Source organism: Carcharhinus amblyrhynchos, unplaced genomic scaffold, assembly GCF_965287045.1.
Source record: "Carcharhinus amblyrhynchos unplaced genomic scaffold, sCarAmb.v2.hapA scaffold_45, whole genome shotgun sequence".
NCBI classification, from domain to species: domain Eukaryota; kingdom Metazoa; phylum Chordata; class Chondrichthyes; order Carcharhiniformes; family Carcharhinidae; genus Carcharhinus; species Carcharhinus amblyrhynchos.
In genome coordinates this window covers 3,419,940-3,490,680 of record NW_027649786.1, presented here as the reverse complement: position 1 = coordinate 3,490,680, position 70,741 = coordinate 3,419,940, and the positions used below count along the sequence as shown (strand labels likewise).

At 50.4% G+C, this 70,741-nt stretch overlaps 1 protein-coding gene, 1 long non-coding RNA gene and 1 pseudogene across 3 annotated transcripts in view; all 3 read left to right on the top strand.

Moving 5' to 3' along the window:
* Window positions 1-12,320: 12,320 nt before the first annotated feature.
* On the top strand, window positions 12,321-52,552 carry abhd16a (abhydrolase domain containing 16A, phospholipase). The gene is made up of 20 exons (XM_080182016.1): window positions 12,321-12,433; window positions 16,616-16,675; window positions 22,362-22,428; window positions 24,406-24,492; window positions 27,326-27,411; window positions 28,073-28,146; window positions 29,899-30,024; window positions 31,501-31,615; window positions 32,768-32,869; window positions 33,805-33,868; window positions 35,566-35,615; window positions 36,843-36,966; window positions 37,935-38,039; window positions 39,214-39,277; window positions 40,013-40,069; window positions 41,371-41,433; window positions 44,933-45,009; window positions 45,716-45,814; window positions 47,573-47,619; window positions 49,053-52,552. Exons 1-20 carry the CDS (start codon window positions 12,362-12,364, stop codon window positions 49,134-49,136), a joined length of 1,623 nt encoding a protein of 540 aa, XP_080038142.1. The 5' UTR covers window positions 12,321-12,361; the 3' UTR covers window positions 49,137-52,552.
* A 15,962-nt stretch (window positions 52,553-68,514) lies between these two features.
* LOC145337266 (uncharacterized) lies at window positions 68,515-69,012 on the top strand. Its single transcript, XR_013885334.1, has 2 exons — window positions 68,515-68,794; window positions 68,877-69,012. It is a non-coding gene; the product is annotated as an uncharacterized LOC145337266 (long non-coding RNA).
* Window positions 69,013-69,209: 197 nt separating this feature from the next.
* The window catches only part of LOC145337265 (early estrogen-induced gene 1 protein-like), a 35,950-nt pseudogene continuing 34,418 nt past the window's right edge, over window positions 69,210-70,741 (top strand). The window contains exon 1 of the transcript XR_013885333.1: window positions 69,210-69,481. The product of XR_013885333.1 is annotated as an early estrogen-induced gene 1 protein-like (transcript). The remainder of the gene's footprint in view (window positions 69,482-70,741) is intronic.

Sequence of the window (70,741 nt, the reverse complement as noted above, 5' to 3'; positions counted from 1 at the left end):
TACAGCAGTCTGTCTCTCTCTCTCTGACAGTACAGCAGTCTGTCTCTCTCTCTCTCTCTCTGACAGTACAGCAGTCTCTCTCTCTCTCTCTGACAGTACAGCAGTCTGTCTCTCTCTCTCTGACAGTACAGCAGTCTGTCTCTCTCTCTCTCTCTGACAGTACAGCAGTCTGTCTCTCTCTCTCTGACAGTACAGCAGTCTGTCTCTCTCTCTCTCTCTCTCTCTGACAGTACAGCAGTCTGTCTCTCTCTCTCTGACAGTACAGCAGTCTGTCTCTCTCTCTCTCTCTGACAGTACAGCAGTCTGTCTCTCTCTCTCTCTGGCAGTACAGCAGTCTGTCTCTCTCTCTCTCTGACAGTACAGCAGTCTGTCTCTCTCTCTCTCTCACAGTACAGCAGTCTGTCTCTCTCTCTCTCTCTGACAGTACAGCACTCTGTCTCTCTCTCTCTGACAGTACAGCAGTCTGTCTCTCTCTCTCTCTGACAGTACAGCAGTCTGTCTCTCTCTCTCTCTGACAGTACAGCATTCTGTCTCTCTCTCTGACAGTACAGCAGTCTGTCTCTCTCTCTCTCTGACAGTACAGCATTCTGTCTCTCTCTCTCTGACAGTACAGCAGTCTGTCTCTCTCTCTCTCTCTCTCTCTGACAGTACAGCAGTCTGTCTGTCTCTCTCTCTGACAGTACAGCAGTCTGTCTGTCTCTCTCTCTGACAGTACAGCAGTCTGTCTGTCTCTCTCTCTGACAGTACAGCAGTCTGTCTCTCTCTCTCTCTGACAGTACAGCAGTCTGTCTCTCTCTCTCTCTGACAGTACAGCAGTCTGTGTCTCTCTCTCTGACAGTACAGCAGTCTGTCTCTCTCTCTCTCTCTGGCAGTACAGCAGTCTGTCTCTCTCTCTCTCTCTGGCAGTACAGCAGTCTGTCTCTCTCTCTCTCTCTGACAGTATAGCAGTCTCTCTCTCTCTCTCTGACAGTACAGCAGTCTGTCTGTCTCTCTGACAGTACAGCAGTCTGTCTCTCTCTCTCTCTCTCTGACAGTACAGCAGTCTCTCTCTCTCTCTCTCTCTCTGACAGTACAGCAGTCTGTCTCTCTCTCTCTCTGACAGTACAGCAGTCTGTCTCTCTCTCTCTCTCTCTCTGGCAGTACAGCAGTCTGTCTCTCTCTCTCTCTCTGACAGTACAGCAGTCTGTCTCTCTCTCTGGCAGTACAGCAGTCTGTCTCTCTCTCTCTCTCTGGCAGTACAGCAGTCTGTCTGTCTCTCTCTCTCTCTGACAGTACAGCAGTCTGTCTCTCTCTCTCTCTCTCTGACAGTACAGCAGTCTGTCTCTCTCTCTCTGACAGTACAGCAGTCTTTCTCTCTCTCTCTCTGACAGTACAGCAGTCTGTCTCTCTCTCTCTGACAGTACAGCAGTCTTTCTCTCTCTCTCTCTCTGACAGTACAGCAGTCTTTCTCTCTCTCTCTCTCTGACAGTACAGCAGTCTTTCTCTCTCTCTCTCTCTGACAGTACAGCAGTCTGTCTCTCTCTCTCTCTGACAGTACAGCAGTCTCTCTCTCTCTCTCTCTCTCTGACAGTACAGCAGTCTGTCTCTCTCTCTCTGACAGTACAGCAGTCTTTCTCTCTCTCTCTCTGACAGTACAGCAGTCTTTCTCTCTCTCTCTGACAGTACAGCAATCTCTCTCTCTCTCTCTCTGACAGTACAGCAGTCTGTCTCTCTCTCTCTCTGACAGTACAGCAGTCTGTCTCTCTCTCTCTGACAGTACAGCAGTCTTTCTCTCTCTCTCTCTGACAGTACAGCAGTCTTTCTCTCTCTCTCTGACAGTACAGCAATCTCTCTCTCTCTCTCTCTGACAGTACAGCAGTCTGTCTCTCTCTCTCTGACAGTACAGCAGTCTGTCTCTCTCTCTGACAGTACAGCAGTCTGTCTCTCTCTCTCTGACAGTACAGCAGTCTGTCTCTCTCTCTCTCTCTCTGACAGTACAGCAGTCTGTCTCTCTCTCTCTGACAGTACAGCAGTCTGTCTCTCTCTCTCTGACAGTACAGCAGTCTTTCTCTCTCTCTCTGACAGTACAGCAGTCTTTCTCTCTCTCTCTCTGACAGTACAGCAGTCTTTCTCTCTCTCTCTCTGACAGTACAGCAGTCTGTCTCTCTCTCTCTCTGACAGTACAGCAGTCTGTCTCTGTGTAGTATTGGAAGCAGTTTAGCGTACAGCCTTGTTACTTACCCTTACTGGAGGAGATGTGTATGCCCAGCCCTGTGTTAATAGAGAAACTGAAGTCATTGTAGATTAGTTATGTACATTGCCCTTTGGAAATTCCATTCTCGACTGGGGGGTGAGGGGAGTTTCAGCGTGTATCTCTCTGGACTTCCTCTGGAACTTTTCTCCACGCGTCTTTCTGAGTGTATAAATCCCCCAGACAGTCCACTTCGCTTTCAACTTCAGCATTCGTCACACAGGCAGCAGAGAGACAGAGAGGTTACTGCTGTCACATTGTCCTCTATACCCCACCGTCCCGCTTCTGTCACTCACACCTAGACAACAGCATAAAATACAGACACACTTACACAGGGAAACACCCACACACACATATACCGCCCCCGTACACACACACACATCCCCACAAACCCATATACCCACATACCACCCCTCGCACACACACACACCCACCACACGTATATCACATACCCCCCCACACACAAACACACACACACATACCCACAAACCCATACATGCGCACACACACACCCACATACACACCCATATACCACCCCTCACACACATACCACATACCCCCCCCACACACAAACACACACCCACACTCTCACCAGTCACACACACACACATATACACACACACACATACAAACACAGATACACATATACACACACACAATTATATTCAGACACAGACATGTGTGTGTGTATGAATGTGTTTGCCTGTGTGTTTGCTTGTGTGTGTGTGTGTATATCTGTGTGTATATATATATATATATATATATATGTGTCTGTGTGGGTATGTGTTTGCCTGTGTGTGTGTGTGTGTGTGTGTGTGTGTGTGTGTGTGTGCATATATAATGTGTGTATCTATGGGTATATGTGTGCACGTGTCTGCGCATACGTGTATATCTATGAGGATCTGTGCTTGCATGTGTAGATCTGTGTACATATGTGTGCGTGTGGGTATATGTGTGTACGTATGTGTAAGAACATAAGAAATAGGAGCAGGAGTAGGCCATCCAGCCCTTCGAGCCTGCCCTGCCATTATGTGTGTCTGTGGGTTTATGTGTGTGTGTGTGTGTGTGTGTGTGTGTGTGTGGATATGTGTGTGTCTGTGGGTATATATGTGTGTGTGTGCGTTGATATGTGTGTGTCTGTGGGTATGTGTGTGTGTGTGTGTGTGTGTGTGTGTGTGTTGATATGTGTGTGTCTGTGGGTATGTGTGTGTGTGTGTGTGTGTGTGTTGATATGTGTGTGTCTGTGGGTATGTGTGTGTGTGTGTGTGTGTTGATATGTGTGTGTCTGTGGGTATGTGTGTGTGTGTGGGGATATGTGTGTGTCTGTGGGTATGTGTGTGTGTGTGTGTGTGTGTTGATATGTGTGTGTCTGTGGGTATGTGTGTGTGTGTGTGTGTGTGTTGATATGTGTGTGTCTGTGGGTATGTGTGTGTGTGTGTGTGTGTGTTGATATGTGTGTGTCTGTGGGTATGTGTGTGTGTGTGTGTTGATATGTGTGTGTCTGTGGGTATATATGTGTGTGTGTGCGTGTGTGCGTTGATATGTGTGTGTCTGTGGGTATGTGTGTGTGTGTGTGTGTGTGTGTGCGTGTGTGTGTGTGCGTTGATATGTGTGTGTCTGTGGGTATGTGTGTGTGTGTGTGTGTGCGTGTGTGTGTGTGTGTGTGTGTGCGTTGATATGTGTGTGTCTGTGGGTATGTGTGTGTGTGTGTGTGTGTGTGTGCGTTGATATGTGTGTGTCTGTGGGTATGTGTGTGTGTGTGTGTGTGTGTGTGTGTGTGTGCGTGCGTTGATGTGTGTGTGTCTGTGTGTGTGTGTGTGTGTGTGTGCGTGTGCGTGTGTCTGTGTGTTAGAGGGCTGGGTGCTGGGGAAGGTTCTGTATATTTTGTGTGATTCCTTTGCCGATCTCGCAAACACTGTCTAAAATCTAAACCCTGTTACAGCAACATGGAAACTACATGGGACTGGACGGGGCAGGGTGGCGGGAAGGCGAACTGGGACGTGTCCTGTCGGGGGGTACTTCCCAGTGCCCACTCACTCGCTGACAGATGAGTATTGCTGCTGGTGGTATCCGAGGGCACAGGAATGAGTGAGGCCGGCCGCAGGCCAGTCCCCAGCTTGGAGCTGCAGCAGCTGACAGTGGTAGTCAGCAGAGGGCAGGCAGCTCACTGAGCTGTACGGAATTCCCCCAGGCTGAAAACTCCAGCCAGAAGAGAAAAAAGTCCCCGCCAGTCTGAGCATGGCTTTCCTGTAACCAGCCATCACTTCACACAGACTGGAGACCAGACAGATAGGACTGGCAGGCCAGTGACAGAAGGAGGGAGTGGCGTGGGGGGCAGAATCTGTCATTCTCACAGCCCGGCTGACAAATAAATTGTAACGGGGGGATTTCTGGAAACTGAAATAAACTCAATCAGTCCATTATCGTCAGAGCTCTGTGTCAGTGCCTATAAATAATCACCCACCACAACACACTCACACTCACACACACACACACTCACACACAAGAACATAAGAAGTAGGAGCAGGAGTAGGCCATCTAGCCCTTCGAGCCTGCCCCGCCATTCAACAAGATCATGGCTGATCTGAAGTGGATCAGTTCCACATTCCCGCTTTCTCCCCATAACCCTTAATTCCCCTGTCTATCAGAAACCTATCTACCCGTGACTTAAATATATTTAGCGAGGCAGCCTCCATCACTTCAACGGGCAGAGAATTCCAGAGATTCACCACCCTTTGAGTGAAGAAGTTCCTCCTCAACTCCGATCTAAACTGCGCCCCCCTTATCTTGAGGCTGCGCCCTCTAGTCCTGCTGTCCTTTCTGAGCGGGAAGACTCTCTCTACCTCTACCCTATCTAGCCCCTTCATTATCTTGTACGTCTCTATAAGATCCCCCCCTCATCCTTCTAAACTCTAACGAGTACAGACTCAGTCTATTCAACCTCTCTTCATAGTCCAACCCCCTCATCTCCGGAATCAGCCTAGTGAAACATACACACATACTCTCACATACACACACACACGTAGACTCTCACACACACACATACATACTCACACTCTCTCACACATACACTCTCATCCATACTCTCACACACACACACACACTCTCTCTCACACACACACGCACTCACACTGGCTGTTTGTCACTGACACATCACCCCATTCATTTTCTACCTTTGTATTGGCAGCATTGAATCACTGACCCTCACCCCCAGATGCCATACAAAGTTAAGACGCCCTGATTCAAGGTCATACCCCCTCCCCCCTGCCCCCTGAGCCCCCGCGCCTGCCGGCAGACTCTCAATTTCAGAGAGGGTCTACGGTGGATCCAGCTGGATAACTGTGCTGTTAATCAATGCACCATCCCTGTGTGACCCAGTCCATCCCTCTCAGTGTCCTGGTTCACTCTGCACTCCTGAGGGACAGCTCATGTCTTCCCACCTTCTCTCTCACTCTCCGCATCCCGATCACAACCTCTGGTTCTCTCTATAAATCTGGGTGTATCTCTCCTTTTCTCTATCTCTCTCTCTCTCTATATATCTGTGTCTCTCTCTGGTTCTCTCTTTCTCTCTGTCTCTCTTTCTCGCTCTCTATATATATCTGTGTGTCTATCTATCTTTCTCGCTCTCTCTCTCTATATATATCTGTGTGTCTCTCTGGTTCTCTCTTTCTCACTCTCTCTCTCTACATATATCTGTGTGTCTCTCTGGTTCTCTCTTTCTCACTCTCTATATATATCTGTGTGTCTCTCTGGTTCTCTCTCTCTTTCTCATGCTCTTTATCTTCTCTCTCTCTATATATCTGTGTATATTACTGGTTCTGTCTCTCTTTCTCTCTCTTTTTCTCTTTATACCTCTGTGTGTCTCTGTGGTTCTCTCTCTTTCTCTCCATCTCACTCTCTTTCTTTCTTTCTCTCTATCTCTGTGTGTATTTAGTTTTTTTTCTCTATCTATCTCAGGTTCTCTCTCTCTCACCATGATGGTGATCAGGACCCAGTACCATAAGACCACAAGAAACAAGAGCAGAAATAGGCCATTCAGCCCATCGAATCTACTCCGCCATCTGGCTCATCGAGCCTGCTCTGCCATTCGGCCCATCGAGTCTGCACCGCCATTCAATGAGATTGTGACCGATCCGATGTGACAATCCTCAACTCCCACTTTCCCACCTTATCCCCAAACTCCTCGATTCCCTTACTGATCAACAATCTGTCTGTCTCAGCCTTGAACACACTCAGTGACCCAGCCTCTCCAGCTCTCTGCCGGAAAGAATTCCACAGATTCTCTCCCCTCTCAGAGAAGAAACTCCTCCTCGGCTCTGTCTTCAATGGGCGACCCCCTTACTCTGAGATGCTGCCCTCTGCTCCCAGACTCTCCCACACGGGGAAACAATCTCTCAGCATCGAACCTGTCAAACCCCCTGAGAATCCGATATGTCTCAATAAGGTCATCTCTCATTCTTCTAAACTCCAGTGAGTACAGGCCCAACCTACCCAACCTCTCCTCATAAGAAACTCCCTCCCTATCCAGGATCAACCGAGTGAACCTTCTCTGAACTGCCTCCGATACCAGGATATCTTTCCTTAGGTATGGGGACCAAAGTATTCCCGGTATTCCAGTGTGGTCCAACTTGTGTCTTGTATAGTTTGAGTGAGACTTCCCTATTTTTACACCCCATTCCTTCTGAAATAAAGGACAACATTCCATTTCCCTTCCCAATTACTGGCTGAACTCACGTTGGTTTTTTGCGATTTATGCACGAGGGCCCCCAAATCCCTCTGCTTTCTGCAGCCTTTCCCCATTTCAATCATATTCAGCTCCTTTATTCTTCCTGCCAAAATGCCAAACTTCACATCTTCTTACAGTATGTTCCACCTGCCAAGATTTTGTCCACTTACCGAACCTCTCTGTACCCATCGACAGACTCTGTGTTATTTTGCCTGGTGATTGTCGAGCGATGTTCATTCATCCATTGCCGTAGCGTCTGCATGGTCTCCCCAATGTACCATGCCTCAGGACATCCTTTCCTGCAGTGTATCAGGTAGACAACGTTGGCCGAGTTGCAAGAGTATGTGCCATGTACCTGGTGGATGGTGTTCTCAAGTGAGATGATCCAGCATGTCTTACAGAGGTTGCTGTGGCAGGGTTGTGTGGTGTTGTGGTCACTGTTCTCCTGAAGGCTGAGTAGTTTGCTGCGGACAATGGTCTGTTTGAGGTCTTGCAGTTGTTTGAAGGCAAGAAGCGGGGGTGTGGGGACTAACATCTCGCCCTGGCGAGATGTTAGTCTTCATCGATGACATGTTGAGGGTTCTGGAGAAGATTTCATAGCTTCTCCGCCCTGGGGAAGTACTGGATGACGAAGGGTACTCTGTCCGCCATGTCTGGGGAGGTTGGTGTGGTTTTTTGATGTGGTGCGTCGGAACTGTTGATTGATGAGTCGAGCGCCATATCCTGTTCTTATGAAGGTATTTTTCACTGTCTGGAGGTGTCTGTCCCAATCCTTCACATCTGAGTAGATCCTGCGTATATGGAGGGCTTGTCCGTAGGGGATGGCTTCTTTAACATGTTTAGGGTGGAAGCTGGAGAAGTGGGGCATCGTGAGGTTATCTGTGGGCTCATGGTACGGTGAGGTGCTGAGGTGACCATCCTTAATTGAGATGCATGCGTCCAAGAATGCAACCGATTCCGGAGAGTAGCCCATGGTGAGTTTGGTGGTGGGATGGAACTTGTTGATGTCATCATACAGTTGTTTCAATGATTGTTCACCATGAGTCCAAAGGAAGAAAATATCATCGATGTATCTGGTATATAGCATCAGTTGAAGGTTCTGTGCGGTGAAGAGGTCTTGTTCGAGCCTGTGTATGAAGATGTTGGCATATTGAGGTGCGAATTTCGTCCCGATGGCTGTTCCGTGTGTCTGGATGAAGAACTGGTTCTTAAAGGTGAAGACATTGTGGTCCAGGATGAAACGGATGAGTTGTAAAATTGCATCTGGAAACTGGCAGTTGTTGGCGTTGAGTACTAAGGCAGTTGCAGCAATGCCATCGTCGTGGGGCATGCTGGTGTAGATCGCCAAGACATCCATTGTGACGAGGAGTGTCCCTGGTTCAACTGCTCCATGTGTGTTGGGTTTCTGTCCCAGTCCCTACTCCAGTCCGACGCTGGCATCTTCACATCATGTCTTCTATCAGTTAGCCAATCCTCTATCCATGCTGATATATATCCTCAACACCACGGGCTCTTATCTTATTACGTGCAGTACCTTATCAAACTGGAAATCCAAGTATATTACATCTACTGGTTCCCCTTTATCGATCCAGCTCATTACCAGCTCAAAGAATTTTGATAAATTTCTCAGGCATGATTTTCCCTTCACAAAGCCTTGCTGACTCTGTTTGATTACATTATGTAATTCTTAATTCTCTGCTATTGCATCCCTTATAATGGACTCTAACATTTTCCCACTGACAGATGTTAAGCTAACTATAGTTACCTGTGTTTTATCTCCCTCCCTTTTTGAATAAGACTGTTACATTGGCAGTTTTCCAATCATCTGGGACTTTCCCAGAATTTAAGGAATTGTGGAAGATTACTCCCAATACATCCACTGTAGCTACGGCCTTTAATATCCTGGGATACAACCCATCAGGTCCTGGGGACTTATCAGACTTTAGCTCCGTTAGTTTGCCTGGTACTTTTTCTCTAATGATAACTATTGTATTTATTTCCTCCCCCACTTCTGCCTCTTGACTATTTAGTAACTCTGGAATGCTATTAGTGTCTCCCGCTGTGAGAACTGATGCAAAATGTTTATTTAATTACTGCGCCATTTCCTGGTTCCCCATTATTATTTCCCCAGCCTCATTCTCTAAGGAACCTATATTCACTTTGGCCTCTCTTTATATATATTTAAAGATGTTCTTATTTTCTGCTTTTATTTTAATTGCTAGTTTACCCTCAGTTTATCACAGCCTGGTATGGGCTCCTGCTCTGTCTTCTCTACAAGAAACTACAAAGAGTCACGAATGTAGCCCAATCCATCACGCAAACCAGCCTCCTATCCATTCACTCTATCTACACTTCCCGCTGCCTTGGCAAAGCAGCCAGCGTAATCAAGGACCCCACATACCCCGGGCATTCCCTCTTCCATTTTCTTCCATCGGGAAAAAGATACAAAAGTCTGAGGTCACGTACCAACTGACTCAAGGACAACTTCTTCCCTGCTGCAATCAGACTTTTGAATGGACCTACCTCGCATTAAGTTGATCTTTCTGTACACCCTAGCTCATTGTAACACTACATTCTGCATTTCCTTCTCTTTGAACAGTATGCTTTGTCTGTATAGCAATACTGAAACAATACTTTTCACAATATGATAATACATGTGACAATAATAAATCAAATCAAATCAAATTTTTTTTTTTGTCATCTTTTGTTGGCTTTTAAAACTTTCCCAGTTTTCTGGCTTACTGTTCATCTTTGCCACACTATCTGCATTTCATTTCTGTTTAATATTGTCTTTAACTTCCTGAATTAACCACATTTAAGTTATCCCCTTCCTAGATTCCTTCTAGCTGACTGGGATATACCTTTGTTGCGAGTCATGAACTATGTTGGTGAAACCAGGACTAGGGGGCACAGCCTCAAAATAAGGGGGAGTCAGTTTAGATTGGAGTTGAGGAGGAACTTCTTCACTCAAAGGGTGGTGAATCTCTGGAATTCTCTGCCCATTGAAGTGGTGGAGACTACCTCACTAAATATATTTAAGACACGGGTAGATAGGTTTCTGATAGGCAAGGGGATTAAGGGTTATGGGGAGAAAGCGGGAAAGTGGAACTGATCCACTCCAGATCAGCCATGATATTATTGAATGGCGGGGCAGGCTCGAGGGGCTAGATAAGAACATAAGAACATAAGAAATAGGAGCAGGAGTAGGCCATCTAGCCCTTCGAGCCTGCCCCGCCATTCAATAAGATCATGGCTGATCTGCCGTGGCTCAGTTCCACATTCCCACCCTCTCCCCATAACCCTTAATCCCCTTGCCTATCAAAAACCCATCAACCCGCGTCTTAAAAATATTTAGCGAGGTAGCCTCCACCACTTCAACGGGCAGAGAATTCCAGAGATTCACCACCCTTTGAGTGAAGAAGTTCCTCCTCAACTCCGTTCTAAACCACCCCCCCTTTATCTTGAGGCTGTGCCCCCTAGTCCTACTGTCCTTTCTGAGCGGGAAGAGTCTCTCCACCTCTATCCTATCCATCCCATTCATCATCTTATATGTCTCAATGAGATCTCCCCTCATTCTTCTAAACTCTAACGAGTACAAGCCTAGTTTATTCAGCCTCTCCTCATAGCTCAACCCCCTCAACTCCGGTATCAGCCTAGTAAACCTCCTTTGCACTCCCTCCAAGGCCAAAATATCCTTGCGTAAGTGCAGCAACCAAAACTGCACATAGTACTCCAGCTGTGGCCTCACCAATGCCCTATACAGCCGCAGCAAGACCGCCCTACTTTTATATTCAATCCCCCTCACTATGAAGGCCAGCATCCCATTCGCCTTCCTGACCACCTGCTGCACCTGCAAGCTGGGTTTTTGCGACTCATGCACAAGGACCCCGAGGTCCCTCTGCACCGTCGCCTGCTGCAGTTTTTCGCCACGTAAGTAATAGTCCTTCCTACCATTATTCCTACCAAAGTGGACCACCTCGCACTTGCCAACATTAAATTCCGTTTGCCAGTTCCTGGCCCATTCGCCCAGCCTATCTAGATCCTTCTGCAGACTCTCCACACCCTCCGCACAATTTGCCGTTCCACCAATCTTGGTGTCATCAGTAAATTTCAACACCATACACGTGGTTCCCACCTCCAGATCATCTATATAAATGGTAAATAGCTGAGGCCCCAGCACCGACCCCTGAGGCACTCCACTAGTCACCAACCGCCAATCCAAACAGCACCCATTGACCCCCACTCTCTGCCTCCTATTTGACAACCAGTCCTCTATCCACGCTAACACCCTACCTCCAACTCCATGCCCCCTTACCTTCTGTAATAACCTCTTGTGAGGTACCTTGTCAAACGCCTTCTGAAAATCAAGAAAGACCACATCCACCAGCTCTCCTCTATCCACCGCCCTAGACACATCCTCATAGAACTCCAATAAATTCGTCAGACACGACTTCCCCTTAACGAAACCGTGCTGCGCCTGCTCTATCAAGCAATTCCCCTCAAGATGCCTCGCTATTTCCTCCTTGATGACGGATTCTAACATTTTACCTACAACAGACGTTAAACTAACCGGCCTACAATTCCCCGCCTTTTGCCTGGCACCCTTCTTAAACAACGGCGTAACATTAGCCGTTTTCTAATCTTCCGGCACTTCCCCGGAATCCAGCGACGTTTGGAAAATAACCACCAAGGCATCCACTATCACCTCCGCCATTTCTTTCAGGACCCTCGGATGCATTCCATCCGGTCACCGCCTCTCTAGTAACAATAATGTCATTGAGACCCTCCACTCCTACCACCTTTCCATCGCTAACACCCGGCAAATTATTCACGTCCTCCTCCTTGAAGACAGAAACAAAAAAGTTATTCAAGACCTCAGCCATATCCCCATCCCCTACCACTAAGTCCCCCTTCTCATCCTCTAAAGGACCAACATTCACCCTAGCCAGCCTCTTCCTTTTTATATATTTATAAAAACTCTTGCTATCCTTTTTTATATTAAGTGCTAGCCCAACTTCATAGTTTCTCCTACCCTTCTTTATCAACTTTGTCAATCTTTGTTGACATTTAAACCTCTCCCAATCCTCTTCTCGCCCACTACTCTTAGCTACTCTAAACGCCTCCGCTTTTAATTTAACATGGCCTACTCCTGCTCCTATTTCTTATGTTATTAATATGTGACACCCCTCTTTCCTGTCAAACTCCTTTCCCAGTCCAATCCAGCCTCCTCTGCTCCCTCCCACTCTTTCCCAAATCCCCTCCTCCCAGTGCAGCCCAGCTGAGTGTGGGGATTGAAGGTGCGCTCGCCTTCCTGTGGGCGGCGCTTGTCCCAGTGGAGCCGCCGTACCGGGGCAGGGCGGGGGAGGGGCAGCGCCGCAGCGACAACAGCTGCCGCCGCCGCCGCCATGATGGCCGCCTTCCTGCGCTACATCTGCGGACCCAAACTGCGGCGGATTCACCGTGGTGCCGATGGCTCGGTAAGCCGTGGCCAGCGGGTTTGGAGGGGCTACGTGTTCCGGTGTTGTGTGTGTGCATGAGGCGGGGGAAGGGAGAGATCAGATTCACCGATCCAGCCGCCATTGAACTCAAGAGGCTGTGTTCCTCGCTAGTCCCGCCCCCTTCTACGGCCGTTGGTTCGGTGTAGGGCCGCAGCGCACTGCTGATTGGCGGTTGCGTCTGTCCATCACGCCTCAAACCCGCCGCCCCCTTCCTTACCACCAATTAGCTCGGGATGAGGTCCTCTCCGCTGCTGATTGGTTGGGAGGCTTGTCTATCACGTGGCAGACCACTGTTGATTGGTTGAGGGGCATGTTTATCATGTGGCAAGCCCGCTGCTGATTGGTTGTGGAGCTTGTCTATCATGTGGCAAGCCCGCTGCTGATTGGCCGCGGGGTCTGTCTATCATGTGGCAGGCCTGCTGTTGATTGGTCGAGATCGCGTGGTAGTACCGCTGCTGATTGGTGAGAGGGCCTGTCTATCATGTGGCAGGCCCGCTGCTGATTGGCCGACGCGTCTGTCCGTTAAATTCCAAATCACCACTTCCTAACTCCACAGTTCGGGCGTCGGGGCGGGCGCGCTGCTGATTGGTCGCTGCGTCTGTCCTTCAAGTCGAAAACCACGCCCTCCTCAATACAGCCAGGGTAGGTTGCGCCATTGTCCCTCCACCATCATTAAAGTTCGTGTGACTGACAGAGGGTCTGTAACTGGGGAGAGGATGGGGATGGCAGTGGGTGGAGGGGGACATGAGGGGGGTGGCACTGGGAGGGAAAGAAGGGGTGACACAGTGGGTTAGCCCTGCTGCCTCACAGTGCCAGGGACCCGGGTTCAATCCCGGCCTCGGGTCACTGTCTGTGCAGAGTCTGCACATTCTCCCCGTGTCTGCGTGGGTTTCCTCCGGGTGCTCCGGTTTCCTCCCACAGTCTGAGAGACGTGCGGGTTAGGGTGCACGGACCCTCGTGTCAGGGGAATTAGCAGAGTAAATACATGGGGTTACGGGAATAGGGCCTGGGTGGGATTGTGGTTGGTGCAGACTCGATGGGCCGAATGGCTTCCTTCTGCACTGTAGGATTCTGATTATTTTGTAGACCTCTATAAGATCACCCCTCAGCCTCCTACGATCCAGAGAAAAAAGTCCCAGTCTATCCAGCCTCTCCTTATAACTCAATCCATCAAGTCCTGGTAGCATCATAGGAAATCTTTTCTGCACTCTTTCTACTTTAATAATATTCTTTCTAAAATAGGGAGACTTGAACTGTACACAGCTCGTAGTATACCTTTTGGACATGAACTGTCTCAGGTGTAAACAAGAGTTGTTTTCCAACACCTTTAGATGATGCTGTGTGCCTTGGGGACAGGCACTTGGGAAAGCAAAAAGCTCCTGGTGTTTCCCGGTGGAGTATTTTCCCACATTAACTGTGAAACCACTGGTTTGGAAATGAGAACGAGACCCATCCCTTACTGATCTGTGGCCAACCCAGGCCTGAACTCCTATCTGCCTGCCCTGCATCAGTCAATAGCTAAACCCTCGGTGGTGAAGGGGCACTCCTGAGCTGCCCGGCGCTCACTTTATAACTTGGGTGCTGTCGTATCAGAGGCAACAGAGTAAAGGGACAACCCTAAGAACCGAGATGAGGAGGAATTTCTTCATCCGGAGGGTGGTGAATCTGTGGAATTCATTGCCACAGAGGACGCTGGGTCATTGGGTGTCTCTAAGACAGAGAGAGATCAGTTCCTGATTGGTGAGTAGAACAAATGTTATGGGAAAAAGTTGGAGAATGGAGTGGAAAAACTTATCAGCCACGATTGAACAGATTTGATGGGCTGAATGGTCTAATTCTGCTCATATTTTATGATGTTGGGAGGTATTTAACATGGCTGCCTAACCTACATGTCTTTCGGACTGTGAGAAGAAAGTGGAGCACCCGGAGGAAACCCACGGGGAGAACATGTAGACTCCACACAGACAGTGACCCAAGCCGGGAATCAAACCCGGGTCCCTGGCGCTGTGAGGCAGCAGTGCTAACCCACTGTGTCACCGGGAATGGAACCCGGGTCCCTGGCGCTGTGAGGCAGCAGTGCTAACCCACTGTGTCACCGGGAATGGAACCCGGGTCCCTGGCGCTGTGAGGCAGCAGTGCTAACCCACTGTGTCACCGGGAATGGAACCCGGGTCCCTGGTGCCGTGAGGCAGCAGTGCTAACCCACTGTGTCACCGGGAATGGAACCCAGGTCCCTGGCGCTGTGAGGCAGCAGCGCTAACCCACTGTGTCACCGGGATTGGAACCCGGGTCCCTGGCGCTGTGAGGCAGTAGCGCTAACCCACTGTGTCACCGGGAATGGAACCCAGGTCCCTGGCGCTGTGAGGCAGCAGTGCTAACCCATTGTGTCACCGGGAATGGAACCCGGGTCCCTGGCGCTGTGAGGCAGCAGTGCTAACCCACTGTGTCACCGGGAATGGAACCCGGGTCCCTGGTGCTGTGAGACAGCAGTGCCAACCCACTGTGTCACCGGGAATGGAACCCGGGTCCCTGGCGCTGTGAGGCAGCAGTGCCAACCCACTGTGTCACCGGGAATGGAACCCGGGTCCCTGGCGCTGTGAGACAGCAGTGCTAACCCACTGTGCTGCCCTGTGGCAGGTCTTTTCCCTGAACACTGTTTCCCCATCAGCTTCCTGCCCCCCTCGAGGGGTGAAATGGCTGTCCTCACTGGTCACGCTCCTGGGCTGGTTGTAACAAAGAGTTTAAAAAATGGTGAGATCGCCAATTAATGCTTTTAACTGCACGCAGCTCGGAAAGAAGTAAGATCAGCAGCTTCCCCAGGTGAAGAGTTAGTTTGATTTCTGAAGGTCGGTAAAGATGCAGAAATTAGCAAAACGTTTCACATTTGCAAATATGTCCAACTAACCCCCTTAGACACAAACAATCCACACGCAGCATGAGATATCCAATATCCTGCAGCGTTTAAAACATACCCAAGTATGCAGTAGAGTCAGGAAAAGAAAGCATTCGTGGATTATCTGCCTGCTTGCTTGCAGCTGAAGGGTCATTTTCCGTGCTGGCTGCCGGTGTTTCTCATTGGGACAGTTTCTCGGCAGTTTGGAGTTGCCTGATTCTCTCTTCCCTCAGAGATGTGGCTCGTTCAGAGAGCTGGGACCTTCACGATGGGCCGAATGGCCTCCTCCTGCACTGTAACATTCCTGTGACTCCTGCTCCTCCTCAGGCACGTTAGTTAGCACCGCTGCCTCACAGCGCCAGGGACCCGGGTTCCATTCCCGGTGACGCAGTGGGTTAGCACTGCTGCCTCACAGTGCCAGGGACCCGGGTTCCATTCCCGGTGACACAGTGGGTTAGCACTGCTGCCTCACGGCGCCGGGGACCCGGGTTCCATTCCCGGTGACACAGTGGGTTAGCACTGCTGCCTCACAACGCCAGGGACCCGGGTTCCATTCCCAGTGACACAGTGGGTTAGCACTGCTGCCTCACAGCGCCAGGGACCCGGGTTCCATTCCCAGTGACTCAGTGGGTTAGCACTGCTGCCTCAGCGCCAGGGTCCCGGGTTCCATTCCTGGGTTGGGTTGCTGTCTGTGTGGAGTTTGCACGTTCTCTCTGTGCCTGCGTGGGTTTCGTCCGTGTGCTCTGGTTTCTCCCACAGTCCGAAAGATGTGCTGGTTCGGGTGCATTAACCCGGCTAAATTCTCCTTCAGTGTACCCGAACAGGCACCGGAGTGTGGCAACTAGGGGATTTTCACAGTAACTTCATTGCAGTATTAATGTAAGCCTTACTTTGACACGAATAAATACATTTAAATTTAGTCTGATGTTCTTACAAATACAAGACCAGTCTATATGAGCTGCAGCTGCAATATTGGGCGCGAACGGAAGGAGACCATTCAGCCCCTTGCTGTGCTGTTCAGGATGGATCTGCACCCTCATTCTCTTTGCCAACTTGCAAAATGGGAGCAGGAGTAGGCCATTCAGCCCGTCTCACCTTGAACCTGTGCGGTTCACCCACCAGCTTCTCAAGGGGCAATTAGGGATGGGCGATAAAAGCTGGGTTTGGCCAGTGATGCCCACGTCCCAGGAATAAGTTTTTAATTTGGATTTGGGCTGTTATCGTGACTATCCATTGATAAGATGTTTTCTTTTCGTGTTCCCTATTAGCCGGGATTTTATTACCAACCAAGGACTCTTGAGAGACATTCAGACAGCATCCTAGGATGGGTAAGTGTTGAATCTCTTCTTTTTCTGTGATCGGCCATGATCAAAATGAATGGCGGAGCAGGCTTGAAGGGCCAAATGGCCACCTCCTGCTTCTACTTTCCCCGTTTTTATCTGTCACTTCCTCAAATCCTGCGGTTACAATTCCTGATAAAGACATTTTCAATCTTCCCCCGTGTGTGACTGAGTTCTTTATTAGGATCATGCTGAAAGCCATTTATTGGCAGATGCAGTATATTGTGGATAAATGTGAGATTATCCACCTTGGTAGCAATAATAGGAAGGCAGATTATTACTTGAATGGGTGTAAATTGAGAGAGGTGGATACTCAGTGAGACCTTGGAGACCTCGTGCATCAGTCACTGAAAGTAAGCGCGCAGGTACGGCAGGCAATAAAGAAGGCAAATGGTATGTTGGCCTCCACAGCAAGAGGATTTGAGTGTAGGGATTTGTAGCAGGTTGGTGAGGCCACACCAGGAGAATTGTGTGCAGTTTTGGTCTCCTTATCTGAGGAAGGATGTCCTTGCTATAGAGGGAGTACAGTGAAGGTTTACCAGGCTGATTCCTGGGATGGCAGGTCTGTCATATGAGGAGAGACTAAGTCGGTTAGGATTATATTCACTGGAGTTTAGAAGAGTGAGAGGGAATTTCATAGAAACTTATAAAATTCTAACAGGGTTAGACAGGGTAGATTCAGAAAGAATGTTCCGATGGTGGGGAGAGTCCAGAACTAGGGGTCAGAGTTTGAGGATAAGGGGTAAACCTTTTAGAACTGAGCTGAGGAGAAATTTCTTCACCCAGAGGGTGGGGAATGTGTGGAATTCACCCCCACAGAAAGTAGCTGAGGCCAAAACGTTGTGTGATTTTGAGAAGAAATTAGATATAGATCTTGGGGTTAAAGGGATCGAGGGGGGAAGGAAAAATCAGGATATTGAATTTGATGACCAGCCATGGTCATAATGGAGCAGGCTTGAAGGGCTGAATGGCCTCCTGCTGCTTCTGGTTTCTATGTGACAGGTGCTGACTGGAGATAAAACTGAACAAATACTCATGCAGGAATTAACCTTGTTGTTTGTACTTGTGTCTGGGGTCCTGTGACTGTCTTAAAATGCAGGGATATTCCCAGGTTGAATGTTAGTCTGTTTTTAACTTGCAGTGATAGCACTGGAAACAATGCAAATATCCCAGTGACATTTCCCTGATGGGACCGGATCGGAGCAGTTGGCTGGTATACGGGCTGCCGAATGTTGGACAGGCTCAGGGTACCGAGGGTGACAAGCAAGAGGGCGGACAGGAGAACGGGGATAGTCAGGTCTCAGGGACAAGGAGGACAGTCACGTCGACGTGACTTGTTTCCTCGGCACAGCTGAACGGAGAGGACAGAAAGGTGCCAGGTTTTAACCAGCACCCCTCCCCAGTTCTGCTGCAGAGTAACCCCCACCACCAGCAGGAAGACACTGTCCCTCACTCTGGCCTGAGAAGGTGGGAAGGAAGGGGAAGTCACTCAAAATGCCCCCAATACGAATCAAGTTTTTAAAAAAAACCCCACCCACACTGGAAAAAGATACAAAAGTCTGAGGTCACATCCCAACTGACGCAAGAACAGCTTCTTCCCTGCTGCTGTCAGATCTTTGATGGACCTACCTCGCATTAAGTTGATCTTTCTCTACATCCTCGCTATGACTGTAACACTACATTCTGCACCCTCTCCTATCCTTCTCTATGAATGGTGTGTTTTGTCTGTATAGTGTGCAAAAAGCAATACTTTTCACTGTATCCCAAAACATGTGACGATAATAAATCAAATCAAAATCTCTCTTTATCCGAAGTTCAGTACATTCAGGCAGCGGAAATGATCCAAAGGGCACAAGTCTAAAGTCTAATTCACCAGCCAGTGACATCTTATCACCTTCTGTCATAAAACTCAAAATTAGTCAGCTAAAAATACAATTGTGTACAATCTGGGTGGGACACTGGGTCGGACACTGTCCTTACTCCCCCTCTGAGACTGGGTGGGACACTGGGTCAGACACTGTCCTTTCCACCCCTCTGAGACTGGGTGGGACACTGGGTCAGACACTGTCCTTTCCACCCCTCTGGGACTGGGTGGGACACTGGGTCAGACACTGTCCTTACTCCCCCTCTGAGACTGGGTGGGACAGTGGGTCAGACACTGTCCTTTCCCCCCCCTCTGGGACTGGGTGGGACAGTGGGTCAGACACTGTCCTTTCCCCCCTCTGGGACTGGGTGGGACAGTGGGTCAGACACTGTCCTTTTCCCCCCCCTCTGGGACTGGGTGGGACAGTGGGTCAGACACTGTCCTTTCCCCCCGCTCTGGGACTGGGTGGGACAGTGGGTCAGACACTGTCCTTTTCCCCCCCCTCTGGGACTGGGTGGGACAGTGGGTCAGACACTGTCCTGTTTGTTTGTCCTTTGTCCATCTTGCAAATAAGGGCACCAGGGTAAAACATTGGAGTAAGCAAACTGGTCTAAAGAATCAGAGGTTTTTAAAATTACAACATAAGAAAATCTAAACAGCTGTTTGGGTGAGTACAGTTGGGTAGGTATTTACTACTACTATTGATTATAATTGTTAAGATATCATTCTGTGATTCATTATTTGTAGGAAATATATTCTATAATAGCAAAGAACAGAGAAGAAAGAATTTCTGGAATGTATAGTTGATACTATTTGATATTAAAATGATTAATTTAACATAAAGGAGTAAGCCATGACCGGAGAGCTCCAAGCTGTGGTCTGCTCCTTTTGCTTCATGTGGGAGACCAGGAACGTTACCAGTGCCCAGGACAGGCATGTGTGCAGGAAATGTCTCCAGCTGCAGCTCCTGGAAGCCTGAGTTTTGGAGCTGGAGTGGCATCTAGGGGCATTGTGGGGCATCTGTGAGACAGAGAGTATTATGGATAGCACGTATACAGAGGTGCTCACACTGCAGGCTCAGACTCTAAAGGCAGGAAGGGTGATAATCAGTCAGAGCAAGAGGAATAGCTAGACATCTCCTGTGACTATTGTCTTTCAAAACAGATGTACCATTTTGGATACTGTTAAGGGGAAGGGCCTCTCAGGGGATAACAGCAGCAGCCAAATTCATAGAATCATGGTTGGCTCTGCTGCACAGGGGTGGAGTAAAATGTGTAGAAATGCGATAATCATAAGAGATTCAAATGTGAGGGGAATAGATAGATCGTTCTGTGGCCACACAGATTCCAGGATGGGATAGGACTAGGGGGCACAGCCTCAAGATAAGTGGGGGGGGTGGTTTAGAACGGAGTTGAGGAGGAACTTCTTCACTCAAAGGGTGGTGAATCTCTGGAATTCTCTGCCCGTTGAAGTGGTGGAGGCTGCCTCGCTAAATATTTTTAAGGCGCGGGTTGATGGGTTTTTGATAAGCGAGCGGATTAAGGGTTATGGGGAGAGGGCGGGAAAGTGAAACTGAGACACGACAGATCAGCCATGATCTTATTGAATGGCGGGGCAGGCTCGAAGGGCTAGATGGCCGACTCCTGCTCCTGTTTCTTATGTTCTTATGTTCTTTCCCCCCCTCTGGGACTGGGTGGGACAGTAGGTCAGACACTGTCCTTTCCCCTCCTCTGGGACTGGGTGGGACAGTGGGTCAGACACTGTCCTTTCCCCCCCTCTGGGACTGGGTGGGACAGTGGGTCAGACACTGTCCTTTCCCCCCCCCTCTGGGACTGTGTGGGACAGTGGGTCAGACACTGTCCTTTCCCCCCCCCTCTGGGACTGGGTGGGACAGTGGGTCAGACACTGCCCTAAATGGATCTGTGCTCTCGATTGCTCCTGGAGTTAGTCAGTCACTATCTCTGTACAGAAAAACCCTTAGTGGCTACTGTCTGAAGCTGATTTTGCCTGGATCTGAATATTTACACTAACTTCCTGTTGTGATATTTAATTTGGGGATCTTGGTGGGCCTCCTTTACACCTATGGGGGTGGGGCAGGGTGGGGGTGGGGCAGGGTGGGGGTGGGGCAGGGTGGGGGTGGGGGGGTCGGGGTGGGGGGGGGAGCGGGGTGGGGGGGGGGGTCCCACCTGAGCCATCCGTCTGCATTGTGAGACAGATTACCCAGTCCTTCTGCACTCCCTGGGGTTATGGAGAAGGGACCTGGGTGGGATTGTTGTCGGTGCAGGCTCGATGGGCCAAATAGCCTCCTTTTGTAGATTCTATGCTTCTGTATCCTGTAACTGTGAAGCTCATGATGAACTGCTGATGAAGCATACATCAGAACATTAATCAGCATACAGAGTCTTCTTAAAAGCCTTTCCTGCTATGTTTTACCTTGTGTTTGTGGAGATTTCTGAGCAGATGTGGGTTTTGAAGGGCTTTTCAGTCTGTGTTCCACAAACAAGACCTGTTTTCCCCATGCCCCTGTTATCATAGTTTTTTGCTGTTTAGCTCTATTACTGCTATTGTTAAACTTATTATTATTTATTAAAAGTTCCTTCTTTTAAACAACACGTTTGACTACATTATTTGACTTATTATTGTCACATGTATTAACGTAGAGTGAAAAGTATTGTTTCTCACATGCTGTACAGACAAAGCATACCGTTGATAGAGAAGGAAAGGAGAGGGTGCAGAATGTAGTGTTACAGTCACAGCGAGGGTGCAGAGAAAGATCAACTTAATGCGAGGTAGGTCCATTCAAAAGTCTGATGGCAGCAGGGAAGAAGCTAACATAAGAAATAGGAGCAGGAGTCGGCCATCTAGCCCTTCGAGCCTGCCCCGCCATTCAATAAGATCATGGCTGATCTGAAGTGGCTCAGTTCCACTTTCCCGCTTTCTCCCCATAACCCTTAATCCCTTGCCTACCAAAAACCCGCGTCTTAAATATATTTAGCGAGGCAGCCTCCACCACCTCAACGGGCAGAGAATTCCAGAGATTCACCACCCTTTGAGTGAAGAAGTTCCTCCTCAACTCCGTTCGAAACCGCGCCCCCCCTTTATCTTGAGGCTGTGCCCTCTAGTACTACTGTCCTTTCTGAGCGGGAAGAGCCTCTCCACCTCTATCCTATCCATCCCATTCATCATCTTATACGTCTCAATGAGATCTCCCCTCATGCTTCTAAACTCTAATGAGTACAAGCCTAGTTTATTCAGCCTCTCCTCGTAGCTCAACCCCCTCAACTCCGGTATCAGCCTAGTAAACCTCCTCTGCACTCTCTCCAAGGCCAAAATATCCTTGTGCAAGTGCGGCGACCAAAACTACACACAGTACTCCAGCTGCGGCCTCACCAGTGCCCTGTACAGTTGCAGCAAGACCTCCCTGCTTTTATATTCAATCCCCCTCGCTATGAAGGCCAGAAGCTGTTCTTGAGTCGGTCGGTATGTGACCTCAGACTTTCGTATCTTTTTCCAGACGGAAGAAGGTGGAAGAGAGAATGTCCGGGGTGTGTGGGGTCCTTGATTATCCCGGCTGCTTTTCCCGAGGCAGCGGGAAGTGTAGACAGAGTCAATGGATGGGAGGCTGGTTTGCGTAGTGGACTGGGCTACATTCATGATTTTTTGTAGTTCCTTGCAGTCTTGGGCAGAGCAGGAGCCCAGACCAAGCAGTGATACAACCAAAAAGAATGCTTTCTATGGGGCATCTGTAAAAGTTGGCATTTGCCATCTGAAGTTACCCGTATAGGCTCATTTGTGTCTGATTTCCTGCAGGCGTACGTGCTATGGTCCCTGTCTTACTACACATCCCCGTTACTGCTGCTTTATTGCTACAGGAAAGGTAAGAGATGTAACTGCGTGTTCTGGCATGTTTTAATATAGGCTTGTCCTCCCAGCCTGAGCTGGTACCGAGGGAATGGCCCAGCTGGCAGGCCTTTGGGGAAAACACTTGTCCAGCGGTTCTTAAATAAATCGATGCCGATTTTCCTGCCATTGTTCAGCCCGCCTTGCCCATGCTCTGCAATCCCTTTCCAATTCTGGCCCCTCCTGATGATTTGATTTATTATTGCCACATGTATTAGTATAACGGGGTGTAGAGAAAGATCAGCTTAATGCGAGGTAGGTCCATTCAAAAGTCTGACAGCAGCAGGGAAGAAGCTGTTCTTGAGTCGGTTGGTACGGGACCTCAGACTTTTGTATCTTTTTCCCGATGGAAGAAGGTGGAAGAGAGAATGTCCGGGGTGTGTGGGGTCCTTAATTATACCGGCTGCTTTTCCCCGAGGCGGCGGCAAGTGTAGACAGAGTCAATGGATGGGAGGCTGGTTTGTGTGATGGACTCATGTACGAATGATGGGGAAGCCCACCTATTGCAGACCAGTCCGGAAAATCAGGCCAATCAAGGTATTTACAAGACAGACCAATCCGATCACTCAGCACTAGGGGGCGGTGGTGGCCCAGTGGTTCTTTGCCTGGACTAAACATCCACAGGCCCAGAGTTCAAATCCCACCATGGGAAATGGTAAAACTTCAATCTGGAAGTAAGGGATGACAATGGGACCATTTATTTCGGGTGACACAGTGGGTTAGCACTGCTGCCTCACAGCGCCAGGGACCCGGGTTCCACTCCCGGTGACACAGTGGGTTAGCACTGCTGCCTCACAGCACCAGGGACCCGGGTTCCATTCCCGGTGACACAGTGGGTTAGCGCTGCTGCCTCACAGCGCCAGGGACCCGGGTTCCATTCCCGGTGACACAGTGGGTTAGCACTGCTGCCTCACAGCGCCAGGGACCCGGGTTCCATTCCCGGTGACACAGTGGGTTAGCGCTGCTGTCTCACGGCGCCAGGGACCCGGGTTCCATTCCCAGTGACACAGTGGGTTAGCACTGCTGCCTCACAGCGCCAGGGACCCGGGTTCCATTCCCGGTGACACAGTGGGTTAGCACTGCTGCCTCACAGCGCCAGGGACCCGGGTTCCATTCCCGGCTTGGGTCACTGTCCGTGTGGAGTTTGCACGTTCTCCCCGTGTCTGTGTGGGTTTCCTCCGGGTGCTCCAGTTTCCTCCCACCGTCCAAAGATGTGTTGGTTGGGGGATTGGCCATGTTAAATTGTCCCTTAGTGTCCAAAGATGTGTTGGTTGGGGAATTGGCCATGTTAAATTGTCCCTTAGTGTCCGAAGATAGGCGGGTTAGGGGGATTGGCTGTGGTAAGGTTTTTGCACTGAGACAAAGTCAATCTGTGGGATATGGAAAGATAAGGGAGTTAAGGTGAAGGGGAAAGGTCACAGTGTAAACTTGTTGAACTCAATGTTGAATGCTGAGAACTGCACCGCACCTACTCAGAAGATGCAATGCTAATCCACCAGTTTGTGTTGTCCTTTACTGGAACATTGCAACAGATCAAGGATGGACATGTGGGTACGGGAGCAAGGGGCTGAGTTAGAATAGCCATTGACAGGAAGGTCAGCGGGTGGGAGTGGGGTGGGGGGGGTCACAAATGAGGACTGAGCGAAGGTGTTCAGCAAAGCAGTCCCACCCGGTCTGTGTTTAGTCTCCCCGGTGTGGAGGAGACTGCATTGGGAGCAGCGGGTACAGTCGACCAGACAGGAGGAGGGTCAGGTGAGACACTGCTTAACCTGAAAGGAGTGTTTGGGCCGTGAGGAGGGAGGAGATAAAGGGTTACACCTTCTGCCATCGTGTAGGAAGTGGGAAGGAGATGGGGGGGGTGGTTTGGGAGTGATGGTGGGGTGTCGCAGAGGGAGCGGGTACTAACCAGGTGGCTGTGTCAGCCAGTGTGATGCCTTTTCTCTTGCTTGTTCAGGTTACATTGTTCTGTCCAAGATGATTCCCGCTGCTTCCTACGCGAGTGTGCTGCTGCTGATCCTGACTGGTGTGGCCTGTCTCAGAGGTATGAGAGCTCAGGCCTAACCTCGCACCATCCTCCTCCCATGGTGGGATTCCTGTCTCAGTCTCTGCTTTTCTCCTGTAGTCTCTGGCTCACTAAATCCCAAAAGCAGCGAGGCCCCCATTGCCCCACTCACCTGCCACATTTGAACCAAGAACCACAAGACCGCAGTGCATGAGGGTAGGCCATTCGGCCCATTGTCTCTGTGCTATCCCTCCCAGCTCCTGTTTCATCATCAGAGAGAAATACAATGGAAGAAGGATGGGGAGAAACTCGTGCGCAAAGGACTCCCATTCTGGGCAATGCCTCGATGCTAAGGTTCTTGATTCTGATCCCTTTTCCCTGCCCCGAGCTGAGTGATCTCCTCCAGCCCTCACTACCTTCTGCTACCTCTTCAATATTTCATTTCTGCCCTTCCTCGAATTTTGATCGCCCCCGCCATCGGTTGCCCATTTGTGCAGCTCTCCTGGCCCTCAGCTCTGGGTATTCCCCCCCAAAAGTCTCTCATGCCTAAAGGTGCTCCACACTTTAAACAAGAACCTACCTGTTTGACCAAGCATTAGGCCACCCCCTGCCAAGATCTCCTCCCGGGACTTGTTTGATTAATGTTTCCTTGTCATGTTAAATGGGCCTCAGAAATAAGAACATAACATAAGAACATAAGAAATAGGAGCAGGAGTAGGCCATCTAGCCCTTCGAGCCTGCCCCGCCATTCAATAAGATCATGGCTGATCTGTCGTGGCTCAGTTCCACATTCCCGCCCTCTCCCCATAACCCTTAATCCCCTCTCTTATCAAAAACCCATCAACCCGCGTCTTAAAAATATTTAGCGAGGTAGCCTCCACCACTTCAACGGGCAGAGAATTCCAGAGATTCACCACCCTTTGAGTGAAGAAGTTCCTCCTCAACTCCGTTCTAAACCGCCCCTCCTTTATCTTGATTCTGTGCCCCCTAGTCCTACTATCCTTTCTGAGCAGGAAGAGTCTCTCCACCTCGATCCTATCCATCCCATTCATCATCTTATACGTCTCAGTGAGATCTCCCCTCATTCTTCTAAACTCTAACGAGTACAAGCCTAGTTTATTCAGCCTCTCCTCATAGCTCAACCCCCTCAACTCCGGCATCAGCCTAGTAAACCTCCTCTGCACTCCCTCCAAGGCCAAAATATCCTTGCGGAAGTACGACGCCCAAAACTGCACACAGTACTCCAGCTGCGGCCTCACCAATGCCCTATACAGCTGCAGCAAGACCTCCCTACTTTTATATTCAATCCCCCTCGCTATGAAGGCCAGCATCCCATTCGCCTTCCTGACCACCCGCTGCACCTGCAAGCTGGGTTTTTGCGACTCATGCACAAGGACCCCGAGGTCCCTCTGCACCGTCGCCTGCTGCAGTTTTTCGCCCCGTAAGTAATAATCCTTCCTACCATTATTCCTACCAAAGTGGACCACCTCACGTTTGCCAACATTAAATTCCATTTGCCAGTTCCTGGCCCATTCGCCCAGCCTATCTAGATCCTTCTGTAGACTCTCCACACCCTCCGCACAATTTGCAAGTTATTGTTTTAACTGTTACAGAGTCAGAGAGTTGCACAGCGCAGAGAAGGCCCTTTGGCCCTGCACCAATAATATCTACCACTAAGGCACACTAATCCCATTTTCCTGTGCTTGTCCCATATCCTCCAACGTTTTGATATTTCAAGTGTCCATCTAAATATTTTTTAAAGGTTTCCAGCCTCCATTTCCCAGGCCGTGCAATCCAGATTCCCACCACCCTCCAACTGAGAAAGCTTTTTCTCAAATCCTGTCTGAATTGCCTGTCCCTCACCCAAAAACTGTGCTTCCTTGTGATTGCCCCCTCAACCAACTGCCCCTACTCTGTCCATCCCCCTTTATAATCCTACACACCTCTATCATGCACCCCCCCCCCCCCCCCCCCCCACACACTTAACCTTCTCTCTGTTCTAAAGAGAACAATCCAAGCCTATCCAAAATCACAGAATCCTTACAGTGAGGCACATGTCCATCACGTCTGCGCCCAGCACAATCCCACCCAGGCCTCCTGTAACTCCACATATTTACCCTGCTAATCCCCCTGGCACCAAGGTTAATTTAGTATGGCCAATCTACCTAACCCGCACATCTTCAGACTGTAGGAGGAAGCCGGAGCACCCAGAGGAAACCCACGCAGACATGGGGAGAAAGTACAAACGCCACGCAGACACTGACCCGAGGCTGGAATTGAACCCAGGCCCTTGTCGCTGTGAGGCAGCAGTGCTAACCACTGTGCCACCGTGCTGCTAACCTTACACATCTCAGTCATATCTCCCCTCAGCCTTCTCTACTCTAAAGAAAACAGGATGTGGAGATGCCTGCGTTGGACTGGTGTAAACACAGTAAGGAGTCTCACAACACCAGGTTTACTATCAAGTAAACTTTAACCTGGTGTTGTGAGACTTCTTACTAAAGAAAACAATCCAAGCCTATCCAGTCTCTTGTAGCTCGAATGCTGTGTTCCAGGCAACATCCTGGTGAATCTCCTCTATTACCCCTTCTCATGTGTTCACATCCTATAGTGAGGTGACCAGAACTGCACACAGTTCTCCCGCTGTGGCCTCACCCTCGCTCTGTACAACTCCAGCATCGCCTCCCTGCTCTTGCGCTCTGTGCCACGACTGATTAAAAACAAGTGTCCCACTTGCCTTCTTAACTATCCCGTTCACCTGCTCTACCACCTTCATGGAGCTGTGAATGAGTACCCGCAGATCCCTCTGGGCTTCCCAGTGTCCTGCCATTCATTAAATACTCCTTTGTCTTGATTTTCTTCCTGTGACCAGGTGTGGGACGATGGAGCAATCCTGAGTACGTGCAGTTTATCAACATCTTAGAGGAAACCAAGAGAAACAACACAGCGGAAAACAAGGTAGGACAGCGAGGGCATTTTTTAAATTCATCCCTGGGACATGGGCGTCGCTGTCTGGCCAGCATTTATTGCCCATCCCTCGTTGCCCATGGAGGGTAGTTGAGAGTCAGCCACATTGCTGTGACTCTGGAGTCACATTGTAGGCCAGACTGGGTAACGAAGGCAGATTTCCTTCCCTGAAGGACGTTAGTGATTCAGATGGGTTTTTCCAACAATCGATGATGGTTTCATGGTCATCAGTAGATTCTTAATTCCAGATTTTTATTGAATTCAAATTTCACCATCTGCTGCGATGGGGTTCGAACCCGGGGGTCCAGAGGGGCAGTGTTTCCACACAGAGGGTGGTGAGTGTCTGGAACAAGATGCCAGAGGCAGTCGTAGAGGCAGGTTCAATTTTGTCTTTTAAAAAGCATTTAGACAGTTATGTGGATAAGATGGGTATAGAGGGATATGGGCCAAATGTGGACAACTGGGACTGGCTTACGGGTTTTATGTTGGGCCGAAGGGCCTGTTTCCGTGCTGTAAACCTCTATGACCCTAGTGTTGCTTAATTCAATTACGTCCTGGACACTCCTGCCTTTTTGAAAATGATTTGCGTTTTGTGTCCAGACACCGTTCCCAGTGACAGGAGGGTTCCCTGTTCTGTTTTGTGTCTCTGCAGAAGAAATTGGCAGCGTACAGCTTCGACTTTACCCATTGGCCGAAAGACTTTGTATGGGACGAGGTCAGCAGCCAGTAAGTGTGAGCCCGAACTCGCGCTTCTGCATTGCGCGGTTCCCAATGCCAAAGCCAGCAATGACAGTTTGTGCACAGTCAGACCCCATGAGTAGCATTGGGATCTTTTTGTTTTCGTGGGATGTGAACACGGCTGGCATGCCCAGCGCTCATTGCCCACCCCTAGTGAACCGGCTTCTCGAACTGCAGTCCCATCTGGTGTTGGTCCGGGGCTGAGGGAGGACGGTCCAGACTCTGATCCAGCGCGACATTGAGAGACAGCAGTGCTGGAGTTCCAAGATAGGATGGTGAGTGTTATGATTCAGGTCAAAAACTCCAAAGTTTTGCCTCTTGAATTTGGCTAGGATCAGCCTGACCGGCTTCATTTCAGCTGTGATTCTAAAGAGCCACTAGGGAGCTTTTACCAAACAAAGTTTATTTAAGAGTATAGTTAACATGTATAGTAAGAAAATTAGCAAAAACCTTTATCAGTTCTGAATAAGAATCAAAGCAGCCACAATAATGTATAACCCTTAACAAAGATATTGAATCTGTCCCAATCAAACCAACCCTTTAAACAGGTTCAATATGGCAAAGTTAACTACTGCTCACGTGATAAGGGAATTTGAGTCCTCTGGTTGAAGTCTGCAATTCCCTGGACTCACTCCAAACAGTTTGAAGACAAGACAGCTTCCCAAAGCACCGGAGAGACTCTGGCCCAACGATAGCAGGTTTTCACCCTTCTGGAAAACAAGACCTTGTTTTCAGCTAACCCAAAGAATTTTCAAAACAACAGGGAGAAAGGGAAAACACTTCTCTCGCTTGCTGTCCCTTTTAAAACTGAAACTGAAAATGAACTCCTGTCACCTGAGCTGCCCAGTTTTTTTTCCCTTCCTCCCAACATTGACATTATCTAAGGCTGTGAGCATGAGGCACACTGACTGTGAGAGCTGCAGAGATCAGGATTAAAAAAATACACTTCTTTAAGTTACGCTAACGTCACATGAGTGATTTAGAGAGGAGCTTACGGGTGATTCTGTTTCCACCTGCCCTTAACCTAGGTGCTGGGGAAGGTGGGTTTGGAAGGTGCTGCCTGAGGAACCTTGGTGAGTCACTGCAGTGTATCTTGTAGATGGTACACACGGCTGTCACTGTGTGTCGGTGGTGGAGGGAGTGAGTGTTTGTGGATGGGGTAGCAATCAAACGGGGCTGCTTTGTCCTGGATGGTGTCGAGCTTCTCGAGTGTTGTTGGAGCTGCACCCATCCAGGGGAGTATTCCATCACACTCCTGATTTCTGTCTTGGACAGGGAATCAGGAGGTGAGTTACTCTCCACAGGATTCTCAGCCTCTGGTAGCCACTGTGTCTGGGTCCCAGTTCAGTTTCTGGTGTTACTGTAAACCTACTTGTGACACTAATTCATTTTTAAAACTCCTCACCAGACAAGCACCTCATTTTTTTGTATCTATATCTTCCCTGGCATTCTGTCCTACAATCTGGTGCTGGTGGAGTGGGGAGGGGGGAATGTGTCAGGCTACAGATTGTGGTTGAGTACAATTCTGAGTGTGTGCCCCAACCGAAAAACATCAAAGACTTTTGAAGGTAAGCGAATTGGAGATGAGGTACAGATCAGCCATAAACTCCCTGAGTAGTGGGACAGTCCCAAAAGGGCTGAATGGCCACCTCCTCCCCTCCTCCTCCTCCTCCTCATGCCCGCTCACCAACCTGCCGGCCATTGTGTTTGGGTGCCAGCTCATCCCTCCCTTTCTTCCAGGAAAGACCATCGGTTGACGAAGGTGACCAAGGTCGGGGTTCCTCTGCTGAAACCGGAACACAAGTACAAAGGCACAACGGACAGCTTTGTCGGACTAATCCTGAGATTCCCTTGCCGCGTTGTCAGGTACGGCCGTCACTGCGCAGCAAACCTTGCTGAAAAAGAGAGGCACGTTGTCAAAGTTTTCCATCTTGCACTCAGCAGGACAGATTCGCAGCACATTGACAGTAAACGGAAGAATACTCCATGAGAAGAGAGGGCCGATTGGTTGGCAGGTGGACTCTGGTAGCTTCAAGAGTCTTATCCCTTTGTTCAGCAGTGCTCGGGACCTGTACTGCCCTCTGAACATAAATTGTCTTCCTTTTAACTCAGCTCCTTGTAAATGTCTGAAAGCTTTTTAAAAGACAAAATTGTACCCGCCTCTACTACTACCTCTGGCAGCTTGTTCCAGACACTCACCACCCTCTGTGTGAAAAAATTGCCCCTCTGGACACTTTTGTATCTCTCTCCTCTCACCTTAAACCTACGCCCTCTAGTTTTAGACTACCCTACCTTTGGGAAGAGATATTGACTATCTACCTGATCTGTGCACCAGGAAATTGAAAGAAAATTAAAAGCCTTGCCCTTGGTGTGGCATTTATCCACTGGGCCATTGTTTGTGTGTGCCCCTGTGTTGCATTTTGTTTTGTACTTTTACCACTCTCCATTTTCTGTTCTAATTGGATAGGTCGATGCTCTGTCTGTCAGCTCAGAGCAGGTTTTTTACCATCACTCCATGAATGTTATTGCCCTGGCCAGAAACTCCAAAGTGTTTTACGAAGGTAGCCTCGTCCCAAATTTCCACATTTGAATTTGCCATGAGTGAGCAGAAGGTGTTTTCACTCCAGGTTTGATACAAGTGACCCACTAGGGAGCTTTTCTCAAACACCACTTGGGAGCTTTTAACAAACAAAGTTTATTTAAGAAAAAAATTGTAATAAAAAGAAATTAGCATAACTTGCAAGATTTAATCATAACACAGTATAAACCTTAACAGCTAGCTATCTCTGATGTTCCAAGTCAAACACCATCCCATAGACATACATCCCTTTCTAGATTTGGCTTGAAAAGCAAGTATGTTCACGTGATGCTGGGTGTATGGTTTTTTTAACTCCTGCTGTGAATCGGTCCCTTTAACGTTGGATTAAAACTTTGAGGCTTTCTAATCCTGGAACGTTCAATACACCTCTGGAGAGAGAAGCACTGCCTTCTTCCACCTGCTTCTGGCAGCAGCTGAGAAAATGAAACAAAATCCTTGGACCTCTCCGTGGAAAAATATGTCCCTGGGCATATCACCTGACCTGTCAATCATCCAGGAACCAAGCTCCACTCAGCAATCCCCAAAAGATCATTTAACCCCAGAACACTACATTAGTTCAGATTAAAATCAGCAAGATGTCCATTATATTGCTTCAGTAACAATTAGAGGACACTGGTTACAGACAGCAAGGCACCGATAAAATGATAGCGGCTGCTTGAAAAAATCTGATTAAAATACATTTCTTTAAGGCACAGTATCGTCACACTAACATCCCATTAACGGGCTACCTGTTGGTTTTGCAGTTACCTGATGGCCAACACTTTTGGTCGACGGATGCTGTACCCTGGCTCGGTGTCTCTGCTACAGAAAGCCATCATGCCCATGTTACTGCAAGGGCAAGCACGTCTGATGGAAGAGGTAAGATCCATCGGTCTGGATACTGCCCTGGGAAGAGCCGAGTCGGATGGTGCTTGTGTTTCTGGGCTGGTTTTCCAGACAACCGGAGTAGCTAGCACTTCCCTCCTTCCAGCAGGCCATGGATTCAAGTTCCCATTCCAGAGAGTCGAGCTGATAATCTAGGACAAGGCTCCCTATTCAGTCATTAAAAAAAACCAGAAAAAGCTGGAAAACTCAAAGAAACTAGAAGCAGAGAGATCAGGATGGAGTTATATCGAACTGTGGTGAGGCCGCAGCTGGAGCACTGTGTGCAGTTCTGGTCTCCACGTTATCGGAAGGATGTGAGTGCTGTGGAGGGGGTGCAGAGGAGATTGGCCAGGATGCTGCCTGGGATGGAGGGTTTAAATGATGACGAGAGGTTGGGTAGGCTGGGGTTGTTTTCTCTGGAGCAGAGAAGGCTGAGGGGGGACCTGATCGAGGTGGGCAGGATTATGAAGGGCTTGGACAGGGTGGGATAGGGAACAGCCATTCCCCTTAGCTGAACGGTCAGTTACAAGGGGACACAAGTTAAAAGCGAGGGGTGGGGGATTTGAGGAGAAGCGTTTTTACCCAGAGGGTGGTGAGGGTCTGGAGTGCGCTGCCTGGGAGGGTGGTGGGGGTGGGATGCCTCACATCCTTTAACAAATACCTGGTGATGCCTCACATCCTTTAAAAAATACCTGGGTGAGCACTTGGCACATCGTAACATTCAGGGCTGTGGGCCAAGTGCTGGCTGGTGGGATTAGGTGGGCAGGTCAGGGCCTTTCACATGTTGGTGCAGACTCGATGGGCCGAAGGGCCTCTTCTACACTGTAATATTCCGTGATATATTTTAAATACTCGGGCATTATCTGATTTTTGTTTGTGGGATCTTGCAGTGCACAAATTGGCTCTAAATTTCCTGGCCTTGCTGCAGTCGGTTTCTCCTCCAGAGGCTGTGTAACCGCTCTGGGACGTCCTGGGGCTGAGCTGTATAGAAACAGATCCTGTTTCTCTCTGCAGTCCGGTGAGCGCAGTGAAGTGTACGACCCTGTACACAGTGACGGTGGCTCCCTCTCGATCAGTGTCCTGATAAAGGTGGTGAATGACCCACATCGCCCCCGCCCTCACCTTGCTCCTTCTTGTTGTTCTCAGTACCTGGGCAAGCGGGCCAAGCTGATCGCGTGCGACGGGAACCAGATTGACACAGTGTTCATCGACCGGAGACCAGCGGACACCGAGCGCGGGAAGAAACTGGTGAGGCACCAGTTGGTGGAGGGGGAGGATCGTCTTCACCTCGTTCCGGGGGGGGTGGGGGACTCGCGGGGGGGGGGGGTGATTTTAACTGGTAACGCGGGATCGGGGAGGGGTGGGTCTGTGTTCAGGGGGATCCGCTGGAATCCTGTCTGTCAAACGTGAGGCACGGTGCAGCTCAATCTGGCAGCTCTTGGTTCCGGTCTGCTGACTGGTAACCAGCAGTGGGCATTTACCTGGAGTGTGAGCTCCAACCCGTGACCAATTCTCCCTCTGCATTGTGCCACCTCGTAGCCACCCAGAAGCCCCCAAGTGGGGTCTGCACGGACGCCTGTCCCCGTAACTGATGACAGCGTGTGTCTAACTGAGCAGCCCACATATTAAAGGGTCTGCGTGCTGAGACTAATTTGTCCGTGCTCCTCCAGATGGAGAAACCAGAGTGAAGGGTGTGCACCACTGTCTGACTGAGAGGGGGGCAGAACGTGCTGAACCCCGGGGCTGATACCCAGCGGTGAAATCGAGCGTTAAGATGTGTGGCACCTGAAACCACTCTGAACCTTCCACAAGTCAGGAGCGTGACGGAATACTCCCCACTTGCCCTGGACGGGTGCAGCTCCCAACAACACTCGAGAAGCTCGACACCATCCAGGACAAAGCAGCCCCGCTGGATCGCCACCCACTCCACAAACACTCACTCACTCACTCCCTCCACCACCCACGCACAGTGACAGCCGGGTGTACCATCTACAAGATGCCCCGCAGCGACTCACCAAGGCTCCTTAAGTGGGAATCATTTGGAGGGGGAAGATGAGTAGCGGCTGTGGAAACACCTCCTCTCCCTCCCCTCCCTTCCCGCCTCAAGCTACAATAACAGGCACCACTGGGTGTTAGAGTGCGTTTCATTCAGAGCTAACCTGACATGTTCTCTGTTGTGGCAGGTGATCTGTTGCGAGGGAAATGCAGGATTCTATGAGGTTGGATGTGTCAGCACCCCACTGGAAGGTATTACGTGCTTTCGAAAGGAACGTACCCCTCACCACCCCCCCCCCCCGCCAACCCCCACAAGAAAACAGCAGCGCGGGCGGTTTGCAAAATCCTGCTGAATGCGCAGAATAGCGCGATGTCGGGGCTGAGTTGAGAGGAGCTCCAGGCCTCTCACTGCTGTACCTGCTGTGGGGGGGTCTTGTAACTCCACCCCTCCCGCCCCACCCCCAAGGGCGGTGGGGGGGGGGGGGGAGCGGAGACTTAACTAAATGTCCCATCCCTCCGATGGAATCTCGGGTCCGGCCTACACGTGACCCCAGATTCAGACAGCAATGTGTCCGATTCTTAACCACTCTCCGGAAATGGGAGGGACGGAGGGAGAGGGACAGAGGGAGAGGGACGGAGGGAGAGGGACAGAGAGAGTTGGTTCTCGGGGCAGTTGGGAATGGGTAACAAACGCTGGCCTGGCCCAGCGACACCCACATCCCGGGAATTGGTAAATATTTATTAAAATTGAATTGCATGAATGCTTGAAGGCGATAGATTTTTAGGGAACCATGGAAAGGAGGCAGAACTAATTAAACTGGGTTTAGAAACTAGAAGCAGGAGGAGGATGAGGCCAGTTGGCCCTTTGAGCCTGCTCCAGCATTCATTTTGATCCTGGCTGATCATCAAATTCAGTATCCTGATCTCCCCCCCCCTTCCCCCTCGATCCCTTTAGCCCCAAGATCTATATCTAATTTCTTCCTGAAATCACACAATGTTTTGGCCTCAGCTACTTTCTGTGGGAGTGAATTCCACACATTCCCCACCCTCTGGGTGAAGAAATTTCTCCTCAGCTCAGTTCTAAAACCCCTTATCCTCAAACTCTGATCCCCTAGTTCTGGATGCCCCCACCATGGGGAACATTCTTTCTGAATCTACCCTGTCTAACCCTGTTAGAATTTTATAAGTTTCTGTGGGACCTGCCAGCATGGATATGATGGACTGAATGGCCTGCTGCAGTGTTGCTATGAAATGATCCTGAGTCAGTGGATGGGAGGCTGGTTTGTGTGATGGATTGGGCTACATTCATGATCTTTTGTAGTTCCTTGCGGTCTTGGGCAGAGCAGGAGCCCAGACCGAGCTGTGATACAACCTGAAAGAATGCTTTCTATGGGGCATCTGTAAAAGTTGTATAATTGAAAAGGAAAATAAAATTGTGTCAAAGGAGAGGGTGTAGTGAGGGAGTGGGAGGAAAAACCTAGTGATGTCAATGAGACAGAACAGACGCAGTGGGTCGAATGGCCTCCTACTGTGCTTGAAGGATTCCATGCGGATTAGACAGGGTAGATACAGGGGGGATGTTCCCGAGAGTGAGGGGGAGTCCGGAACCAGGGGGTCACAGTCTGACGATTCAGGGTAGACCATTCAGGGTGGAGGTGAGGAGACATTTCTTCACCCAGTGAGCCGGTGGAATTCATTCCCACGGGAAGGAGTTGATGCCGAAACATTGGATGTATTGAAGAGGCGGCTGGATATCGCACTTGGGGGCGAACGGGATCAAAGGTTATGGGGAGAAAGCAGGATTAGGCTATTGAGTTGGACCATCAGCCATGATCGTAATGAATGACGGAACAGGCTCGAAGGGCTGAATGGCCTCATCCTGCTCCTGTCCTCCGTCTTTCTGTTTTTCCTCAGTTAACACCACCTCCCTGTTCCTGTTTTCCTCGCAGCCGGATATTCCGTACTCGGGTGGAACCATCCTGGTTTTGCAGGAAGCACGGTGAGTGGACGGGGGGGGGTGGGGATTGGGGTTGATTAGCAGGGAATCAGTGCTGGGGTTTTTCAAACACCTCCAGCTCCTGTGGCCCCGGTCACACTGCACCAGACTGAGGCTGCTTGGTATACAGGGCTGGTACGGGGCACCCGGGACTGGGCTGGTACGGGGCGCCCATTCCTGTAACATATTAATCCCCAACCAGAGGGGGAAAGGACAGTGTCTGACCCACTGTCCCACCCAGTCCCAGAGGGGGGGGAAAGGACAGTGTCTGACCCACTGTCCCACCCAGTCCCAGAGTGGGGGAAAGGACAGTGTCTGACCCACTGTCCCACCCAGTCCCAGAGGGGGGGGAAGGACACTGTCTGACCCACTGTCCCACCCAGTCCCAGAGGGGCTGGGAGTGGGGGTGACATCCAAGCAGTGATGTGTAACGACGGAGCTGTTTCTTAGAATAACCAACAGTTTGCGTCTGAATTGATCTTTTTAAGTCTTGAGTTTCTTTTTGTTGTCACTGCTGAAAAAGGGGAGACATTCTGTCAAAGCTTTTTATCTTGCACTCATCTGGACAGAGTGATATTGATGCAAGAGAAAATTGTGATTGGTGGAGGTGTTGCCATGGAGAATGCACCAGTTGATGCCGACTGACAGTTAACTGTCAAATATTTGAACTTGCCATTGATTTTCCTTTACACTGGGCTCTTGCGGACTTAAGCTAGAATGCACCAGTTCATGGCAATTGACAGTTAACTGCCAAGCTTCATTTGAACTTGCTAGCCAATTTGCCCTTTCGTTGGTGATCTTGCGGACTGTACTGGAATATACCAGTTGACAGCTACTGACAGTTAACCGCCAAATGTTTTTTCGCTTGCCCTGCGATTTACCCTTGTGTTGGTGTTCTTGCGGACTGTGCTAGAATGTACCAGTTGATAGTGACTGACAGAAAACTGCTAGGCTTTGTTTGAACTTGCCAGCCAATTTGCCCTTGCGTTAGCCTTCTTGCAGGCTGCTGGAATGCACCAGTTGACAGTAACTGATAGTTAATTGCCAAGCTTCGTTTGAACTCGCTAGCCGATTTGCCGTTGCATTGGTATTCTTGCAGCCTGTGCTGTAGAGTGAACGACAAAAAGCTTAGACACAATGTTTCTTGCGACATTTGCAGTTTTCGGTTTTATTCAAATGGCCATCTTGCTATTGACCCCTATGTGAGTGTATGTGTGCTTGCGTCCGCAGGGTGTTCCATTCCCTCAAAATGAGGCCAACGCCATGGATGTGGTGATGCAGTACGCCATCTATCACCTTAACTTCCCAGTCGAGGACATCATCATCTACGCTTGGTCCATTGGTGGCTTCACAGGTACAGCCTGCTTCTGTCATCCCTGACCCCTGACCCCATCTCCCTCCGTCTTGTCTCTGACAGAGCCCCATGGACCCCGTGGGGATGTGCTGGGGGGGGCCCCTGGTTTAGTTTATTTTCTGTTTATGTATTAGCGTCACAGGAGCCGTACATTAACACTGTAGTGAAGTTACTGTGAAAATCCCCTAGTTGCCACTCTCTGGCACCTGTTTGGGTTACACTGAGGGAGAATTTAGCACCCTAACCAGCACGTCCTTCAGACTGTGGGAGGAAACTGGAGCGCCCGGAGGAAACCCACACAGACACGAGGAGAATGTGCAGACCCTGCAGAGACAGTGACTCAATCCAGGAATCGAACCTGGGTCCCTGGGGCTGTGAGGCAGCAGTGCTAACCCACCGTGCTGCCATCTTAAAAGCAAAGCCCCAGAGGCCTCAGCGATGCTTATCCCTCAGGCCAGCATGAGCTGAAAGGAAAAGATTCAGAGAGATTGGCGTTTGTGGGAGTTGCCTGTGCGCAAATTGGCTCCTACGTTTCTCCCCTCACCCCCAGGCTGGCGCTGACCACAGTTCATTGACCGTGAGGACCGTGTTTGTGAGGGAGGCTGTAGAAATGTTTGCGCCTCCTGTCTCATCCTCCATCTCGATTGCTTCACAATGGAGCTTGCTGGGTAGTTTATGGTTCTCTCTGTCAAGGTCGGGTCCGCATCCTCTCAGGATTTCCCTGTGTTCAGATGTCTCAATGGGTTAGAGCCCAGGGATAGGGAAATCTGCCCTCCCCTACCCCCCGCGCCCGGCTCACTACTGCATGAAGTCTGGAGCAGAGCGGGAAAGGAAAGGAAACGCGAAACGACACGTTGGTCCAGCCCTCCTGAAGTTTGTGGACTGTGCTACTGTGCACCAGTTGATGGCGACTGACAGTTAACTGCCAAGCAATCTTTGAACTTGCCTGCCGATTTTGTCTTTTCCAGCTACTTGGGCCACGATGACCTACCCGGAGATCAGTGCCCTCATCCTCGATGCTTCCTTCGATGACCTTGTCCCCCTGGCACTGAAGGTCATGCCAGAGAGCCTCAGTAAGTGACCTTTAACACCCTCCCCACCACCCCTGCCCTTCACGTTTCCCCCGCCCCGGCACCAGACCAGTTAGGAATTGTTAGGAGAGGGAGGGGGAGAGGAAAGAATTGGGAGGTGGAAAGGAAGCTGGAGATGGGCAGAAAGGCGGGGATGGGGGAGGTTGGTAACGAGCGACAGGGTGATTACCGGGAGCGAGATGGACCTTTTGGCCTCGGTAGTGTCGCAGGGACATAACCTCACCCCCTCATCTTTCCATCTATATTATTGAGGTACAGGCAGAGGCAGTAGGACAGGCTGATAAGGCGGTGAGGGAGACACATGGAACCCTTCTATATTGGAAAAAAGCAAGTTACTGCGGATGCTGGAATCTGAAACACTGGAAAATCTCAGCAGGTCTTGCAGCATCTGTAAGGACAGAAAGGAGCTGATGTTTCGAGTCCAGATGACCCTTTGTCAAAGCTGCTTTGTCAGAGCTGATGAAGGGTCATATAGACTCGAAACTTTGGCTCTCTTCTGTCTCCGTCAGACTGCTGAGATTTTCCAGCATTGTTCTGTTCATAGAGTAAACAGAGGAGAAGGAAAGGAGAGAGTGCAGAATGTAGTGTTACAGTCATAGCGAGGGTGCAGAGAAAGATCAGCTAAATATTTGATCTGTTATTGTCACATATTGGGATACAGTGAATAATATTGTTTCTCGCACGCTGTACAGACAGAACATTTATAGAGAAGGAAAGGAGAGAATGCAGAATGTAGTGTTACAGTCACAGCGAGGGTGTAGAGAAAGATCAGCTTAATGCGAGGTAGGTCCATTCAAAAGTCTGACAGCAGCAGGGAAGAAGCTGTTCTTGAGTCGGTCGGTACGGGACCTCAGACTTTTGTATCTTTTTCCCCGACGGAAGAAGGTGGAAGAGAGAATGTCCGGGGTGCGTGGGGTCCTTAATTATACCGGCTGCTTTTCCCCGAGGCAGCGGGAAGTGTAGACAGAGTCAATGGATGGGAGGCTGGTTTGTGTGATGGATTAGGGGCTACATTCACCACCCTTTTGTAGTTCCTTGCGGTCTTGGGCAGAGCAGGAGCCCAGACCGAGCTGTGATACACCCAGGAAGAATGCTTTCTATGGGGTGTCTGTAGAAATCTAACACTTTGTCTTTCTGTCCCTTGTGTCTTGGGCAGAGGGACTTGTCACACGCACCGTCCGGGACTACTTGAATCTTAACAACGCGGACCAGCTGTGCAAGTGAGTCAGTGTGGGTGGCTCCCCCGTCTCTCTAACCCCACCGCCAGCCTGGTGTACTCTCCACGGCATTCGGCCTGTTGTCCGAAGTAACTGTCTTGTGTCCAGGCTGCCTCTGTGAGGCCTCAGCTGGAATAGTGCATCCAGTTTGGGCCCCTGTACCTTGGAGAGGTCACAGTAACACTGGAGGCAGTCCAAAGGGAGATTCGCCAGACTAATTCCTGGGATCAGCGGGTTGTCCGATCAAGAGAGACTGAATAACCTGGCCTCTGTATTCCTCGGAGTTCTGAGGAGTGAGGGGTGACCTTACTCAGACATATAAGATCCTTGGGGGGGGGGTTGACAGGGTAGATGGTGAGATGTTTTCTCGAGTGGGAGAGTCTTAAAAGAGGGGACCCAGCGACAAGATAAAGGTCACTTAAAACGTAGGTGTGTGGACATTTACTGCCTGGCAGTGTGTGTGTGGAGAGAGCGACGGAGTTATTATTTCCAAGAATTTTAGATTTTTGTTGTAGCCAAACCGGTTTTATTCATGGGCAGGATTTCCCGCCGCCTCCACCCGCAGGGGTTTCCCAGCAGCGGAGGTGGGATGAACAACAGGAGACCCCCTCCCGGGCCCCGGGGATGTCCCACAGCTGGACCGTGCTGGGTCACAGCCCCGGAACGCGCCGTGGTTTTGTGTCTGTGTCTAAGTTGCGAAGGGTCGCTGTCTGAAGCTTCTCACTTTCCGTTGGGCAGGTATCAGGGACCCGTGGTGCTGATCAGGCGGACCAAGGATGAGATCATCACCACCACGTAAGTGGAACGCCCCCTCGGATTGGGGCCTCTGTGAGGGACCCCCTTCCCGTCACCATCTCCTTCACCCGCCCCACACCCCCTGTCGACCTGTACCTCACCCGTCAGCATCACTCGAAGGGGTAAGATTGGCAGGGGAAAAGTGCAGGGGACTGGAGCTAACTGGACAAAGAGCTAGCATTGACGGGGTGGACCGAATGGCCTCTCGCGCCCAGCTGAGGAATTCTGTCACATTCAGCTCCCAGCGCTTGGCTGACACCCGGTGGTGTGAGCAAGGAACTGCGCTGCCTGGAGTTGCTCTGATGGAGATGGGGGGGGAGGGAGGGAGGGAGAGATCCTCAACCCGAGGGTGAAGTTCGGAATCAGAAAATGAAGAGAATCTCGGTGTGCCGGCCTCGCGAGGCAGAATAGGTGCTGGTTCCCGAGACAGCACCAACTGACTGTGTGTGTGTGTGGCTGCTTTAGTGCGGTGTGGGTTCCAGGCACCTCCACAGACACAGTGAGCAGGACCTGTAACTCACTCTGCTGTCACTGTGAAACCTGCACAGACCATTCCGTACCCAGGCCGGGTTCCCAGCGGCAAACCAAGGGACAATTTAGCAAGGCCAGTCTTCCTAACCCGCACATCTTTAGACTGTGGGAGGAAACCGGAGCAGCCGGAGGAAACCCACGCCGACACGGGGAGAATGTGCAAACTCCGCACAGACAGTGACCTGAGCCGGGAATCGAACCTCGGTCCCTAACGCTGTGAGATAGCAGTGCCGCTGTGAGATAGCAGTGCCACTGTGTCACCGGGAATGGAACCCGGGTCCCTGGCGCTGTGAGACAGCAGTGCTAACCCACTGTGTCACCGGGAATGGAACCCGGGTCCCTGGCACTGTGAGGCAGCAGCGCTAACCCACTGTGTCACCGGGAATGGAACCCGGGTCCCTGGCGCTGTGAGGCAGCAGTGCTAACCCACTGTGTCACCGGGAATGGAACCAGGGTCCCTGGCGCTGTGAGGCAGCAGCGCTAACCCACTGTGTCACCGGGAATGGAACCCGGGTCCCTGGCGCTGTGAGGCAGCAGTGCTAACCCACTGTGTCACCGGGAATGGAACCAGGGTCCCTGGCACTGTGAGAGAGCAGTGCTAACCCACTGTGTCACCGGGAATGGAACCCGGGTCCCTGGCGCCGTGAGACAGCAGTGCTAACCGCCAGAAGTTTCTAACCCTGGGAAGAAATGGTAAATGGAGAAGACAGTGACCAGCCTCTACCCTGGCACCTTAACCAGCTGTTACTTTTCTGTGCCCTTCTCCTCAGCGTTCCAGAAGACATCATGTCAAATCGTGGCAATGATCTTCTCTTGAGATTCCTGCAGTTCAGGTAAGGGACCCGCTGCCGTTTCCTGTCTGAGCCATTGACCCACCTTTCTTTTTTTGCCCTTTTCCTACCCCCTCCCTCAGTGCCTGACTGACCCCCCAACTGCCCCCCACTCACTGTTGGCTGCTTACACAGCGGTTAGCAAACGTTGGCAGGCTGTTTGACCAGGGAAACCGTCGCACCCTGGGCCCTTCCTCAGCAACAGCTGATTCCCGCAGTGTGCCTGTTACAGGCGAACTTCACCGGAGAGACCAATGGGATGGCTCATTTTTACAGGTGCTCCATAGAAAGCATTCCTCCTGGTTGTATCACAGCTTGGTCTGGGCTCCTGACTGCAAGGAACTACAAAAGCTCATTAGTGTAGCCCAACCTGCACCGACCACACTGCCCGTCTTAACTAAAACCCCCTACCCTTCCGGGGACCATACCCCTCTATTCCCATCCTATTCATGGATTTGTCAAGACTCCCCTTAAAAGCACTGTCGTGTCCACTTCCACTCCCTCCCCCGGCAGCGAGTTCCAGGCGCCCATCACACTCTGTGTAAAAAACCTGCCTTGTACATCTCCTTTAAACCTTGCCCCTCGCACCTTAAACCTGTGCCCCCTATAATTAACTCTTCCACCCTGGGGGAAAAAGCTTCTGACTATCCACTCTGTCCGTACCTCTCATAATTCTGTAGATTTCTATCAGGTCTCCCCTCAACCTCCATTGTTCCAGTGAGAACAAACCAAGTTTCTCCAACCTCTCCTCATAGCTAATGCCCTCCATACCAGGCAACCTCCTGGTAAATCTTTCCTGTACCCTCTCCAAAGCCTCCACATCCTTCTGGTAGTGTGGTGACCAGAATTGAACACTGTATTCCAAGTGCAGCCTAACTAAGGTTCTATAACACGTCAACATGACTTGTCAATTTTTAAACTCAGTACCCCGGCCGATGAAGGCGAGCATGCCGTATGCCTTCTTCACTACCTTCTCCACCTCCACTTTCAGTGACCTGTGTACCTGTACACCCAGATCCCTCTATCAATACTCTGAAGGGTTCTGCCATTTACTGTATATTTCCTATCTGTATTAGACCTTCCAAAATGCATTACCTCACATTCGTCCGGATTAATCTCCATTCGCCATCTCTCCAACTGATCTATATCCTGCTGTATCCTCTGATGGTCCTTATCGCTATCCGCAAATCCACCAACCTTTGTGTCGTCCACAAACTTACTGATCAAACCAGTTATATTTTCCTCCAAATCATTTATATATATATTACAAACAGTAAAGGTCCCAGCACTGATCCCTGAGGAACGCCACTTGTCACAGCCCTCCATTCAGAAACGCACCCTTCCACTGCTACCCTCTGTCTTCTTTGACCGAGCCAGTTTTGTGTCCACCTCGCCAGCTCCCCTCTGATCCCCTGTGACGTCTGTAAATACGGACAACGTACATCAGACAAACAGGCCAGTCGGCCCATCTAATCCAGGCCGGCAGACCGGTTCCATACCGGCCTCCTCCTGCCCTTCCTCCTTTCACTCCCAGCTTGCTTGCTCCCTCGTGTGCTCACTGACCTTCCCCTCAAACCCGTCCCTCGCCTCCATTGCACCGTGTGGGAAGGGGATCCCCATTCGCACCAATCTCAGGGTAAAGGGAGGGGAACTTTACTCTGGAAATCCCGGCTGGATTTAAATAACATCAATTCACCATTTTATTTAGCAGTTGGATTGATAGATCATAGAATCCCTACAGTACAGAAGGACGCCATTCAGCCCATCGAGTCTGCACTGACCACAATCACACCCAAATCCTATCCCCGTAACCGCATGCGCTTATCCTGCTAATCCCCCTGACACTAAGGGACAGTTTAGCTTGGCCAATCCACCCTAACCTGCACATCTTTGGACTGTGGGAGGAAACTGGAGCACCCGGAGGAAACCCACACAGACACAGGGAGAATACGCAAACTGTGTCACCGGGAATGGAACCCGGGTCCCTGGCGCTGTGAGGCAGCAGTGCTAACCCACTGTGTCACCGGGAATGGAACCCGGGTCCCTGGCGCTGTGAGGCAGCAGTGCTAACCCACTGTGTCACCGGGAATGGAACCCGGGTCCCTGGCGCTGTGAGGCAGCAGCGCTAACCCACTGTGACACCGGGAATGGAACCTGGGTCCCTGGCACTGTGAGGCAGCAGTGCTAACCCACTGTGCCACCGGGAATGGAACCCGGGTCCCTGGCACTGTGAGGCAGCAGTGCTAACCCACTGTGTCACCGGGAATGGAACCCGGGTCCCTGGCACTGTGAGACAGCAGCGCTAACCCACTGTGTCACCGGGAATGGAACCCGGATCTCTGGCGCTGTGAGGCAGCAGCGCTAACCACCATGCCGCCCATGTCACTCACTGAAGGAGCACAAACGAATATTAAAGCTCCCAGCTCCTGAGGATGGCAGCATCGGCTGTTTGGAGTGGGTGATGTGCGTCCTCGCTGCTAACCCTGCCTTCAGCTGAGCACAGCGCGGGTCCCTGATCTCTCCGCTGCAGGTCTGTACTCGCAGTTACACGCTGCTACCTCCAGATGTGAGGCCTGAGCTGGAGGTCTCCATCCCCACCCCTGTGTGTTCTCAGGGTCCAGTGTTAAATCACCTCCACTCTGGGTCAATATGCGCTGAGGGAGCTGGTCAGTCAGCCCGTTCGCTGCTTGTAGACACTGCCACCTGTGGGCCAGGAGGTCCCCAGAGGGTCGGGCTGGTGAGGTGTAACAAGAGTGTAATGAGGGCCTGATCCGTGAGTCTTCATCAATTCCTGCTTTCCAAATTCCCAACATCCCCGATTTCAGTGTGGCTGATAATCTGTGTAATGAGGGTGTAATGGGGATCAGTGAGTGATAATCTGTGTAATGAGGGTGTAGTGGACATCAATGAGTGATAATCTGTGTAATATGGGTGTAATGGGGATCAGTGAGTGATAATCTGTAATGAGGGTGCAATGGGAATCAGTGAGTGATAATGCCTGTAATGAGGGTGTAATGGGGATCAGTGAGTGATAATCTGTAATGAGGGTGTAATGGGGATCAGTGAGTGATAATCTGTAATGAGGGTGTAATGGGAATCAGTGAGTGATAATCTCTGTAATGAGGGTGTAATGGGGATCAGTGAGTGATAATCTGTAATGAGGGTGTAATGGGAATCAGTGAGTGATAATCTCTGTAATGAGGGTGTAATGGGAATCAGTGAGTGATAATCTGTAATGGAGATCAGTGAGTAATCTGTAATGAGGGTGTAATGGGGATCAGTGAGTAATCTGTAATGAGGGTGTAATGGGGATCAGTGAGTGATAATCTGTAATGAGAGTGTAATGGGAATCAGTGAGTGATGATGTCTGTAATGAGGGTGTAATGGGAATCAGTGAGTGATAATGTCTGTAATGAGGGTGTAATACTGATTGATGATTTGATAGTTGAGAATTTACCCCATGCACTGTCGCAGTTTAAAGCTGTCACATTGCTGCTGCCAGGTACCCCAAGGTGATGGAAGAGGAAGGAGTCCGAGTTGTTCGGGAATGGCTGAGTGCCTCAAATCCACTGCAGGAAAGTAAGTTCAACTCACACGGACAACTCTGATATTTACAGCGGTTCTCAGGCAGTCTGGAAGGGCTGAATGGCCTCCTGCTGCTTTTACATTGCCCATGTTCCCGGTGCTACGCGGAGGGGGTGCTGCGCTGCCCCCAGTCCCACGTTGATGCAGCCCTCTGAACGCACGAATATGTCACGGTTCCCGTCACGCCGGGGGACGTTACAACGTGCGATGTTCCTCTGAGCCACTGCTGTTCAGGCCAAAGACTCGTTCAGAGGGGGTTTAACAAGGAAGTGGAGAGGGAGGGGAACTCCTGACCCTGGGGCGGGAGGGTTGGGGAGGTGACGGCAGCTGAAGACACTGGCAGAGGGGATCGGAATCAGGAATACCCAAGAAGTGGGAATAGTGAGGGGCGCAGATGTCCCCGCCGGGAAGAGCAGCTGGTTCTGAATCGACGCTACCTCCCCAGAACAGATGAACCACTATTTTCCTGGAGCTGTTTGTGGACTCTTGCTGTGCGTGCATCGGCTTGTCAGGACAGCATTGGCTGTTTGAGAAAGGGCTTTGCTGGCACTTTGCCTGCTGGTGGGTGTGTATAAAGACAGAGCTCCTCGGAGGGCGGGGGCAGGAGGGTGGGGGTGGGGGACACCGGGTCCCGGGCGTGCAGGAGCCCCGGTACGTTCAGCTTCACTCTTCATCCAGCTTCCCCTGTTTTCCTCTGCAGCCGCTCTGTACAGCCGGTACGAGGTGGACGATGACTGGTGCACCTCCGTCCTGCAGTCCTACAAGTCGGAGCACGGCGGGGAGTTCCCCTGGACTGTCGGTGAGTGCGGCCTCTACAGCTGGTAATTCAGCCCATCTAGCCTGGGCTGGTGTTCCGTCTTGCGCTGTCAGCCCTACCTTGTACCCAACCTGCCTCCCCTTGTATGCTCCCGTCCTGCATTCGAACAGCAGACCATCCGTCAAAGTGTTACTGGGAAAAGAGACAGCCTGTCGAAACTTTCCATCCTGCACTCATCAGGTCAGAAAAGTGAGAGCACCAAAACTCAAAGGGAGCAGCAATTTGTTACCATTGGGAAGGGTTGCTGTTGGGTTGGCAGGTGGACACTGATCGGGTGAACCTGTGTACAGAGAGCTGGGTCACAGGGGCTGAGCTGGGAGTGTGGAATCTGGGTGAACCTGTGTACAGAGAGCTGGGTCACAGGGGCTGAGCTGGGAGTGTGGAATCTGAACCTGTGTACAGAGAGCTGGGTCACAGGGGCTGAGCTGCCTGGTCCCGCACAGTGTGGACCTGGTTTGAGGGTGATTGGCGGTGGCTCTGTGCATCCACAGTGACTCTGTGTACCCGCTTGCTGTTCACTCATTGCATAAATTCAATACCTCACCAGTAGGGCAGCTTAGTGACACAGTGGGTTAGCACTGCTGCCTCACAGCGCCAGTGACCCGGGTTCCATTCCCGGTGACACAGTGGGTTAGCGCTGCTGCCTCACAGCGCCAGGGACCCGGGTTCCATTCCCGGTGACACAGTGGGTTAGCACTGCTGCCTCACAGCGCCAGGGACCCGGGTTCCATTCCCGGTGACACAGTGGGTTAGCACTGCTGCCTCACAGCGCCAGGGACCCGGGTTCCATTCCCGGTGACACAGTGGGTTAGCACTGCTGCCTCACAGCGCCAGGGACCCGGGTTCCATTCCCGGTGACACAGTGGGTTAGCACTGCTGCCTCACAGCGCCAGGGACCCGGGTTCCATTCCCGGTGACACAGTGGGTTAGCACTGCTGCCTCACAGTGCCAGGGACCCGGGTTCCATTCCCGGTGACACAGTGGGTTAGCTCTGCTGCCTCACAGCGCCAGGGACCCGGGTTCCATTCCCGGTGACACAGTGGGTTAGCACTGCTGCCTCACAGCGCCAGGGACCCGGGTTCCATTCGCGGTGACACAGTGGGTTAGCGCTGCTGCCTCACAGCGCCAGGGACCCGGGTTCCATTCCCGGTGACACAGTGGGTTAGCGCTGCTGCCTCACAGCGCCAGGGACCCGGGTTCCATTCCCGGTGACACAGTGGGTTAGCGCTGCTGCCTCACAGCGCCAGGGACCCGGGTTCCATTCCCGGTGACACAGTGGGTTAGCGCTGCTGCCTCACAGCGCCAGGGACCCGGGTTCCATTCCCGGTGACACAGTGGGTTAGCACTGCTGCCTCACAGCGCCAGGGACCCGGGTTCAATTCCTGGTGACACAGTGGGTTAGCACTGCTGCCTCACAGCGCCAGGGACCCGGGTTCAATTCCGGCTTAGGTCACTGTCTGTGTGGAGTTGCACATTCTCCCTGTGTCTGTGTGGGTTTCCTCCGGGTGCTCCAGCTCTCTCCCACACTGCAGAGATGTGCGGTTAGGTGAATTGGCCGTGCTCAATTACCCCTTATTGTTGGGGGATGAGCAAGGTAAATGTGTGGAGTTATGGGAATAGGGCCTGTGATCGATGCAGACTCGATGGGCTGGACGGCCTCTTCTGCATTGCTGGGATTCGATGATTCTCTAACTCTGCACTGGTCTCACTTTTTTTGTTTCGCTTCTTTTTTCCCACCAGGGGAAGACATGCCAGCCGAGGGGAGGAGGCAGCTGGCGATATTCCTGGTGAGTGATTATCCCAGACCCCGGCAGGGTTGCTTGTCGCGGTTTGTGTGTCGAGAGGGGTCCTCGGACCACCGTGTTCGAGATGGTGAAAGGGTTTGATTGGGTGGATAGATCAGGGCTTGTTTCCACTGGAGTGGGGAGTCCCAATTAGGGGAAAGTATTAGGAAGCAAAATCTGTGGCATTCACTGCCCCAGAGTGAGGGGGGGGTGGGGGGGGGGGGTGATGCCGGGACAGTGAGTAAATGTGAGGAGGAGTTTGACAGATTTTTAATTAGTTATGGGGAGAAGGCAGAAAAATGGGGGTGAGAAGCACATCAGCCACGATCGAATGGCAGAGCAGACTCGATGGGCTAAATGGCCTCATTCTGCTGCTATATCTGATGAACCTATGGAAAGGTAGAACATATTCGATGGGCCAAATGGCCTCCTGCTTCTAATTCGAGTTAATTTTGCAGCCAGTTTCTGCGCACAGCTAAATGCTTGTGTCTTGGGAGGGTCTATGGGGATTGAACAGGTGAAGGGGGGGGTCTCAGGGAGGTCTGTGGGGGTTTGATCAGGTGAAGGGGGGTCTCAGGGAGGTCTGTGGGGGATTGATCAGGTGAAGGGGGGTCTCAGGGAGGTCTGTGGAGGTTTGATCAGGTGAAGGGGGGGTCTCAGGGAGGTCTGTGGGGGTTTGATCAGGTGAAGGGGGGTCTCAGGGAGGTCTGTGGGGGATTGATCAGGTGAAGGGGGGTCTCGGGGAGGTCTGTGGGGGATTGATCAGGTGAAGGGGGGTCTCAGGGAGGTCTGTGGGGGTTTGATCAGGTGAAGGGGGGGTCTCAGGGAGGTCTGTGGGGGTTTGATCAGGTGAAGGGGGGTCTCAGGGAGGTCTGTGGGGGATTGATCAGGTGAAGGGGGGTCTCAGGGAGGTCTGTGGGGGATTGATCAGGTGAAGGGGGGTCTCAGGGAGGTCTGTGGGGGATTGATCAGGTGAAGGGGGGTCTCAGGGAGGTCTGTGGGGGATTGATCAGGTGAAGGGGGGTCTCGGGGAGGTCTGTGGGGGATTGATCAGGTGAAGGGGGGTCTCAGGGAGGTCTGTGGGGGATTGATCAGGTGAAGGGGAGTCTCAGGGAGGTCTGTGGGGGTTTGATCAGGTGAAGGGGGGTCTCAGGGAGGTCTGTGGGGGTTTGATCAGGTGAAGGGGGGTCTCAGGGAGGTCTGTGGGGGATTGATCCGGTGAAGGGGGGTCTCGGGGAGGTCTGTGGGGGTTTGATCAGGTGAAGGGGGGTCTCAGGGAGGTCTGTGGGGGATTGATCAGGTGAAGGGGAGATGGTCTTGGGGGGGGTTCTGTGAGGATTGAACAGGTGAAGTGGTGGTGGGGTGGGGGGCAGAGTCTCGGAGGTGAAGGTTGGGAAGTCTGCGTGTTCACAGCCCCTTCGCCTCTTGTGTTCCAGGCACACAAACACATGAAGAACTTTGATGCCACGCACTGCACACCGCTGCCATCATACGAGTTTGCGCTGCCCTGGTCCTTGTAGAGGGATTGGCCAGCACAGCCCAGCGTGAGCGAGGCAGAGAGAATGGCGTCGCAGACTGACGCTCCCCGTGGGAAGACATCTCCAGGTTCTGCTGCTGTATTGAACTCCCGGTCTGGCCCCACGCCGTGGCATTCGAACCTTCCTGCCACGTCTTTTCTGTTCCGAATCCGAGGGGATTGTCCCTCGTCTCTGACTCTGGATCTGAAGTTGTAACGATTCTTTCTTTTTTGAAATGGGATTGAAGCAGCTTCTTCTCCGGCAGGCCTCGTCCCTTTGTCTTAGACTGCTCGAGATCCTTTCCTTCCTCCGTCTGTCCATCTCCCCCTCTCCCATTTCTCTCCTGTGGGTTCTGGGTCCTCCAAACCTCTCCAGCACCTCACGTTACGGATTGGTGAGGCGCCTCGGGCAAGCGTTGGCTGGTTCTTGGGCATTGAGGATGAAGATTTTCCCCTCCCAGTTTTTGCAGTTGCCCTTTTGTTATTGCTAAGCCAGCACGCACACGCAGAGGCGCTGAATCTGCTGCTCCTCTGCTGTGTCTCGGTCTCACGTTGGTCCCCGTGTCTGTTTAAAACCGTGTCACATGCCTTGAGTTACAGAAACTTCCAGCGAAGATGGGAAATGCTGTACGCTTGTCAGTGTGCCCTGTGGGGCGGGGTGTGGATGTCTGCACCGCTCTGTAAGTCAACACTGACCTTTGTACGCAACCATCTTCCATTTGCAGCAGTCCATTGGCTCAGCTTCCCCTGCACTCCCAGAGAGAGGGAACCTGGACCCACTTCCACCTGGAAAATATCAACCCTTGTGGCTAAATTTCTCAAACACATGCGCACACACTCACGGTGTTCCACCTGCTTGGGCTGCTGTTACACACACGCAGGAACAGTGGAAATGGGAAGTGCCACCCAGGCAGTTGTTGGGATAGGCGGCTGAGACACAGGGCAGTAAGTCCACCCTGTCCAGAGCCCAGTATTGGTGCTGCGTACACCTCTCACCATCACCACCCATTCCTCCCTTCCATCTCTGTATCCCTCTCTGAACAATCCATTCCTCACAGACTAGCTCAGGGAGAGACTGAAAGACCTGAGCTCCTCATCGTATTGTCTCTATCTCCCCTTGTCCCCTCTCTCTCTCTATCTCACTGCCTCCTTGTCCAGTTCCCCTCCCTCTGTCACTCTCTCCCTCCTTCTCCGCCTGCCTCCCCCCCAGCTCCGCCCGCCTCCCTCCCTTCATCTGTTCAATCCCCACAGACCCCCTGAGACAGAGAGAGAGAGATACAGACACATGCACACACACATACACACACACACACACACACACATTCTCACACACTTGGGCCCACTCGAGGTTGCTGGATAGTGATTAGGTTCCTCAAGAAGACCTACGACACAGCCGACAATCCCACTACCGCTTATCTTGGGATCTTCCTGTGTGAAGAATGTATATCAGAGGAGGTGGGCCCAGCCCAGGGAGGCGGCTGCAGCTAAGCACGTCCCTGTTATTGTGCTGGAATTCCACCCCCTTTGCGCTGAGCTGGGAAGCCTGGTGAAACGGTGAGCATTGGGAATGGTCACACAGCATCTTAGCCCAGCCGCTTGGACGGGAGTGTCTGAGAGTGGGACAGAGATGTGACTCTCTTACCCTCATTAGAAAGGTCCAGGGTACGGAGCCAACTCCGACTCCCAGAGCCGTCAGTTACCCAATGGGTGGACTAGATTAAAACTTCCATTCATCCCCCACCCCCATTCCCGGAGTCTGTTTCACCATTGGTGGAATTCCGTATCCTAACTCTGTCGAGCTCAGTCTCTTTGTCTCGTGAACTGTACGTCAGCCTCGGCTTTGAAAGAGGGACGTGTGGCCGAGGCTTTTCTCCTCGTGCTCTTCCGGACAAACACAAGAATACCAAATTTTAAACTGGTCGCCAGCACTTTTGCGACAGGAGGAAAAGTGATGCTGATTGGACAGTAAGTCGCGAGTCGAGCCAATTGTGTCCTCGTAGAAATGGAGAAAATAGGAGGAGGCCGTTCGGCCCTTTGAGGCTGCTGTGCCATTTATTTTGATCATTGCTGATCATCCAATTCAATAGCCTGATTTTCTCCCCCCCTTCCTCCCCCCCCCCCCAGCGTATCCCTTGATCCCCTTCACCCTGAGTGCGATATCTAACTGCTTCCTGAAAACAGGCAATGTTTTGGCCTCGCCTACATTCTGTGGGAGCGAATTCCACAGATTTACCACTCGCTGGGTGAAGAAGTCTTTCCTCATCTCTGTCCTAAATGGTCTACTCTGAATCCTGGTTCTGGACTCCCCCATCATCAGGAATTTCTTCCTTGCATCACCCTGTCCAGTCCTATTAGAATCTTACAGGTTTCTCTGTGATCTCCCCCTCATTCTTCTGATCTCCAGCGATTATAACCCAAAGCTAGTCTATCTCTCCTCATACGTCAGTCCCACCATCCCAGGAATCAGCCTGGTAAACCTTTGCTGCACTCCCTCTATAGCAAGAATATATTTTCTCCAATAAACACACAAAAACTGCGCACCATATTCTGGATGTAGCTTCACCAAGGCTCTATATAATTGCAACAACACATCCCTGCTCCTGTACTCAACCTCTCGCTATGAAGGCCAACTGTACCTGCGCACTTCCTTCAGTGACTGTACACAAGGATACCAAGGTCTCGTGGCACACTGCCCTCTCCTCATTTATTGTCATAGGTTCTTCCCCCCACCATCCCCCGAATAGTTCCAGCCCCATGGCCTCCCCCACATGTCTTCACCAAGCGGGTGGCGGTGCAGGAACTGGGATGTTGTGGCCTATCTGTTCTTTAATGTTAATTTGGACACGAAAGGAGTGGACTGACGAAATCAGCTGGTGTCCTTTTCTCCTGCAGTATGAATTGTGGTGAGAGTTGGAAATTTGGTATTCTTGCATTTGTCCGGACGAGTCAAAACCCCAGCAGCAAATCCCTCGCGCCTGGGTGACAATTTAGCCCAGTGACGGTTTCTCAAAGTTAGTAATCCAGCGAGCAATCATCCTCTCTTTTCCAGAAGAGGATTCCCGCCGTTCCTTGGAATTTTCAATCCCTCTCCTGAATAATTTAGTTCTCTTGTTTTGGAACCTCCACCTGACTGCTGTGAAAGTGAGCGAGAGCATGTTTGTGCTTCTGTTCTTTTGGTTTTTTTTTAAACTCGTGATGAAGTGAAGGGTTATCTCTTCGTAGTCTTGCGATCAGTTTGCCCAGGCGATGTGTGCTGGCTGGGGAGGGGATATAGGCTTCCTCAGTGCCCGAAACTCTGTAAAATTATCGACCCATCTCCTTGTGTTTGTCAATTGGGACCAAATTTCAAACAAAGGAAAACCTTTCCCTCCGTCCCTCCCATCATCCTGTCCTCCCTTCCCCTCTCTCTCCCTCCCCTCCTCTCCCTCCTTCCCTCCCCTCCTCTCCCTCCTTCCCTCCCCTCTCTCCCTCACTCACCCCCTCGATGGTTTCTAAGAATGTATAAAGTGCATCATTGAACGTCATATCTGAAGAGTGGTTTGTATGTGGATGGATAACTTAGCGATAAAAGAAAACCACAGTGAAAAGCTGACTGCTCGCGGCTGCTGTTTTCAGTGGGGAATCGCTGGCGCGTTGAAGGAGGTTTCTTTCTCGATGTGGCCTTTGAGTTGTCCCTTTGCCCCCGTCAGGCCCCGTCTCTCACCACTTTGTCACCTTGGTGTTGTCGCCCAGCCATCGCTGCAGAGTTGGGGGTGCCTCTGAAGAAAATGTAGCAGTCACCACGAGACACAGCTCAGGAACGCAGGGTACTGAACAGCTTCTCAATGATAGATGTCCTGACCTATCCTGAATCCGAGGGGGGGGCAGGGGGGAACAAGGATTGCAAAGGGTGGGAGAATTGAAGTTACAAGCAACAGAATACCCTTTCCTGAATAAGTATCACAACACCAGGTTAAAGTCCAACAGGTTTATTTGGAATCAGGAGCTTTCAGAGCTCTACTCCATCAGGTGAGTGGAGAGGAAGGTTCACAAACCCAGCATGTAGACAAAGACACAACTGCATGATAGTAGTTGGAATGAGAGTCTGAGCAGGTAAGTCTTTACAGGTACAGAGAGTGCGAGTGGAGAGAGGATTAAGCACAGATTAAAGAGATGAGTATTGTCTCAGAATCCTACAGTGCAGGAGGAAGCTATTTGGCCCATCAAGTCTGCACTGACCACAATCCCACCCAGGTCCTACCCCCACAACCCCATGCACTTTACCCTAGCTAGTCCCCCTGACTCTAAGGGTCAATTTATCACGGCCAACCCACCTAACCCACACATCTTTGGACTGTGGGAGGAAACCGGCGCACCCAGAGGAAACCCACCTAGACACGGAGAAAGTGCAGACTCCACACAGACAGTGACCCAAGCCGGGAATCGAACCCGGGTTCCTGGCGCTGTGAAGAAGCGGAGCTAACCCACCGTGCCACACCCAGAAAATTAGCTGAATTTGTGGATTAATAGTCAAGCGATAATACCACAAGGTCATCATCTCTCTTTCAAGTGACACCCTTTCAAACTATAAGCCTGTGGTGGCAGATGCACGACCTGTTGTGAGAGAGAATGAGCTGCGGGACAGGTAAAAGTGAACCTTGTGTGTCCCCAGGTGTTGATCTCCCCATCTTCATTGTCAAGCTGCTTCTAGTGACGTTCAGTCTCTGAGTTTCCAACAAACACTTCTGTTCCTTGGCCAGGTCCCCGAGTTATTGGGAATATTCAGTTCCGGAGCAGTGATGTTCTGTTTGATGCTGTGAAGTTTGAGATTCAGCAGCTTGCTCAGTGAACAGAGAGGTTCTACCAGTTTTGAACAAATGCAAAGAATCTTCCAACAAAATGGTCAAAAAGATAAAACAATTGCCAAGATTTATGAGAATCACAGAATCCCTACAGTGCAGAAGGAGGCCATTCAGCCCATCGAGTCTGCACTGATCACAATCCCAACCAGCTCATATCCCTGTAACCACATGTATTTACCTGGCTGACACTAAGGGGCAATTTTGCATGGCCAATCCATCCAACCCAAACATCTTTGGACAGTAAGGGAAATTTAGCGTGGCCAATCATAAGACATGGGAGCAGAATTTGACCACTCAACCCATCGACTCTGCTCTGCCATTTAATCATGGCTGATATTTTTCTCATCCCCATTCTCCTGCCTTTTCCCCATAACCCCTGATCCCCTGATTAATCAAGAACCTATCTATCTCTGTCTTAAAGACAATGACCTGGCCTTCTGCAGCAAAGAGTTCCACAGATTCCCCACTCTGAGTGAAAAAATTCCTCCTCATCTCTGTTTTAAAGGATCGACCCTTTAGCCTGAGGTTGTGCCCTCTGGTTCTAGTTTTTCCTACTAGTGGAAACATCCTCTCCATGTCCACTCTATCCAGGGCCTCGCAGTATCCTGTAAGTGTCAATAAGATCCCCCTCATCCTTCTAAACTCCAACGAGTACAGACCCAGAGTCCTCAACCATCCCTCATAGAACAAGCTCTTCATTCCAGGGATCATTCTTGTGAACCTCCTCTGGACCTTTTCCAAGGCCGACACATCCTTCCTTAGACACGGGGCCCAAAACTGCTCACAATACTCCAAATGGGGTCTGACTAGAACTTTATACAGCCTCAGAAGTACATCCCTGCTCTTGTATTCTAGCCCTCTCGACATGAATGCAAACATTACATTTGCCTTCCTAACTGCCGACCGAACCTACACATTACCCTTAAGAGAATCTTGAACAATGATTCCCAAGTCCTTTTGTGTTTCTGATTTCCTAAGCATTCTCCCATTTAGAAAATAGTCTATACCTGCATTTTTTCATCCAAAGTGAATAACCTCACACTTTTTCACATTGAATTCCATCTGCTACTTCTTTGCCCATTCTCCTAACCTGTCCAAATCCTTCTGCAGCCCCCACCCCCCCACTGCCCCCACACCTCCCCCCAGCTTTCTCAATACTCCCTGTCCCTCTACACATTTTTGTATCCATGTGAATCCCCCCTAACCTACCCATCTCTGGACACTAAGGGGCAATTTAGCATGGCCAATCCACCCTAACCTGCCCATCTTTGGACACTAAGCGGCAATTTAGCATGGCCAATCCACTAACCTCTACACCTTCGGACTGTGGGAGGAAACTGGAGGATCTGGAGGAAACACACACAGACGTGGGGAGGATATACAAACTCCACATAGTCACCCAAGGCAAGGATTGAACCCGGGTCCCTGGTGCTGTGAGGCAGCAGTGCTAATTAACTGTGCCAACATTCTCTATCATTTTGGATTAATACTGAATATATTTAAAATAACAAGTCAACTCTGGTTAAACGCATTACAGTGTACAGTAAATGACAGATGTGACCAAGTCAGAGTCCATGGATTTCAGAACAGGTGTCAGTAAACACGGTGGGGTGGGATTTTACCGCTTCGCTTGTCCCGAGATGGTAAAATCCCACCTGAGGTCAACAGTTCTGCCCCTTGCCTGCTCCAATCCTGTGACAGGCGGGACAGTAAAATCCTGGCTGGTGAGACAACAAATTTGACTCTTACCTCCCTCCTGAGGGATTCCAGGCTCCGCTTTCCAAGATCTAACCTGGGAATCCTCTCCAAAGGCAGCTTGAACCCGGAGAGCATCAAGGATGGCTCACCTCGCGGTGCTTAAATCTCATCTCCTGAGATTCCGGTTCCCGAGTATCCACTCAAACCCCAAGACACCAGCTCAGTGTCAAAATCTTTGCCTTCTCCAGGTAGACATGAAGGGGGGAATCATTCTATCCAATTGTTTAAGAAGGGGAACAGAGACTTCCCCGGGAATTATAGACTGGTGAGTCTTACTTCTGTTGTGGGCAAGGTTTTAGAAAAAATTATTAGGGATAGGATTTATGGTTATTTGGAGAGTAATGAATTGATTGGAGATAGTCAGCATGGTTTTGTAGCGGGTAGGTCGTGCCTTACTAACCTTATTGAGTTTTTTGAGAAAGTGACCAAAGAGGTGGATGGGGGTAAGGCAGTTGACGTGGTATATATGGATTTTAGTAAGGCGTTTGATAAGGTTCACCATGGTAGGCTTCTGCAGAAAATGCAGATGTATGGGATTGAGGGTAGTCTAGGAAATTGGATCAGGAATTGGCTAGCAGATAGGAGACAGAGGGTGGTGGTTGATGGTAAAATTCGTCATGGAGTTCGGTTACGAGTGGTGTGCCTCAGGGATCTGTTTTGGGGCCACTGCTGTTTGTAATTTTTATTAATGATCTGGATGAGGATATAGCTGGGTGGATTAGTAAATTTGCTGATGACACCAAAGTCGGAGGTGTGGTAGATTGTGAGGAAGGGTGTCATAGTTTGCAGGGAGACTTAGACAGGTTGCAGAGCTGGGCCGAGAGGTGGCAGATGGAGTTTAATGCGGAGAAGTGTGAGGTGATTCACTTTGGTAGGAATAACAGATGTGTTGAGTATAGGGCTAACGGGAGGACTTTGAATAGTGTGGATGAACAGAGGGATCTAGGTGTATGTGTACATAGATCCCTGAAAGTTGGGAATCAAGTAGATAAGGTTGTTAAGAAGGCATACGGTGTCTTGGCGTTTATTGGTAGGGGGATTGAATTTAGGAGTCGCAGCGTCGTGTTGCAACTGTACACAACTCTGGTGCGGCCGCACTTGGAGTTCTGTGTGCAGTTCTGGTCCCCACATTACAGGAAGGATGTGGAAGCTTTGGAGAGGGTGCAGAGGAGGTTTACCAGGATGTTGCCTGGTATGGTGGGGAGGTCCTATGAGGAGAGACTGAGGGATTTGGGGTTGTTTTCGCTGGAAAGAAGGCGGCTAAGAGGGGATCTTATTGAAACATATAAGATGATTAGAGGTTTAGATAGGGTGGATAGTGATAGCCTTTTTCCTCGGATGGAGAAAGCTAGCACGAGGGGGCACGGCTTTAAATTAAGGGGGGGTAGTTATAGGACGGATGTCAGGGGTAGGTTCTTTACCCAGAGGGTGGTGAGGGATTGGAATGCCCTGCCTGCTGCAGTTGTAAATGCGCCTAGTTTGGGGGCGTTTAAGAGATCCGTGGATAGGTTTATGGACGAAAAGGGATTGGTTTAGATTAGTGGGTCGTTTTTTTTAACTGGTCGGCGCAACATCGTGGGCCGAAGGGCCTGTTCTGCGCTGTAGTGTTCTATGTTCTATGTTCTAATGGCGCGTTGCCTCACAGGGACGTCTTTCTCTGCTCCTCCCTTTTTAAGGGACGTGTTCCGGGAGCCAGACTCCCCTCTCTGGGTCTTTCCCTGTTCATTCTCTGGGACATGAGCCTCCCACGGTGGCCTGCTCCTGACTCCGATTTCCATCCTGGTTTTCCTCCTGCACAGGTGGGCTGGGCCCAAAAAACGCGTGGGCCCACGCGTCTGCGTGTGTGCTCGAGCGCAGTCCGGTCCTGGTCTGCGCACGAGCAAAAAGATCCGAGTTGCATCGGGAGTTGAGGTTCTTGTCCTGCGCTCTCAGGCTTCAGGCAAGAATAGTTTTCACCACACAGCGTACAGTCCTTTTTCATATTCCCTCAAGCACAAACCAGCCTCCCATCCATTGACTCTGTCTACACTCCCTGCTGCCTCGGGGAAAAGCAGCCGGGATAATTAAGGACCCCACACGCCCCGGACATTCTCTCTTCCACCTTCTTCCAACAGGAAAAAGATACAAAAGTCTGAGGTCACGTACCGACCGACTCAAGAACAGCTTCTTCCCTGCTGCTGTCAGACTTTTGAATGGATTTACCTTCCTTTAAATGATCTTTTTCTACACCCTGGCTATGACTGTAAGCACATTCTGCACCTTCTTCCCTATGAACAGTATGCTTTGTCTGTACAGTGCACACGAAACAGTACTTTTAATTGCAAACTAATGTGACAATAATAAAGAGTGTTAAAGAGTCTCAAGAGGTTCCAACCCCTGTTTTCATGGTTAAGGGAGTTTGTGAATTGGACGAGACAGAGTACAGGAATGAGATAGAGAATGTGGTGAACTAGTGCGGCAACAATAACCTCTCCCTCAATGTCAACAAAACAAAGGAGATTGATATCGACTTCAGGAAGTGTAAAGGAGAACATGTCCCTGTCTACATCAATGGGGACAAAGTGGAAAGGGTCGAGAGCTTCAAATTTTTAGGTGTCCAGATCACCAACAACCTGTCCTGGTCTCCCCAGGTCAACTGTAGTTCAGAAAGCCCCACCAACGCCTCTAATTTCTCAGAAGAGTAAGGAAATTTGGCATGTCCGCTACGACTCTCACCAACTTTTACAGATGCCCCATAGAAAGCATTCTTTCTGGTTGTATCACAGCTCGGTCTGGGCTCCTGCTCTGCCCAAGACCGCAAGGAACAGCAAAAGGTCTTGAATGTAGCCCAATCCATCACACAAACCAGCCTCCCATCCATTGACTCTGTCTATACTTCCTGCTGCCTCGGGAAAAGCAGCCAGTATAATTAAGGACCCCACACACCCTGGACATTCTCCCTTCCACCTTCTTCCATTAAAAGCCTGAGGTCACGTACCAACTGACTCAAGAACAGCTTCTTCCCTGCTGCTGTCAGACTTTTGAATGGACCTACCTTTTGCATTAAGTTGATCTTTCTCTACACCCTAGCTATGACTGTAACACTACATTCTGCACCCTCTCCTTTCCTTCTCTATGAATGGCATGCTTTGTCTGTATAGCGCGCAAGAAACTATACTTTTCACTGAATCCTGATAGATGTGACGATGAATCAAATCAAAAGTGTTCAAGCGTCTCGAGAAGTTCCAACCCCTGTTTTCGTTACTGAGGGAGTCCCTGAATTGGACAAGCCATGAAATATATATTCCATTCTCTTTGGAATTTAGACAAGAATAAATGCTATACCTCCCATCGCTGAAAGTAAGCGCTCAGGTACAGCAGGCAGTAAAGAAGGCAAATGGTATGTTGGCCTCCATAGCGAGAGGATTTGAGTATAAGGACAGGGATGTTTTGCTGCAATTGTACAGGACGTTGGTGAGGTCACACCAGGAGAATTGTGTACAGTTTTGGTGTCCTTATCTGAGGAAGGATGTCCTTGCTATAGAGGGAGCACAGTGAAGGTTTACCAGGCTGATTCCTGGGATGGCAGGTCTATCATATGAGGAGAGACTAAATTGGTTAGGATTATATTCACTGGAGTTTAGAAGAGTGAGAGGGGGATCTGATAGAAACTTATAAAATTCTAACAGGGTTAGACAGGAAAGATTCAGAAAGAATGTTCCCGATGGTGGCGAGAGTCCAGAACTAGGGGGTCAGAGTTTGAGGGTAAGACAGAGATGAGGAGACATTTCTTCACCCAGAGGGTGGGGAATGTGTGGAATTCACTCCCACAGAAAGTAGTTGAGGCCAAAACCTTGTGTCATTTCAGGAAGGAATTAGATATAGATCTTGGGGCTAAAGGGAGAGAGGGATATGGGGAGGGGGGGAATCAGGATATTGAATTTGATGATCAGCCATGATCAAGAAGAACGGCAGAACAGGCTCGAGGGGCTGAATGGCCTCCTTCTAGTTTCTATGCCAGAGTTCTGAGAAGCATCAAACATGCAGACAGTTTAAAATGTATCTTGCCTGTTCCAGCGTTACGATGTAAGGGGTTGGAATGTGGAAGGTGTTGAATAGTGAGAACAGGTTTAGTAACTACAGGTGAAAAATGTGGCTGGGCAGCATTCCGGGCGGGAATCCTTCAGAACGGAGAGAGGAATGAACAAAGGGATCAACATGATACCGGAATGGGGAGTGGTGGAACGAACGTGAGAACTGTCAGGGGAATGCCTGGCACAGGACACTGCAACATTCCTTCCATTCCTCCTTTCCCTGGAACGTGGGCACGGCTTGGCAAGGTCAGCACTCACTGCCCATCCCTAACTGCCCTTCCACGGAGCACTCACTCACCCAGCCATTTCAGAGGGCAGTTAAAACTCAATCCCATTGGCTGTGGGTCACATGTAGGCCAGACCGGGTAAGGATGGCAGATTTATCGATCATAGAATCTACAGTGCAAAAGGTGGCCAATTGGCCCATCGAGTCTGTACCAACCACAACCCCACCCAGGTCCTATCCCCATAACCCTATGCACTTTAACCTAGCTAGTCCCCCTGACCCTAAGGGAAAATTTAGCATGGCCAATCCACCTAACCTACGCATCTACGGCCTACGGCCGATGCATCTAACCTATACATCTTTGGACACTTAGGGGCAATTTAGCATGGCCAATCCTCCTAACCTGCACATCTTTGGACACTTAGGGGCAATTTAGCATGGCCAATCCACCCTAACCTACACATCTTTGGACACTAAGGGGCAACTTATCATGGCCAATCCACCTAACCTGCACATCTTTGGACAACAAGGGGCAATTTAGCATGGCCAATCCACCTAACCTGCACATCTTTGGACAACAAGGGACAATTTAGCACGGCCAATCCACCCTAACCTGCACATCTTTGGACAACAAGGGACAATTTAGCACGGCCAATCCACCCTAACCTACACATCTTTGGACACTAAGGGACAATTTAGCATGGCCAATCCACCCTAACCTACACATCTTTGGACACTAAGGGACAATTTAGCATGGCCAATCCCCCTAACCTACACATCTTTGGACACTAAGGGACAATTTAGCATGGCCAATCCACCTAACCTGCACATATTTGGACACTAAGAGTTTAGCATGATGAATCCAGCTAACCCACACATCTTTGGACTGTGGGAGGAAACCAAAGCACTTGGAGGAAACCCATGCAGACATGGGGAGAATGTGCAGACTCCAAACAGACAGTGACCCGAGCCGAGAACCAAACCCAGTTCCTTGGCGTGTGAGGCAGTATTGCTAACCCACTGTGCCACTATGCTGCCCCCTAATAGTGGCACGCTGTTTAGACTGTTGCCTCACAAGGACCTGGGTTCAATTCCCAGCTTGGGTCACTATCTGCATGGAGTCTGCACGTTCTCCCCATGTCTGCGTGGGTTTCCTCCGGGTGCTCCAGTTTCCTCCCACAGTCTGAAAGATGTCCTGGTTAGGGTGCATTGGCCGTGCTAAATTCTCCCTCAGTGTACCCGAACAGGTGCCAGGGTGTGGCGACTAGGGGATTGTCACAGTAACTTCATTGCAGTGTTAATGTAAGCCTACCTTTGACAATAATAAATAATGTTTTATATTAGAGAAATGTAGGCCAGACCGGGTAAGAATTTCCTTCCCTAAAAGAGGCCCTTGGTGAAGAAGGTAGGTTTTTCCAATAATCAACAATGGTTTCACGGTCACCGTTACTGAGATCGACTTTTCAATCCCGGGTTTATTAACAGAATTGAAATTCCTCCAGCTGCTGTGGTTTGAACCCGGGTCCCCAGGGCATTAGTCGGGGTTAATAGGTCAGTGACAATACCACGACCCAAATCATTCTGATAAGTCAGTGGAAAGAAGGAAAAGGAAAGTGCAGTTAAACAATTTAACCTTGATCAGTTGGGCCAGTGGACTGGTGAGTGGCAGATAGAGTTTAACTTAGATTAACATTTTGATAGATCGAACCAGGGCAGGATGTTAATGGTAGGATGTTGAGGACAGTTACAGAATAAAGAGATCTAGGGGTACAGGTTCATAGCTCCTGGAAAGTGGAGTCACAGGTGGACAGAGTGGTGAAGAAGGCGTTCGGCATGCTTGGTTTCATCAGTCAGAACATTGAATACAGGAGCTGGGACGTCTTGTTGAAGTTGTACAAGACATTGGTAAAGCCACACTTGGAATAATGTGTACAGTTCTGGTCACCCTATTATAGAAAGGATATTATTAAACTAGAAAGAGTGCAGAAAAGATTTACTGGGATGCTACTGGGACTTGATGGATTGAGTTATAAGGAGAGGCTGGATAGACTGGGACTTTTCTCTCTGGAGCATAGGAGACTGAGGGGTGATCTTATAGAGGTCTATAAAATAATGAGGGGCACAGATCAGCTAGATAGTCAAATCTTTTCCCCAAAGGTAGGGGAGTCTAAAACTAGAGGGTATAGGTTCAAGGTGAGAGGGGAGAGATACAAAAGGGTCCAGAGGGACAATTCTCTCACACAGAGGGTGGTGAGTGTCTGGAACGAGCTGCCAGAGGTAGTAGTAGAGGTGGGTACAATTTTGTCTTTTAGAAAGCATTTAGACAGTTACATGGGTAAGATGGGTATAGAGGGATATGGGCCAAATGCAGGCAATTGAGACTAGCTTAGTGGTAAAAAGTGGATGGCATGGACAAGTTGGGCCGAAGGGCCTGTTTCCATACTGTAAAAGAATCATTCTTTTCATTTGAGCTTTCGATTATTTCATTTGGCTTCTGTGACATTAAAGTTGCTATCACAAAGAACCTGGTTTAACCGATGGAAAATAAGTTACACAAATTGGTTTGATTTGATTTGATTTATTATTGTCACATTGCATTAGTATACAGCGAAAAGTATTGTTTCTTGTGCACTATACAGACAAAGAATACCATTCATAGAGAAGGAAAGGAGGGTGCAGAATGTAGTGTTACAGTCACAGCGAGGGTGTAGAGAAAGATCAGCTTAATGCGAGGTAGGTCCATTCAAAACTCTGACAGCAGCAGGGAAGAAGCTGTTCTTGAGTCGGTCGGTACGGGACCTCAGACTTTTGTATCTTTTTCCCGTTGGAAGAAGGTGGAAGAGAGAATGTCCGGGGTGCGTGGGGTCCTTAATTATACCGGCTGCTTTTCCCGAGGCAGCGGGAAGTGTAGACAGAGTCAATGGATGGGAGGCTGGTTTGTGTGATGGATTGGGGCTACATTCACCACCGTTTGTAGTTCCTTGCGGTCTTGGGCAGAGCAGGATCCCAGACCGAGCTGTGATACAACCAGAAAGAATGCTTTCTATGGGGCATCTGTAAAAGTTGGTGAGAGTCGTAGCAGACATGCCAAATTTCCTTAGTCTCCTGAGAAACTAGAGGTGTTGGTGGGACTTTCTTAACTATAGTGTCGGCATGGGGGGGACCAGGACAGGTTGGTGGTGACCTGGACACCTAAAAATCTGAAGCTCTCGACCCTTTATACTTTGTCCCTGTTGATGTAGACAGGGACATGTTCCCCTTTACACTTCCTGAAGTTGATGACAATCTCCTTCATTTTGTTGAGATTGAGGGAGAGATTATTGTTGCCGCACCAGTTCACCAGATTCTCTATCTCATTCCTGTACTCTGTCTGGTCATTGTTTGAGATCTGACCCACTATGGTGGTGTCATCAGCAAACTGGAAAATCGAATTGGAGGGGAATTTGGCTGCACAGTCAGAGGTGTATAAGGAGTATAGTAGGGGGCTGAGAACATAGCCTTGTGGGGTACCGGTGTTGAGGACGATCGTGGAGGAGGTGTTGCTGTCGATCCTTACTGATTGTGGTCTGTGAGTTAGGATCAAGCGCAGAGGGAGTGAGTTACAGACTGGAAACTAATCGAGGGCTTCGGGGTGGTTTATATATAGAATAACAGATACCCGGGAGTGTGTTACAGACTGGAAACTAATCGAGGGGTTCGTGGTGGTTTATATATAGAATAACAGATACCCGGGAGTGTGTTACAGACTGGAATCTAATCGAGGGGTTCAGGGTGGTTTATATACAGAATAACAGATACCCGGTAGTGAGTTACAGACTGGAATCTAATCGAGGGCTTCGGGGTGGTTTATATACAGAATAACAGATACCCGGTAGTGAGTTACAGACTGGAATCTAATCGAGGGCTTCGGGGTGGTTTATATACAGAATAACAGATACCCGGGAGTGTGTTACAGACTGGAACTAATCGAGGGGTTCGGGGTGGTTTATATATAGAATAACAGATACCCGGGAGTGTGTTACACACTGGAATCTAATCGAGGGGTTCGGGGTGGTTTATATACAGAATAACAGATACCCGGGAGTGAGTTACAGACTGGAATCTAATCGAGGGGTTCGGGGTGGCTTATATATAGAATAACAGATACCCGGGAGTGAGTTACAGACTGGAATCTAATCGAGGGGTTCGGGGTGGTTTATATATAGAATAAGAGATACCCGGGAGTGAGTTACAGACTGGAATCTAATCGAGGGGTTCGGGGTGGTTTATATATGGAATAAGAGATACCCGGGAGTGTGTTACAGACTGGAATCTAATCGAGGGGTTCGGGGTGGTTTATATATGGAATAACAGATACCCGGGAGTGAGTTACAGACTGGAATCTAATCGAGGGGTTCGGGGTGGTTTATATATTGAATAACAGATACCCGGGAGTGAGTTACAGACTGGAATCTAATCGAGGGGTTCGAGGTGGTTTATATAGAGAATAACAGATACCCGGGAGTGAGTTACAGACTGGAATCTAATCGAGGGGTTCGAGGTGGTTTATATAGAGAATAACAGATACCCGGGAGTGAGTTACAGACTGGAATCTAATCGAGGGGTTCGAGGTGGTTTATATAGAGAATAACAGATACCCGGGAGTGAGTTACAGACTGCAATCTAATCGAGGGGTTCGGGGTGGTTTATATATAGAATAAGAGATACCCGGGAGTGAGTTACAGACTGGAATCTAATCGAGGGGTTCGGGGTGGTTTATATATAGAATAACAGATACCCGGGAGTGTGTTACAGACTGGAATCTAATCGAGGGGTTCGGGGTGGTTTATATATGGAATAACAGATACCCGGGAGTGAGTTACAGACTGGAATCTAATCGAGGTGTTCGGGGTGGTTTATATATAGAATAACAGATACCCGGGAGTGAGTTACAGACTGGAATCTAATCGAGGTGTTCGGGGTGGTTTATGTATAGAATAACAGATACCCGGGAGTGAGTTACAGACTGGAATCTAATCGAGGGGTTCGGGGTGGTTTATATATAGAATAACAGATACCCGGGAGTGAGTTACAGACTGGAATCTAATCGAGGGGTTCGGGGTGGTTTATATATGGAATAACATACCCGGGAGTGAGTTACAGACTGGAATCTAATCGAGGTGTTCGGGGTGGTTTATATATAGAATAACAGATACCCGGGAGTGTGTTACAGACTGGAATCTAATCGAGGGGTTCGGGGTGGTTTATATATGGAACAACAGATACCCGGGAGTGAGTTACAGACTGGAATCTAATCGAGGTGTTCGGGGTGGTTTATATATAGAATAACAGATACCCGGGAGTGAGTTACAGACTGGAATCTAATCGAGGGGTTCGAGGTGGTTTATATATAGAATAAGAGATACCCGGGAGTGAGTTACAGACTGGAATCTAATCGAGGGGTTCGGGGTGGTTTATATATAGAATAACAGATACCCGGGAGTGTGTTACAGACTGGAATCTAATCGAGGTGTTCGGGGTGGTTTATATATAGAATAACAGATACCCGGGAATGAGTTACAGACTGGAATCTAATCGAGGTGTTCGGGGTGGTTTATATATAGAATAACAGATACCCGGGAATGAATTACAGACTGGAATCTAATCGAGAGGTTCGGGGTGGTTTATGTATAGAATAACAGATACCCGGGAGTGAGTTACAGACTGGAATCTAATCGAGGGGTTCGGGGTGGTTTATATATAGAATAACAGATACCCGGGAGTGAGTTACAGACTGGAATCTAATCGAGGGGTTCGGGGTGGTTTATATATAGAATAACAGATACCCGGGAGTGAGTTACAGACTGGAATCTAATCGAGGGGTTCGGGGTGGTTTATATATAGAATAACAGATACCCGGGAGTGAGTTACAGACTGGAATCTAATCGAGGGGTTCGGGGTGGTTTATATACAGAATAACAGATACCCGGGAGTGAGTTACAGACTGGAATCTAATCGAGGGGTTCGGGGTAGTTTATATATAGAGTAACAGATACCCGGGAGTGAGGTACAGACTGGAATCTAATCGAGGGGTTCGGGGTGGTTTATATATGGAATAACAGATACCCGGGAGTGAGTTACAGACTGGAATCTAATCGAGGGGTTCGGGGTGGTTTATATATAGAATAACAGATACCCGGGAGTGAGTTACAGACTGGAATCTAATCGAGGGGTTCGGGGTGGTTTATATATAGAATAACAGATACCCGGGAGTGAGTTACAGACTGGAATCTAATCGAGGGGTTCGGGGTGGTTTATATATAGAATAACAGATACCCGGGAGTGAGTTACAGACTGGAATCTAATCGAGGGGTTCGGGGTGGTTTATATATAGAATAACAGATACCCGGGAATGAGTTACAGACTGGAATCTAATCGAGGGGTTCGGGGTGGTTTATATATAGAATAACAGATACCCGGGAGTGAGTTACAGACTGGAATCTAATCGAGGGGTTCGGGGTGGTTTATATATAGAATAACAGATACCCGGGAGTGAGTTACAGACTGGAATCTAATCGAGGGGTTCGGGGTGGTTTATATATAGAATAACAGATACCCGGGAATGAGTTACAGACTGGAATCTAATCGAGGGGTTCGAGGTGGTTTATATACAGAATAACAGATACCCGGGAGTGAGTTACAGACTGGAATCTAATCGAGGGGTTCGGGGTGGTTTATATATAGAATAACAGATACCCGGGAGTGAGTTACAGACTGGAATCTAATCGAGGGGTTCGGGGTGGTTTATATACGGAATAACAGATACCCCGGAGTGAGTTACAGACTGGAACCTAATCGAGGGGTTCGGGGTGGTTTATATATAGAATAACAGATACCCGGGAGTGAGTTACAGACTGGAATCTAATCGAGGTGTTCGGGGTGGTTTATATATAGAATAACAGATACCCGGGAGTGAGTTACAGACTGGAATCTAATCGAGGAGCAGCACTGGCTGGGCCAGTATTTATTGCCCATCCCTCGTTGTCCGTGGAGGGTTGAGAGTCACCCACATCGCTGTGGGTCTGGAGTCACATGTAGGCCAGACTGGGTAAGGACGGCAGATTTCCCTCCCCTAAAGTACATTAGTGACCCAGATGGTTTTTCGACAATCGATAATAAATTCGTAATTGCAGGTATTTTACTTTGCTGAATTTCAATTCCACCATCTGCAGTGGCAGGATTCGAACCCGGGTCCCCCAGAACATTAGCTGAGCTTCTGGATTAATAGTTTAGTGATAAAACCACTGGGCCACCACCTCTCCCTGTTAGACACAATTTAGCATGACCAAATCCACCCGAACCTGCACCTCCCAGGACACGAAGGGACAGCTGATCCCTGACTCACAAAGTAAGATCTTAGGCTGGATATAAATACATTTGTGTGTGTGTGTGTGTGTGTAAGCATGCTTGTGAGAGTGAGTATGTGGTGTGTGACTGAGTCTCTGTATGTCTGTGTGACAATGTGTGTGCGCATGAGTGTCTGAGAGTGAGTGAGTGTGTGTGAAAGAGAGTGAGTGAGAGAGAGAGACAGTGAGAGTGAGTGAGGGAGTGAATGAGTGTGAGAGAGGGAGTGTGAGTGAGAGAGAGAGAATGTGTGTCTGAGACAGAGTGTGAGTGAAAGAGTGGGAGAGTGTGTGTGTGAGAGAGGGAGTGTGTGTGAGAGAATGTGAATGAGTGTGTGTGTGAGAGAGAGTGTTGAGAGAGAGAATGTGTGAGTTTGTGTGAGAGATTGTGAATGACTGTGTGTGAGAGTGAGAGTGTCTGTGAGAGTGAGAGTGTGTGTGAGAGAGAGTGAAAGTGTGTGTGAGAGAGAGTGAAAGTGTGTGTGAGAGAGAGTGAAAGTGTGTGTGAGAGAGAGTGAAAGTGTGTGAGAGAGAGTGAAAGTGTGTGTGAGAGAGAGTGAAAGTGTGTGTGAGAGAGAGTGAAAGTGTGTGTGAGAGTGAAAGTGTGTGTGAGAGAGAGTGAAAGTGTGTGTGAGAGAGTGTGAGAGAGAGTGTGAGAGAGAGTGTGAGAGAGAGTGAAAGTGTGTGAGAGAGAGAATGGTTGTGTGAGAGTGAGAGAGTGTGAGAGAATGTGAGTGAGAGAGTGTGTGAGAGAGTGAGAGTGTGTGAGAGAATTGTTGTGTGAGAGTGAGTGTGAGAGAATGTGAGTGAGAGAGTGTGTGAGAGAGTGAGAGTGTGTGTGTGAGTGTGAGAGAGTGAGAGTGTGTGTGAGAGAGAGTGAAAGTGTGTGAGAGAATGTGAATGAGTGTGTGTGAGAATGAGAGTGTGTGAGAGAGTGTGAGGGAGAAAGTGAGAGTGTGTGAGAGAGAGAATGGTTGTGTGAGAGTGAGAGAGTGTGAGAGAGAATGTGAATGAATGTGTGTGAGTGAGAGAGAGTGTGTGAGAGAGTGAGAGTGATTGTGTGAGTGTGAGAGAGTGAGAGTGTGTGTGAGAGAGCGTGCGTGAGAGAGTGTGAGAGTGAGAGTGCTGAGGTTGATTGAGGTGCAGATTTACTTTGCCAACCAGTCATAAAGCTTCCCAGTGTCAGCAAATTGAATCCACCCCCAATCAGAGGGAGAGAGAGAGGCGGGCAGAACACAATCCAACTCCTCCCCAGTGGGGGAAAACTTCCAACCCGGAGAGACAGGGAAAAGACGGTGCTGTGAAGGGCTGGGTTAACGCAGCAGACATTCAGACAGAGAGGGGGGAATTACGATTCATTCTCTCTTCACCAAGCTTGTCGTGTCAGTTTCCCACTGAGCAGAAATTGACGTGACCAGCCCTGAGTCAAAACCTTTATATAAATGTGTGTGTGTGTTTCTGCAGGTATAAATAGAGCAGGAGAAGTGGCAGCATCGAGAGAGTTTTCTTCAAGCCAGGGGGAGAGTTATTCCGATAGCAGCAGCAACATGCTGGCGGAGACAGTCTGGGGATGAACTGTGTGCTGCCATCTGCTAACGTGGTCAGTGTTAAACATTCATTGACTGGTTTCAGCCTCTCTCTCTCTGTGCTGTGTACATATTCTCAACCAGTCTGACAACTACTGGAGGAACTTCCTGCTAGCGAAAAGTGACAGTGAGAGAGGAATACAGTGAGTGTATCGAGGAGGAGAGACAGACAGAGAGAGAGAGAGAGAGATTGTGTGTGTGAGGGAGAGAGAGTGATAGAGACAGGAAATAGTGGCAGAGAGATAGACTGTGGGGCAGATAGGGAGAGGTAGGTTACTGCTGGATCTCAGTGTGTGTCTCTGGTCCACACACACCCCTCTCCTGTTTCTGTTCCCCATGGCCTTCCTGCTGAAGAAGAAACGGTTTAAGTTTCTGGTCAGTCTTGACCCTGGAGGAACTCTCAGCTGTGCCATTTGTCAATGGGATCCTCTTCTGTAAAGTTCGCCTCCTCCACGGTGGCACCTTCAGTGACCTCTCCTCCAGGTAAGCAGATTGTCCCTCCCCCCACCCCCTTCCCCTTCCCCCTCCCCCACCCCCTTCCCCCTCCCCCACCCCCCACCCCCCTCCCCCTCCCCACCCCCTCCCCCTCCCCCTCCCCACCCCCACCCCCTTCCCCCCTCCCCACCCCCCCACCCCCCTCCCCACCCCCTCCCCCTCCCCCACCCCCTCCCCCCCCTCCCCCACCCCCTTCCCCCTCCCCCACCCCCTTCCCCCTCCCCCCACCCCCTTCCCCCTCCCCCCACCCCTTCCCCCCTTTCCCTCCCACTCCCCCCCCCACCCTCCTCCCCCCACCTCCCCTCTCCCCCCCTCCTCCCCCTCCTCCCTCCCCCTTTCTCCTCCCCCTTTCCCCTCCCCCTTTCCCCCTCCCCCTTTCCCCACCCCCTTCCCCCTCCCCCCTTTCCCCTCCCCCCTTTCTCTCTCCCCCCTTTCTCCCTCCCCCCTTTCCCCCTCCCCCTCCCTCCTCCCTCCCCCTCTCCCCCCTCCTCCCCCTCCTCCCTCCCCCTTTCTCCCTCACCCCTTTCCCCTCCCCCTTTCCCCCTCCCCCTTTCCCCACCCCCTTTCCCCCTCCCCCCTTTCCCCCTCCCCCCTTTCTCTCTCCCCCTTTCTCCCTCCCCCCTTTCCCCTCCCCCCTTTCTCTCTCCCCCCTTCTCTCTCCCCCCTTTCTCCCTCCCCCCTTTCCCCCTCCCCCCTTTCTCCCTCCCCCCTTTCTCCCTCCCCCCTTTCTCTCTCCCCCCTTTCTCTCTCCCCCTTTCTCTCTCCCCCCTTTCTCCCTCCCCCCTTTCTCCCTCCCCCCTTTCTCCCTCCCCCCTTTCTCCCTCCCCCCTTTCCCCCTCCCCCCTTTCCCCTCCCCCCTTTCCCCCTCCCCCCTTTCCCCCTCCCCCTCTCTCCCTCCCCCCTCTCCCTCCCCCCTCTCTCCCTCCCCCTTTCTCCCTCCCCCTTTCTCCCTCCCCCCTTTCTCCCTCCCCCCTTTCCTCCCTCCCCCTTTCCCTCTCCCCCTTTCCCCCCTCCCCCCTTTCCCCTCCCCCCTTTCCCCCTCCCCCCTTTCCCCTCCCCCTTTCCCCCTCCCCCCTTTCCCCCTCCCCCCTTTCCCCCTCCCCCCTTTCCCCCTCCCCCCTTTCCCCTCCTCCCCCTTTCCCCCTCCCCCCTTTCCCCCTCCCCCCTTTCCCCCTCCCCCCTTTCCCCCTCCCCCCTTTCCCCCTCCCCCCTTTCTCCCCTCCCCCCTTTCTCCCTCCCCCCTTTCTC

Bases quoted from the DNA above. Each gene is read 5' to 3' on its own strand.
- abhd16a (XM_080182016.1), top strand. From the start codon at position 12,362: ATGATGGCCGCCTTCCTGCGCTACATCTGCGGACCCAAACTGCGGCGG. The intron at 28,147-29,898 runs GTAAGTGTGAGC...CCTTTCTTCCAG, and splicing joins TGGGACGAGGTCAGCAGCCA to GAAAGACCATCGGTTGACGA. The intron at 45,010-45,715 runs GTAAGTTCAACT...TTTCCTCTGCAG, and splicing joins CTCAAATCCACTGCAGGAAA to CCGCTCTGTACAGCCGGTAC.